Consider the following 72,089-nt stretch of genomic DNA (forward strand, 5'->3'; position numbering starts at 1 on the left):
ACGGCCAAGGAGGGCATACCAGACGTATAATAAGGGCACATGAGCTTTCTAGATATGAGCTGAGGGCCGGAAGGGCATGCCAAACTCGTACTAAGGACTTAGTGGTATTCAGTCTAAGGAATGATCATGACGGGGAGCAAGCCATATATAAGCTGTGGGCCAAGGGCAAGCTAAACTTATGTTGTTGGCTCAGGGGTAATTTAGCCTGTTAGCTGTGAATTACAATCTATTAATCTAATAAAAAACACATGTGATATATATATATATATATGAGACGGTTCATTTGAGATTAAAAAAATAAAGATCTTGAGATTTAACCTAAGCCATATATTTCTCCTTTGTCAGTCTAACTCTCCAGCGTACCGGCAACAATGGAGTATGCATAATCATAAATTATTATATGGCAGAGAGGTATAATCATATATGATTATACATGTTTATATGCATATGCCTAATCATAAATGATTATACATATATGCCTGTTACATATTGAGTAATCTTTTATATATATATATATATATATATATATATATATATATATATATATATATATATATATATATATATATATATATATATATATATATATATATATATATATATATATATATATATATATATATATATATATGAACCATACACAATTATACATATCTTATTATAGGGGTGCACTAGTAATAAGGGTACCAATAAATACGTCAATATGGAAAATATGTTAGTGAAGTAAAAATGAAAAATGTATTTGGTTGGAGATGGTTAATAATTTGATAATATTATACGTTTAATTCATATATACCAAACAACTTTTAGTATTCTTTATTATTAAAAATTAATAACATCTCTAAAAAAACTTTTCAATATTCTTTATTTTTAAAAACTAATAACATCTCTCAAAATCACTAAGTAAAAACCAAGTTTTACATATGTACGGTTTTAACACCTGGAAAATTAATACAAAGTACATACAAAAAATTTCATTTGTAGTTTACAGTACAACTCAATACATGTCTATGTTAACTAGTTTTGTTTCAAATAGTTATCAAAATGATTGTATACCACAAAATTATAGGAAGATCCGAGCCAAACTTCTAGATTTATGTAACATCCATAAAATTCATGAAAATTTTAAAATTTTAAAACAACTCAAAAATCATCATTGTTTACAAATAGTTTTCAAAACATGTTTAATATCAGAGTTTTCCCAAAATCATAAAATCAAAACTCGAGGAGGTGCACGATAACGCCTTCGCATTCCCGCAATCTTCTGAGGTACCTGAAACATAATCCAAAACTGTAAGCCCAAAGCTTAATGAGTTTCCCTAAAATACCAATACACATACAAATAACACACATACAATAACATCATGCAATGGTTTCACAACTAACAGACTGGATTACCCCTGAGCCCACAATATAAGTTTGGCTTGCCCTTGGCCCACAGTTTATGTCTGGCTTGCTCTCGGGCCAGATCAGTCCTCAGACTAAACACCACTAAGCCTTCAATACTAGTCTGGCATGCCCATCCCTGACCTCAGCTCGTATCTGGAATGCTCATGAGCCCTCAGTATGAGTCTGGTATGCCCTTCCTGGCCCTCAGCTCATATATGGTTTGCTCCATGGTTTGTTGGCTACAGCACAGAGCGGTACAACCTCAAACCAACCCACACAATATGTCGACATATAACAGATAATATCATGCACAAGATAAATAGACAATATCATAGGTAGTCCTACAGATCTACTAGACTAGCATATTAAAACTAGCATGCATATCTATTCCATACTCAACATATCAATAATATCAAGTTATCAAACCACTGGTCCGACCTTGGTACCTTCAACCCGAAAGTATAGTGAGGAAAACTCACCTCACAAGCTGAACAAAACTGATAAGGCTCGACCCCGGATCTCGACACTCTACTTAATGCCTACATCCACCAAGTGACCAATTCCATCAAAATCCTAATAATACCCAAAAATACCCTTAAAAGTCAAACATGGTCAAACTCAAAGTCAACCGGTCAAAGTCCATAAACCCACTGAGTCAACCTAGCCGAGTTAATTCAACATGGGCAGATCCATACGAGTACGCAGGGTGTACTCCGGAGGTACGCTCATCGTATATGAGGCTTTGCAACGAACCACCATCGGGGTGGCTGGCCGGGTATGTAGGGCGTACAATAAGCTACGCGGGGCGTACCCTTGCAGATCTAACTTCTTCATTAAGTGCTTAATGGATTTAGCACTTGAGCTCATACTTCAGATCCAAGGTCCAGAGGTATACTAGGGTCATAAAGTTCCCAACTGTATGACTTTTCACGTCCAAAAAGTCCTTAATGCAATGTCTTAATCCAAAACGTCTAAAACCAAACATGCATAGAAATGGTACTTTGAGATAAGAAGAACAACATAAAGCAACTAAAATGAGATCCAATCAAACAAAACATCAAGGTGAAGACTTTTTACCTTATTGAGCTTCCCACGGAGGTAATGATCCAAGATCCACAAGCTTGCTTCAACTTCTAAGCTCTTTGATGCAACTCCTTGTTCTTTATGCACACCAAGAACACACTTTTGCTCAAAAACACTCTTAAAGGACTAGGGTTTGCCAGAAATGACTCAAGGGCTTTCGAGGCTGAGGAGTTAATGGTAAATGATCCATAAGGATGTTTAAATACCCCTCAAACCCTAAAACTTAGGGTTTCATTCGGACATGAGTACGCCCAGCGTACTAGGGCACTCCCTAGTACGCTAAGCGTACTCACATGTACACTTAGCATACTCACATGTATGCTTAGCGTACTCCTTTTGCATCAAAATTACAATCTTTCCATTAGGGCTTCTCATGGCTACTTCCTTCCGATCGAAGGACCAAATTGACCTAATTTAAAACCATGGGATGAATTCGATAATACCACAAAACCGGGGCGTTAAAACTCTCTCCCACTTGAATTAGACTTCATCCTTGAATTTTGCTTTAGAGAACAACTCTATCTCAGCCTTTAGCTCCTAGGTCCACTTGGAGCCCCTCTGGTGCTCTCATTGTACCTTTACCAAAGGTAGTTCCATGTTACGAAAAACCTTTACCTTCCTTTCCAAAATAGATAATCGCCTTTCAACATAGTTATGACATTCATCAACCTGAATATCATCCAAAGAAACCACTGCATCCTCATCCAATACGCACTTTCACTGTTGCGAAACATGGAAAGTGTTGTGAATTTGACTGAGCTCCTCAGGACGATCCAATTTGTAAGCTACCTTGCCAACTCTGGCAATAACCTTATTTGAATTGGCCCGATATATCGGGGACCCAATTTCCACTTCTTCTTGAAGCGAATCACACATTTCCAAGGTGAGACTTTCAGTAACACCATGTCACCAGTGAACTCTCCTGAATCGCAAGGAAGTGGGCACTCTTGGTCAATCGATCCACGATGACCCAAATAGCATCGAAACCCTTTGCTATCTTCGGCAACTTGGTGATGTAATCCATCAAAATCTGCTCCTATTTCCACAATGGAACCTCCAAAGGTTGCAGATTGTTATGCGACCTCTGATTCTCAGCCTTGACCATCCTACAGGTCATGCACCTCTCTACGTACCATGCTATCTCCCTCTTCATACACGGCCACCAATAGATTAATCTCAGATCCTGATACATCTTGGTGGCCCCCAGATGGATAGAAAAATGAGACTTATGAGCTTCCTCAAACACAATCTGTCTGACCCCACCAGACATAAGAACCCATACCCAACCACAACGGGTGAACAATCCATGACTAACCAGAACAAATCTGGAGATCTCACCCTTGATCCTATCTATCTTCCAGATGTCTTCTCGAACACCCTCGACATGAGCCTCCGTAATCAATCCCAAAAGTGGAGAATCCACTGATATCCTCATACGCGATTCCCACTTTGAAGACCCAGCCGACCAGCAGATCAAAGCATCCGTGACCACATTCAATTTACCCGAACGGTAAAGGATCTCGCAGTCATAATCCTTGACTATGTCCAGCCATCTGCGCTGCCTCATGTTCAGGTTCAGCTGGTCCATAATATGTCTTAAAGTCTTGTGATCCATTTAGATAGTACAGAGGAACCCATAAAGATAATGCCTCCAAATCTTGAGGACAAAAACCAATGACCCCAACTCTAGATCATGCATTAGATATCTCGTCTCATACGGCTTCAGCTGCCGTGAAGCATAAGCTCTCACACGTCCTCTTTGCATAAGGACCTCCCCCAAACCGGTGATGGATACATCACAGAATACCAAAAAATCCTCAATTCCCTCTGGAAGGGTCAAAACCGGGGCCTCGTATAACCTCTTCCGAAGGGTCTCAAATGTCAATCGCTACTCAGGGCCTCATCGGAAATCCACCCCCTTCCTTGTTAGATGAGTGAGAGGTACTACACTCTTGGAGAAATTCTGAATGAATCTCCGATAGTACCCTGCCAAACCCAAGAAACTCATGATATCTGAGGGAGATTTCAGACCCTCTCACTGCATCATAGCCTCGATCTTGGCCACATTGACCAATATCCTACCCTGATTAACAAGGTGTCCAAAGAACTAAACTTGTCGTAACTAAAACTCACACTTCTATAACTTAGTATAAATACGTTCTCGCCACAAAACCCCCAGAAGCTCACGAAGATGCTCCTCATGCTGTTAATTGGTCTTGGAATATACCAATATATCATCAATAAATACAATAACCGAACGATCGAGCATCAACCTGCATACTCGATTCATCATATCCATAAATACGACAGGCGCATTGGTGAGCCCAAATGGCATCACCACAAACTCGTAATGCCCATAACGAGTCTGGAATGCGGTCTTCTCCACGTCCTCATCTCTCACCCTAACATGATTGAGAGAACCCCTTTTCTAAACTTTAGAATATTACTCCAAACATGCTACATGCATATTCATAATATAATTTACAAAACACTGGATACAAACCAACTATTAAGACTTTTAAAAAGTTTAATATATTACATAACTTCCTAGGAATTTATACACTAAGTACAAACGTGATAATATTAAATATTCTACATCTTCTAACAGTACATGAATATTCTTGATGCTTATCGCTTGCAATAGTTTAAACACTGAGAGGGATAAGCAGGAGACGCTTAGTGAGTTCAATAACATTTACAATATAACGCTATGCCATATATATATATATATATATATATATATATATATATATATATATATATATATATATGAGAGAAGCAAAGAGGGACAAGGAACAACAAAGGCATATATGTATCGTATGATAGGCTTTCCATATCAACCAATGATTTGATTCAAAGATTTACAATCAATGAGATACAATAATTTTAACATGGTATACATCAATAAGACTTCATCCCAAGTGGCACAATAATAAATAATTTGTGTTATCATTTTCTAGAATATACAAGCTTTCAGCCCTACCTAGCCCAATGCCAATACCAAAAGTGATACGAGTCATGATTTACATGGCCAAAGGCACAAATCCAATACCAGAAGTGATACGAGACATTCTCTACATGGCCATAGGCATAAATCCAATACCAGAATAATACGAGACATGCTCTTCATGGCCAAAGGCTTAAAGCTAATACTAAAAGTGATACGAGACATGCTCTACATGATCAAAAGTATAAAACTAGAATAACACAGGAAAGCACATTGAACATATAACACATATCATACAATTGTCCCTATATTGAACTCACCGTAAAAAATAATTGAATGATAAAATGGTAATTTAGGCAGCACTTCGTGTCTAAAAATGACTTTCTTTGACGAAAGCGAGAGTTTTTGTTGAAAATCGGGCTTTGTGCTCGCAGAGTTTTGACTGAAAATATTATTTTCTCAGGGTCTTCGGTGCTCCGAGGCTTGCTTCGGGTGTTGGGGTGATTTCCTAGGCTTTGGTGGGGGGGGGGGGGTGTTAGGGTAATAAAGAAAGTAGAGGGTGTGAAAAGGTAAAATTTTCTAAACAAGTTCGAGCGGCCTCGCACCCTATTTATAGTATCCGAAGCACCTGATTACACTGGGAATAATATCATGCTACACGGGGAGTACTTGTTTACCAATCACTACACTGGGCGTACGTTTGCAGTACGCAGGGCGTACTCTTTTGCCAGCCACTACGTTGGGCGTACAACGATTACTCCCAGCGTAGGAAGGGATCATCTCGGACGCATCATAGCTACACACATGTGTGCAACATGAGAAGGAGTAGGCGACGCGGCTAACTTTGGACCGTGTACACATAAGTACGCTGGGCGTACGACCTCCTCGAAGTTTGTGTCTAAAACTTAGAAAAGTCATATCTTTCGCATACAAACTCTGTTTTTAATGTTCTTTATATCCACACGTAGGTGAGATTATACTCTACAACTTTCGTTTAGACTCCGTTGGCTAATTTTGATTTCATTTTTAATATTATATTTTTAACAGGCCGGGACAAGAAAAGTCCGTTAAAAATTCATAACTTCTTCATCTGACGTCCGTTTTCATCTGTCTTTTTACCGTTGAACTAATATTGACAAGATCTTCGATTCAAATTTAGATTGTGTCAGCTAAAAATAGTTCGATCTATAATTCAAATTTCGAGTTGCACACTATTATGCTGAATCTTAGAAAAATCATAAATTCCTCATACGAAGTCAGATTTGGACGTTCTTTTTATGAAAGTTCTCGGTTTAATGAATACTATGACTTTCATTCGGATTACTAAAGATAAAAAGTAGTTTATCGTAAACTCACTTTTTACTTCATACGCCGTCGTGCCGGTTCTGTCGCGAAACTTTGATAAGTCATAACTTCTTCGTTATAGCTCGGATTTTGATGAGGTTTTCGCCAAAAGATTCCTAATGAGATAATTTACAACTTTCAATAACATTAGTTTTACTTATTTCCAACTTAAATGTTATATTTTCATTAATTTCCATCATTGACTTTATAATCGGAATCTCATAAGACTTCCCATTACTTACAATACTTTTCGAATGATTCTAAACATAGTTTTACTTTGAATCTCATAAAACTATCTTGTTAGCACTCAACGCTCAAAATCATATATTATTTAATAATATTTACTTTTAAGCTATTAAGCTTACAAAACACGATAAGTATATATGGTTATTAACCTGTATGCTACAATGATGATACCTGAATCTCAGATATATCTTGGAGAATCAAGATACAACCTGCAATTGGTCAAAGAGGTCAATAATCTGTGGAAGGGGATAACGGTTCTTAAATATTATCTTGTTCAACTCCTGGTAGTCAATACGCATCCGGTGTGCCCCATCCTTCTTCTTGACGAACAAAATTGATGCTCCCCATTGAGAATTACTTGGTCTGATGAACTGCTTGCCTAGCAGCTCCTATAACAAACATGAAAACTCCTGCTTCTCAGGAAATGCCAAGCGGTATGACGCAATGGAAATCGCGGCCGCACTTGGCACGAGGCAAACCTAACTTGACCTACCTCTCAGTAGGCACACCGGGTAACTCCTCCGGAAACACATCGGAAAAATCCTTGACAACCGCGACCTCTGAAACTAAAAGTTGACCCATATCACACGTATCCACCATATAAGCCAGATAACCCGCACACCCATGCTGAATATACTATCGAGATCTGGCTGTGCAACAAAACCCTGAACGCATCCTAGTTTCCTATCCATAGATAACCAGTTCTCCCCCACTTGGGGTTCGAACTACCACACGCTGGCCCTAAGAATCAATCATAGCACTAAAACAGCTAAACCAATACATACCCACAATCATGCAGATATCCCCCATCGGGATAGGGATCAAATCGATCGGATAAGGCACCCTGAAGATCTCCAGAATACAACCCCGATATACTTATAATGCAGAAACCCCGTGTTCGTTGGCGATAGAAAGTCGCAACGGACACTCTAGCTCCCCAATGGGCATATCAAACTCTCTACTTAATGATCAAGACAAAATAATTGACTCACACCTGAATCAAACAACACTAGAGCAGACAAAGAGTTCACTCGAAACGTACCTAATAGAGGCACATAGATAAGCATAACATAAAATATAAGCAAAAAAATAATGGATAGAAACATACCAGTAACAACATCTGGAGCTGCTCTGACCTCCTCGACAGTAAGCTGGAAAGTGTGACCTCAAGCCCTTGGAGGCTCCGCCCCGCCCTCGTTCCCATTAGTGATCCTCAAAGTAGCCGATGCTGAAAACTGCGTCGGCCTAGCAGCAAGCGATGGGTAGTTGGCCTTCACATTGCCAACCTGGTTGCAATGATAACAAATCTTGGAACGGAGTGTCGGTGCCTGCTAGCGGCAATCCCTCGCCATATGGCCTTGCCAGCCATAGTTGTGGACCCAGAAGACGATCGATGAGCACCCTTATACACCTTGACACACTTCCCACAAGTGAAGCCCTTTTGACCCCCAAATATGACATCAGTAGTCTTATACCGCTATGTCGCAGGCTGCGACTGCACCGGGGCAGGTCTCTGCTCCCTCGTCTGCAAATCAATCTTGATCTCACGCTCCCTGGTGACCTCCTGTATCTCCAACAAAGTACCATAGCGTTGGGTGGAAACAAACTGCCTGATATCCATCTTGAGCATGCTCAAGTAATGGGTTATTTGCGTCTACTTAGATGTAGCAAACTTAGGGCAAAACATAGCCCTATCCATCAACATTTTGGTGATCTTCGTCACCGTCTTTTAACCCTTCCTGAAATCCTGGTACTCATTGGCCAACCTCTCACGCTCCACTAGCGGCACATATCTGGAGCAAAACATCTCTGAGAACTGATCCCAACACACAGCAACTCTCTGCTCAGCAGAGTATAAACTAGTAGCAAGCGTCCACCAATCCTTCGCTCCGGTTCGCAGAAGGTTAAGAGCGCACCTGACCTTCTAGTAAGTTGGACAAGAACAAGTGAAGAAACACCCCTACACATCAGATATCCACTTCATGGTGAAGATCGGGTCGTGCACCCCAACGAAAGTCGGGGGCTTCATATTGTCAAAGTCCTGATACTGAAAAACCCTACTCGATCCAACCCCTGTAGCCGTAATGGCTGCAGTAGATGCATCAGCAACAGTCTTAGACAAAGCAACATTGCGCTCATCAAAGTACTCAATCATAGCGATCTTGAGAGACCCAAACATCTCTAGAAACTGATCTCAGAAACGAGCAACAACCTCCTCCTGCAAAATCTCCCTGATGCTGTCATCCATGAAACCTCCACCAACCCTGCAAGACTCGTGTATGCTAGCCATACATAACATTGGATCCTATAGATAGTTGAATATCTGATCCTACCCTAATCCTTTCATCAAACAAGAATAGAAAATAAGGCCAGACCAAACATTTTCAGGCTTTAAAATCTTAGTTATGGATGACCATGATGCATACACTAAGAAACTATAGTAATGATGTGATTTCCATTAGAAAAGAACCCTAGCTTATCAGGCATCATATAATCAGACAATTCTATCATGCAAAATCCTGAATATCCCTAGTTGCCGTCTTTCTCTTATAATGTTCTCAGAGGATACGACGAAACCACTTTGTGTTTAGCGGTTTTTAGGGAAGGATCATGTCTTTTTGCGAGAGCTTCATGACCCGAAAAATATGCTTTGTGACCGATTTCTTTGAGTCAGATTCTTTTATGTGTGTGATAGAGCGTGAGGTTTGAGAGCGTATTGTACGAACTTATCGCTAGCATGCTGTCCTAACATATCACAATATCAAACAACAGAATGGTATTTTGGGGTCTACTTACTGGCTCCGCCTAATTGTACACATCGCATCCTCCTTGATTATTTTGAAAACCATTTAAAAAAGCATTTTAAAAAACCTTTTCCTTAGTTTGAGACTGGATTCACACAAGTATTCCTCCAATTCACTCAAACCAAGGCTCTGATATCATCTTGTAACATCCATAAAATTCATGAAAAATTTAAACTTTTAAAACAACCCATAAATCATCATTGTTTACAAATAGTTTTCAAAACATGTTTAATATCAGAGTTCTCCAAAATTATAAAATCAAAACTCAAGGAGGTGCACGATCACACATTCTTTTGAGGTGCCTGAAACATAATCCAAAACTGTAAGCCTAAAGCTTAGTGAGTTCCCCCAAAATACCAATACATATACAACTAGCACATATACAGTAATAGCATGAAATGGGTCCATAACTAACAGACTGCATTACCCCTGAGCCCTCAATAGAAGTCTGGATTTTCATTGGCCCACAGCTTATGTCTGGCTTACTCCCCGGCCTGATCAGTCCTCAGACTAAACACCACTAAGCCCTCAGTACAAGTTTGATATGTGCTTCCCGGCCCTCACCTTGTATCTGGAATGCCCATGAACCCTTATTATGAGTCTAGTATGTCCTCCCTGGCCCTCAGCTCATATTTGGTTTGCTATAGGGTTTGTTGGCTACAATACAGAGCAGTAAAACACCTAACCTACACAATATGTCAACATATATCATATAATATCATACACAGATAAACATACAATATCACAGGTAATCCTATAGATCTACCAGACTAGCATATCAAAACTAGCATGCATATCTATTCCATACTCAACATATCAACACTATCATGTTATGAAAAAAATGGGCCGGCCTTGGTGCCGTCGACCCGAAAGTATAGTGAGGAAAACTCACCTTACAGGCTGAACAAAATTGATAAGGCCCGACTCCAAATCTCAACTCTCTACTTAATACCAACATCCGCTAAGTGACCAATTCCATCAAATTCCCAATAATACCAAAATACCCTCAAAATTCAAACTTGGTCAAAAATGGTCAAACTTAGTCAATCATGGTCAAAGTCAAAGTCAATTGGTCAAAGTCCATAAACCCATTGAGTCAACCTAACTAAGTTAACTCAACATGGGCTGATCCATGCAAGTACGCGAAGCTTACTCTAGAGGTACGCTCAGTGTACACGAGGCTTCGTAGAGAACCACCATCGAGGTGGCTGACCTGGTACGTTGGGTGTACACCAGGCAATGCGCGGCGTACCCTCGCAGACCCAACATCTTCATTAAGTGCTTAATGACTTTAGCACTTGATCTTATACTTAAAATCCACGGTCTAGAGGCATACTAGGGTCATAAAGTTCCCAAATTTATGACTTTTCTCATCCAAAAAGTCCTTAAGGCAAGGTCTTAATCCATTAAGACCTTCTACAAAAAACATGGAGCCAAAATAGTTAACGGGACCTCATTTTCATAGCTTAGGACCCTTCCTAGGGTCTGAAAGGACATCCCAAAACATCCAAAAGCAAACATGTATAGAAATAGGACTTTTGAGACAAGAAGAACAACATAAAGCTACCAAAATGAGATCAAAGCAAACAAAAGATCAATGTGAAGACTTTTAACCTTCTGGAGCTTCCCAAGGAGGTAATGATCCAAGATCCACAAGCTTGCTTCAACTTCTAAGCTCCTTGATGCAACTCCTTCTTCTTTATGCACAACAAGAACACACTTTAGCTTAAAAACACTCTTAAATGATTAGGGTTTGCCAAAAACACCTCAAAGGATTTGGAGGATGAAGAGGTGGGGGTAAATGAGCCATAAGGAGGCTTAAATACCCCTCAAACCCTAAAGGTTAGGATTTCATTATGATATGTGTACGCCTACCGTACTAAGGCACGGCCTAGTACTCTTAGCATACTCCTCCTGCATAAAAATTACAATCTTGCCATTAGGGCTTCTCATGGCTACTCCCTTCCAATCCAAGGACCAAAATGACATAATTTGAAACCAAGGGATGGATTTGAAAATACCTAAAAATCGGGGTGTTACAACTCTCCCCCACTTGAACTAGACTTCGTCCTCGAAGTCTGCTGTAGAGAACAAATCCGGATAATACTCCCGCATCTCAGCCTCCAACTCTCAGGTCCACTCGGAGCCTCTCTGGTGCTGCTATCTTACTGATATGTGCATAATTAGTTAACTATTTAACATATATTCTTAGTTATTTTTGGTTAATTATGAGAATAATATGGACAAAAGGTACTTAAAATGCTTTGAATTGTGTTTTCAGTCCAAAAGATATGCTTGGAGGCAAAAAAAGGAGAAAAGGGAAAGCAAGTGAAGATTAAAGAGTGAAAGAAGGACCTACTCAGCGAGTAGATCGACCCTACTCGGCGAGTACACGACGATATGCCAGAAGATAAACATGACTGCTAATTTAAAGACGGATAAGTATGGACCTACTCGGCGAGTTGATTCTGCTACTCGCCGAGTACCCTCTGTTTTGGGATATCTTTAAAAGACGAATCCTTATCCCATGGGACAGAACTCAGGAGACAGACCGGGTAACTCCTCCAGAAACACATCGGTATAGTCCCTGATAACCGGGACCTCTAAAATTGAAACCTAATCCCCAACATGCGTATCTACCACATAATCTAGATATCCCACACACCCGTGGTATTATATTGTTGAGCTCTGGCTGCTAAAAAAACCATGAACCTATCCTGGTGCCCTCTCCATTGATAACCAGTTCTCCCCCATTTAAGGTTTGAACTTCCATGCGTTGGCCCTCATAATTAATCATATCACTAAAACAGATCAGCCAATTCATACCCACAATCACGCAGACATCCCCCATGGGGATAGGGATTAAATCGATCAGATAAGGAACGCCGAAGATCTTCATTATACAACCTGATATACTGATGATGCAGAAACCTCATGTTCATTGAGGATAGAAAACCACAACGGATACTCTTGCTCCCCAATCAGTATATCAAACTCCCTATTGAACAATCGAGACACAAAAGGCCGACTTGCACCCAATTCAAACAAGACTACACTGGAAACATATCTAATATAGGCACATAGATAAGCATAACATAAAAGATAAGCGACAAAACAATGGATACAAACATACCAATCAGAACATAAGGAGCTACTCTGGCCTACTCAGCAGTAAGTTGGAAAGTGTGAAATCAAGCCCTCGGGGGCTTCGCCTTACCCTGACTCCTACCAGTGATCCTTAAAGTAGTTGACGCTGAAATCTGCGCTGACCTAGCCGCAAGCGATGGGCAGCTGGCCTTCACATGGCTAAACTGGTCTCAATGATAGCAAATCCTGAAACTGGGTGCTGATGATTGCTGTAGGCAATCCCTCTCCATATGGCCCTGCAGGCCATATATATATATATATATATATATATATATATATATATATATATATATATATATATATATATATATATATAGCACTCAGAAGATGATCAGAAAGCACCCTTATGTACCTTCTCGCACTTCCCACTAGTGTGACCCTTTCGACCCCCAGATCTGACATCAACAGTCTTAAACCGTTGTGGCGTAGACTGCGACATAGCCCCGATCGGTCTCTGCTCCCTCATCTTCAAATCAATCTTGATCTCACGCCGTCTGGTAGCCTCCTGCATCTCCAACAAGGTGCCCTTGCGTTGGGTGGAAACAAATTTTCTGATCTCCGTCTTGAGCATGCTCAAGTAACGGGTCATCTGAGGCTGCTCAGATGTAGTAAACTTAGGGCAAAACATATCCCTCTCCGTGAACATCTTGGTGATCTTCGTCACCGTCTCAGAACCCTGCCTCAAATCCAGGTACTCCTGGGCCAACCTCTCACGCTCCACCAACAACACATATCGGGAGAGGAACATCTTAGAGAACTGCTCCCAAGACACAATAGCTCTCTACTCGGTAGAATAAGAACCAGTAGTAAGCCTCCAACAATCCTTCACTCCGGTACTTAGGAGGTTCAAAGTGTATCTGAATGTTTGGTCAGCTGGACAAGAACAAGTGAAGAAACACCCCTCCGCATAAGATAGCCACCTCATGGAGATGATTAGGACCTGCACACCATTGAAAGTCGGGGGCTTCATATTGTCGAAGTCCCGATACTGAAAAACCCGACCTGATCCATCCGTAGCAGCCACAATGGCTATAATGGATGCAGTAGAAGCAGCCTTAGACAAAGTAGCATAGTGCTCATCAAATTACTCAATCATGGTGGTTTTGATAGACCCAAACATCTCTGGCAACTGAGCTCGGAAACAAGCATCAAACTCCTCCTGTAGGATCTCCCTGATCCTTTCATCCAACGCAACTAACTCACACTGACGGCTAACTCCTGATCCCGAACCGGACCCATCCTCAAATTGATGCGTAGTCACCATACTGAAAATGAACCATGAGGATATCAAATAACACGTATAACATAACAGGGGAACCAACTCCGAACAAAGCCTTAGAGGATTGTGACTTCCTTGCTACGCGTATGCGTCCCGTGCTTTCAGTAGTATGGGTCCATCCTACCTTCCACACCTACCCATATTTCTCTTAGAGGATCATCACAACACCCTAACAAAACTTATTAGCATAAACAAACACTCAATCCCCACTCCCTAGAGGAACGGCTACGTATCTCGCAACTAGCCGGCTGACCCCACACAACTCATCCATGAAGCTTCCACCAACCATAAAACACTCGTGTATGCTAACCATACATAAAACTGAACCCTATAGATAGTTGAATATCCAATCCTACCCAAATCCCTTCATCAAACAAGAATAGGAAATAAGGCCAGACCAAACATATTCAGGCTATAAAATCTTAGTTATGCATGACCATGTTTCATACACTAAGAAACTACAGTAATGATGTCATTTCCATTAGAGAAGAACCCTAGGCTATAATCAGGCAATTCTATCATGCAAAATCCTGAAGATCCCTAGCCTATTGCTAGCATGCTGTCCTAACATATCATAATATCAAACAACCGTATGGTATTTTGGGGTCAATTAACTAGCTCTGACTGATCGTACAAAACGCATCCTCCTTGATTATTTTGAAAACCATTTGAAAAAGCATTTTAAAAATCTTTTTCCTTAGTTTGAGACTAGATTCACACGAGAGTTCCTCTAATTCACTCAATCCAAGGATTTGATACCAACTTCTAACATCAATAAAATTCATGAAAAATTTAAACTTTTAAAACAACCCATAAATCATTATTGTTTACAAATAGTTTTCAAAATTTATGAAAATTAAAGCTATAAAATTATTACATGAAAGTCAGGGCGTTACAATTCTCCCCCACTTGAACTAGACTTCGTCCTCAAAGTCTGTTGTGGTGAACAACCCTGCATAGTGCTCCTGCATTTCCGTCTCTGGCTCCCATGTCCATTCGGACCCTCTTCGGTGCTCACAATGTACCTTTACCAAAGGTATCTCTTTGTTCCACATAACCTTCACCTTCCTTTCCAGAATGGCCATGGGCCTCTCAACATAATTAAGGCACTCATCCACCGGAATGTCATCCAATGATACTACTGCCTCCTCATCCAGAATGCACTTCCGTAATTGCAAAATGTGAAAGGTGATGTGGATCCAACTGAGCTCCTTCGGTAGCTCTAACCTGTATGCTACCTTGCCAACCCTGGCAATGATCCTGAACAACCTATTATATCGGGGACCCAATTCCCCCCCCCCCTTCTTGAAGCGGATCACACCCTTCCAGGGCGAGACCTTCAGGAGTACCATGTTACTGACCTACAACTCTAACTCAGATTGGCGTCTGTCGGTGTAACTCTTCTTTCGAATCTGAGCGGTCTAAAGTCGCTGCCTAATCTGCTGAATCTTCTCAGTAGTCTGCAAGACTATCTCCATCCATCCCATCACCCTGTGTCCAACCTCAGCTGAACAAACCGGGGTGTCACATTTTCGACCATACAACAGCTCGAAAGGCGGGGCGCCAATGCTGGAATAATAGTTGTTGTTGTAGGCGAACTCTGTAAGGGGTAAATGGGAATCCTAGCTTCCACCGAAGTCAATGACACATACCCTCAAGATATCCTAGAGGGCATGAATGGTCAGCTCGCTCTGACCTCCGATCTGTGGATGAAAAGATGTACTAAAATGCAGTCGCAGGCCCAGTTCATCGTGGAACTTCTGCCAGAAACAAGAGGTAAATCTAACATCTCGATCGGAAACAATGGAGACCAGAAACCCATGGCGAGCAACGATCTCGCGAACATACACGTCGGCCAACTTCTTCGCCGATGAACTCTCCCGTATGGCCAAGAAATGGGCACTCTTGGTCAATTGATCCACGATGAACCATATAGCATCAAACCCCTTCGCCATCCTCGACAGCTTGGTAATGAAATCCATCGTGATCTGTTCCCATTTCCACATAGGAATCTCCAGGGGTTGCAGCTGACCATGTGGCCTCTGATGCTTGGCCTTGACCATCCTATAGGTTAAGTAACTCTCGACGTACCAAGCAATTTCTCGCTTCATGCACAACCACCTGTAACTCAAACTAAAGTCCCGATATATCTTGGTGGCCCCTGGATGAATAGAAAAGTGAGACCTATGAGCCTCCTCCACGACTTTCTGTCCGATTCTACCCATACCTGACCGCATCGGGTTAATAATTCCTGACTATCCTACACAAACCGGATGTTCTCACCCTTGATCCATTCCAACTTCCAGTTCTCTGGTCGCATGCCCTTGACCTGAGCATCTCTGATCAAGCTCACAAACAGAGAATCCACTGCTATCCTCATACATATCGTTAGGGTGGAAGACCCAGCTGACTTGTGGCTCAAAGTGTCCGCCACCACATTCGCTTTACTAAGGTGGTAAAGGATCTCGCAATCGCAGTCCTTGACTACATCCAACCACCTGTGCTTCCTCATGTTCCGGTTTGGCTGATCCATGATGTGTCTTAGGCTCTTGTGATCCGTGTAAATGGTATAGCGGACCCCATAGAGGTAATGTCTCAAAATATTGAGAGCGAATACCCCTGCTCCCAACTCCAGATCATGCGTAGGGTATGTCGTCTCATGAGGCTTTAGTTGCCGCGATGCGTAGGCTATCACCCGTCCTCTCTGCACGAGGACCACCCCAAACCTGTAATGGATGCATCACAGAACACTACAAAATCCTCAACTCCCTCCGGGAGAGTCAAACCTAGAGCCTCGCACAAACGCTATCGGAGGGTCTCAAACGCCCTCTGCTGCTTAGGGCCCTACCAAAAATCCACCCCTTCCTCGTCAGACGAGTGAGGGGTACTACAATCTTGGAGAAATCTCGTATGAATATTCAGTAGTACCCTGCTAATCCAGGAAAACTACTAATGTCTGAAGGAGATCTCGACACCTCCCACTGCATAACTACCTTGATTGTGGTTGGGTCAACGAAAATTTCGGTTAACAAGATGCCTGAGGAACTGGACCTCTCATAACCAAAACTCAAATTTCAAGAACGTGGCATACAACCATTCCCATCTCAGAACTCCCAATAACTCCCTGATATGCACCTCGTGCTGTTCTCGGGTCATGGAATACACCAAGATATCATCTATAAACACGATAATCGAGCGATCAAGCATCAGTCCGCAAACCCGATTCATCAGATCCATAAAAATGGATGGCGCATTGGTGAGCCCAAATGGCATCACCACAAACTCGTAATGTCCAAAACCAGTTCGAAACGCAGTCTTCTCCACGTCCTCCTCTCTGAATCGGACCCGATGATACCCAAAACTCTAATATATCTTAGAAAACCAAGATGCACCTTGCAACTGATCAAAGAGATCATCTATCCTTAGGAGTGGATAATGGTTCTTCACCCTCAACTTGTTCAACTCCTTATAGTCAATTGGTTGAGACTTTTAGGTGTCAAGATCATTAGTCTTATTCGCATGTGTGGGATCTATAGTCATTTTGAAGGCCAAGATACCGGGAGCATTCCAAACATGGGCTGAGGGCCAGGAAGGGCATTCTAAACTCATGATGTATGCTCGAAGGCAATCCATACTTATGTTGAGGACCTTGTAGGGGTATTCCAGACATAGGCTATGGGCCTAGTTATCATGTTTGTTTATTTTCTGCATGTGGTACTTTGGATGTTAGTGCATTTTTGGGAATCGGGAGACTCAAGGAACAACTAGTTTAGATTGTGTGGTCAGTAAAAGTTTGTTTTGGTTGATGTATTGGTTGTGCATCAAAATTTCCTTGATGATTGTTTACAATGGTGGACCATGTTTCCTTATAGATTGTCTATTAGGAGTTTAGTTACCAGTGTTAGGTATTGGTTTTGAAATCTCGATTCACGAAGTTTGTTATAGATGTCTCGAGTGATCTGTTAGGTGGAGGTACACCTGAGCTGATAAGGGTTTCAGATGCAATGTGAAATTCTTGGATAGACCATCATTATGCTCGTGGGAGCAGTGGATTGGTGATGACTTGTCAGGAAGTTATGTGTGTATTTAAGGTTTTTGGGCACAACTTCCGGATTTGGGGTTGGTTGAAATTCACAATTAGTGTCTTTTAAGTATTCTTTCTACATGATTTTGTGGTGTTTCTAGTCAGGGACTAGGGGTAGGTACGACATATGGATGATCATTAGTATTAGGGTATGGTTTCTGAAGTTTAGACTGATGGGTTGAAACAAAAAAGTTATGACTATTTGAAATTAGAGTGAAATTGGGTGAAAACATGTTCTCATGAGGTGAGAAGTAATTATCACAATGTGAGAGTACTCAAGAGGTGAGAATATATCCACATGATATAAGAGATGTACATCCCAAAGCCCACAAAAATTTTAGGTTATTCAAGGTATTTAAAGGAAAAAATTCATGTTTTAGGACATTCTTTTAACCTCCTTCATATCTAAGACCTCTTGGAAGAAACCCTAGCCTCCATTTTCAATATTTGAGCCTCCCCTCTCCTCTCCCATCTATTTTGGAGTTTTTGGTGGTTTTGGAGCAATGTCTTCATGCAGGATTGATCTTTGAAGCTTGGAAATTAGAGATCATAACTCTCACCTGCTTTTTAGACCTTTGTAAGTTATAAAGTTCCAAGCTTTATTGTATCTTTATCTTGGATCCAAGTGTATTTGGTGTTTTGGTCCATTTTAACGAGTTTTTAATGAGAGTTGGGAATACAGTTTGCAACTTTATTACACTCCAAGGTCCTAACAGCATTGTATGTTTCAGATATGGACTCTAACACTCTTTTGACTAGTTTAGAATTTTTTTTGGACCTCTTGGACTAGGAAAGTTTTGATCTTTTGCCTTCCCTTTCAGCCATGCAAGTTATCTTGGCATTTAGGTTATTTTGGGGTAATAAAGTTTACATCTTGAAAACATGAGATGTTATTAAGTTGAAAACTTTTTCCATTTATACATCATATTGATTCATATTTGAAGGTTGAAGACTTAGACTTAATGGACTAAGTTGAGAAAGATGCATTTTTGGTCTCTTTGAGACTTAATACTAGATCTTGGTTGTTTGGATCATCCTAGTGGATAAAGTTGGAGACTTTATCCATTATAGAGTTATTAAGCACCATAAAAATGTGATCTTGGTCCTTATATCCCTTCCATGGAAAGTCATAAAAATGTCTTAATGGATTATTAAGTTGGGGTTTTAGCTTTTGGACCTTGTCTATCTATGGAAAGTCATAAATGTGGAAACATTATGACTTAGTGTAATGTTTTGGGACTAGATTTGGGTTTTGGATGAAAAAAATTATGAGAATAAGTACTTAATAGAAAAAGTGCTATCTGACCACGTACGTTAGACATATTTCTGAGTATGTTGTGCATACACATATGGAGTCTCATTTCTATATGGTGAGTACGCCATGCATACGAGCTGAGTACGCTGGGCGTACTTAGCCTGAAGTTCTACTTCTTGACTTGTTGCCTTTGACCTTTGTCTAGGATTTTTACCATGCTTGACCAAAGGGTATTTTGGTATTTTGGACAATAGTTTAAGACAAGGTCATTGTTTGTTGTACAAGTGACCTGTAGAGTTGGTATATGGAGCTGTGTAGTGTTCAACTATCTTTTCAGTCTGAGAGATGAGTTTTCTTCATTATCCTTGTGGGTCAAAGGAACCATATCCGACCTATTAGGTTATGTATCTTGGTATATAGGATGTTGCTATACTGTAGTGATCTGTTATATATATATATATATATATATATATATATATATATATATATATATATATATGTGTGTGTGTGTGTGTGTATGTATCTTGGGATATAAGATGTTATGCGGTAGCGATCTATAGATTTATATGATTATCTGTTTGTTGGTTATATGTTTATCTTTTGCATATGTTGACATATTGTGGTTGGGTTGAGGCAACATTGCTTTTTGTGGCAGCCAACAAACTTGGGAGCAAGCCAGACATAAGCTATGGGCCAGAAAAGCAAGCCAGACTTATGATGTGGGCTCGGGAGCAATCCAAACATAAGTTATGGGCTAGAAAGGCATGCTAGCCTTATGTTGTAGGCTCGGGAGCATTTCGGACATAAGTTGTTGGCCAGAAAGGCAAGCCAGTCTTATGATAGGGGCTCAGGATCAAGCCAGACATGAGTTGTAGGCCGGAAGGAAAGCCATACTCATGTTGTGGGCTCATAGGTAATCCAATATGTTAGCTATGGACCCACTATGCATGCTTGTATATGTTTGTGTGGTGCTACTTTGGGGGACTCAGTAAGCTTCATGCTTACAGTTTGGTTTCATATTTCAAGTACTTCAGATGATCGGAAGCAAATGCGTGATCATGCACATCCTTCTGGTTTTATGATTTTGGATTTTGGGATATTTTGATTCATGTTTATGAATTTTGGAAACTATGATTTGTACACGCTTATATTTTGTGGATTGGTTTCAAAAATGAAAATTTTTATCGTGATTTTGGGGAAGTTACACATGGTATTCAAAGATGTTGATTTGTATAAGCTAACATATTTGTTGATATTTTTTCTTATTATTCATATAATATATGTTGGTCCAAAATTTTTGTATTCCATATTTTTATTTATAACCATTTTGTTCTATAAATCCTTCATTAGTTTCCATAAAATGCTATTGATTTTATATATTAGAAATTGTTAGTCTTATTTACAAAAGGCGAATGCCCGCGCGTTGCGCAGAGACACTTATATAGTTGAAGTCTTTACAAATATATGATTTTTTTTAAATATAACAATAACGTTGTTGTTAAATTTGATATAATAATTTGTATATACTAAATTGATATAATATAATGTTTATTTTTAATTATATGATAATATATACATTTATTATAACTTCATAATCTCAATCGTTTAAATGACTTTTACCCGCGAGTTACACATAAATAAAATTAAATATAATATATGATTTGATGTTATTTATAGTTCTTTTTATTGTTAATTAATTTTTTAAAATTTATTTGCTTAATGTTTTAATTTCTATCATTATAATTATTTAAAACATCAAACATTGTTTTTTAATTTTAAAGCTAATAATATAATCATTTATATAGAGTTGTTTTTAACTATTGTTATCGTAAGTTATTTTAAGCTACTTACTTGGAAACTTTTAACGATTATAAAAATATATTTAAGAAACATTTTAGTTAAATTGAGATTATAATTTAGTTTTTGCTTTTATCACTACAATTTATCACTTTTAACTATTTACAAAATATTCTTTAGCTTTTTTAAATGGAGCTGAAATTTATATTTGAGTTGACATTGTAATGTGCACAAACACCTATATAGTTGAAGTCTTTACAAATATATATTTTTTAAAATATAACACTAACGTTGTTGTTAAATTTGATATAGTAATTCGTATATTAATTTGATATAATATATTGATTATTTTGAATTATATGATAAAATATAAATCTTGTAATAACGTCATAATTTCAATCGTTTGAATGACTTCTACTTACGAGTTACACATCAATAAAATTAAATATCATATATGGTTTAATATTATTTATAGTTGTTATTTTTAACTAATTTTTTAAATTTTATTTGCTTAATGTTTTAATTTCTATCATTATAATTATTTAAAATATCAAACATTATTTTTTGATTTTAAAGGTAACAATATAACAATTTATATAGAGTTATTTTTAACTATTGTTATTATAAGTTATTTTAAACTACTTATTTGAAATTTTTTAACGATTATATAAATATATTTAGGAAATATTTTAGTTAAACTGATATTACAATTTAATTTTTGTATTTATCATTATAATTTATCACTTTTAACTATTTACAAAATATTATTTGGTTTTTTTAGTGGAACTGAAATTTATATTTAAGTTGACACTGTAATGTAATATTTAAATTAACAATTTAAGTATTTTGTCCAAACTGTTCAAAAATTGTAGCTTTAAACTGATAATGGTTTATATGCAATAACATTTTAAATCTAATAAATTAAGTATAATGTGTTAAAATTTAAATGCATAACTTTATAAATAGAAGTAAATACATTATTTTAAAATTGAAATTTTATCTATTTATGATTACACTTTAGGTTTGATATTTATTTTATCTTATTAACCAAGTTGCAATCATTATTAGAAAGATACTACAATTTATCACTTTTAACTATTTATAAAATAATATTTGGGTTGTTTAAGTTAAATAAAATTTATATTTAAGTTGAGCCTATAATGTTATATTTTAATTAATAATTTAAGTATTTTATACAAATTGTTCAAAAATTATACATTTAAAATGATAATGGTTTACATCCAACAATATATTAAAACTAATAAATTAAGTATAATATGTTAAAAGTTAAAAAAAACATAATTTTATAAGTATAATTAAAGACATTATTTTAATATTAAAATTTAGTTTATATATGAATACACTTTATATTTGATATTTATTTAACCTAATTATCAAATTTATAATTATTATTATAAAGAAATTGAAAAGTCATTGAAGTTTCAAATGAATGTGGTGAAAGGAAAAAAAAAATGGAGGTTTCAAATGCATGAGATTTAAGAAAAAATGTTAGTTTTATAAGTATGTATGATTATAGTTGTTAATTAACTAATAAATCCAAATACCAATGAATAATTGTTAATTATCGATTTAATATTGTTTGTTATATAACGTGAGAAATAATTAAATATTGGTATGATAGTATATTTAGAAGCAAAAGAATAGAATTTGGTTGTATTTTTTTTTTTTTTTTGCATATGAAAGTCTTCATTTCTTTTTATATGATGGCAGTCATCATTAATATTAAGAAATAAATGAATATAAAAATTTGGAAGATAAAATATATGAACCAAATAGGACAAATTACAAAAACGATAATTTTGAAACCGAGACAAATTTTCAATTTGTTTTATAAAACAAAGTTTTTTAAAATATTTCAAGTAAATTAGATATTAGTATATTACAATATAAAATATTGTAAAACCAAAATTTAAGTTGAGTTTGGATTATATCATATACTAAAAAATAATAATATTAAATTATTATTATTATTATTATTATTATTATTATTATATTTTAAATTAGGATTACATATATAATATAACTTTATATATATATATATATATATATATATATATATATATATATATATATATATATATATATATATATATATATATATATATATATATATAGGGTTAGGTTCATGTGAGACGAACTAATTTTGTGAGATCGTGAGACACATTTTTTTATTTTATTTTTTTTAATATTTTTTTTAGTTAATTCAAGTTCCGAAAATAATATTTAAAAAAAGAATTTTTTGATTTTTCTATTTATTTTGCATTTTAAAATTATTTTTAGAATATGTACAGTGTAATATTCTATTTAGAATATTTCACGTATTTTTCAAAAAAAAAAAAGAATTTTTTTTAAATTTTTTTTAGTTAATTCAAGTTCCGAAAATAATATTTAAAAAAAGAATTTTTAGATTTTTCCATTTATTTTGCATTCTAAAATTATTTTTTAAAATATGTCAGTGTAATATTTTATTTAGGATATTTCACGTATTTTTCAAAAAAAAAAAAAAAACGGGATTTTCTTTTATTATTATTATTTATTTTTTATTTTTTTTAGTTAATTCAAGTTCCGAAAATAATATTTAAAAAAATAATTTTTGGATTTTTCCATTTATTTTGTATTTTAAAATTATTTTTAGATTTGGTTTTACGGTCTCACAAAATTAGAATGGTCTCAAATGAATCTGAACCTATATATATATATATATATATATATATATATATATATATATATATATATATATATATATATATATATATATATATATATATATATATATATATATATATATATATGGAAAAGTTCAGTAGAGAACAATATTATTCAAGGAACCAAAGAACAAATCCAAAGTATCGGAATTTAAACCCATCAACGGCACACACATGTACGGATTATAACAAAACCCACTTTCTTTTTTTTTATTTTAAATTTTTTTTAGGCCAAGTTTTTTATCGAAAAAAAATCCGAATATACTGTTGTTCAGGATTTTTCGTCATCTTTCCATAGAGATCCATGATGATATATAAAAACGAACTTTTTTTTTTTTCGAAAAACATCCACTTAATTTTCTTATTTTTTTTTCAATATTTAAGATTTTTTTATTAAAAAAAACTAATTATACCAAAATTATTAATTTTTTGTACTCTATTAGTAAATATCAACACCGATTAAAAAAAATCGAACAGCGTAGATTCACACTGTGAATCTAAACTGTAAATATTTCAATTTTTAACATTTACAATATGAAAAATTTCGAACAGTTCAGATTCACATTGTGAATCTGAGAAGGTTCACACAAAAAATAAATCTCGATTAGTGTAGATTCACATTGTGAATCTAAACTGTAAATATTTCAAATTTTAAAATTCACAATTTGAAAAAGCTCCGATCAGTTCAGATTCACACTGTGAATTTGATTTATTATTATACATACTGTGAATCTGAGGAGGTTCACAATGTGAATTTGAACAAGTTTACAATATGAATATGAACAAGTTACAATGTGAATCTGAACTGAAATATATATATATATATATATATATATATATATATATATATATATATATATATATTAATATGAATATGAATCTATGTTTAGAAAGTACAAAAAATATGAATTTTGATATATTTATTAATTTTTTTCTATAAAAAATAGAACTTAACTTTTTTCATTAAAGAAAATGAAGTGAAATTTTTTCGAAAAAAAAAAGTTCGTTTTTTATATATTATCATGGATCTTTAAGGAAAGAGTTAGAAAAATCGTAAACAACAATATATTCAGTTTTTTTTTTGATAAAAAAATGGTCTAAAAAAATTTTAAATGGAAAAAAGTGGTAGTTTTTTTTTTTTTTTTTTTTTTTTTTTTTTTTTTTTTAATGGTGGATTTTTTGGTATAATTCAGTGTGTGTGCGTCCAATGTAAAAGTGTACATCTATTTTCTTGGCCGTTGATCGTTATGATTTCTGATTCTCACGATTGGTTCCTTGGTTTATTGTGGTTCTATATTGAACATCAATATATATATATATATATATATATATATATATATATATATATATATATATATATATATATATATATATATATATATATATAGGGTAAAGTGAATATACCTAACAACCTTATATAAGGTTAGGTACCTAACCATATCATACTATGTAATTTTGTATCATATTTGCATTGTAACCACCCAAAGTTCTTAAAATTCAACCTCATAACTTGATTGCTTCCAAAATCTTTGGACTTTCACCATTATCTTCCTTCAAATGACGTTTTTTTATCGGAGACCCCCTGGTGGGCTTCATATACTGCGTTACAAATCTAATGGTGTAGGAAGAATATAATGATGAATGTCTGAAAATCTTGGAAGTAAATCAAGTTAAGAGTTGAAGTTTAAGAACCTTAGACGATTGCAATGGAAATATAATGCAAAACAATGTAGTATAATGTGGTTAGGTATCTAAGCTTATATAAGGTTGTTAGGTACAGTTTTCCCATATATATATATATATATATATATATATATATATATATATATATATATATATATATATATATATATATATATATATATATACACCAAAAAACATGGTTAAAAAATAATTGGAACATATGTTAAAATTTTAAAATATTTATAATAAATTACAAATCTACACAATAAATTAAGATTATAGATATAATGACCGAAATACATTGCTAAAAAGTAATTCCAAAATATTTTAAAATTTTAAAATTTTTACGATCACTGTTTTAACTTTGTAATTATATCTGCGCAATTTCTTGACCAAACAAGACCACTGCTTCTTGAACACACTACACGGAAAAGTCACGACGCTTTTCTTTGTCAATGACATTTGTGTTCACACTGTCACTAATACACCACACACACACACAACGTGGCCGTCACTCTTTAATCCATCTGGGAAGCTTCTCCCGCATTTACGTCTATCCAATCCTAACTAAACGTTATAACAACCTTTTATCAAATAAACTTTACTAAATTTATAGTTTATAATTTTTAGAAGACAAAACCTTTTTTATTATTTTTTTTATTTATAATAATATAATAAATTGATTAGAGATTTACATCATCACTTACGCGCTTACACGTAATATTGGCAAGTATACTCGTCTATACCTTACCCAACAAGACACTCTCACACGCATACTTAACGTTATCCACACACGACACTATATAAATACTTAAACACCACCTCAATGTTCCCACAACTCACTCAAAAACATCATCTGCAAAACAAATTTCAAGAAACTTTCGATCAATATCATATGACGGTGAAAAGACAGCTAGAAGATGACACAGATCATGAGATCGAGAACATGGACATGGCTAACTGCTTAATGCTACTCTCTCGTGTGGGAAAATCAAGTTCTTCGTCGCCGGAGCCAGGCCGGTTGTTTCACTGTAAGACCTGCAACAAACCGTTTCAGTCGTTTCAAGCGCTTGGAGGCCACAGTGCCAGCCATAAACGACCGAAGTTAAACGATGAACATAATCAATCTCCGGCGAAGCCCAAGACGCATGGGTGCTCGGTTTGTGGACAGGAATTTGCCATCGGGCAAGCGTTGGGTGGTCATATGAGGCGGCACCGTGATGATGCCACCGGAAAAACTATCCAGATGGCGGGGAAGAAACAAAGTGGGACTGGGATGAGAGGGTTGTGTTTGGATTTGAATTTGACTCCGTATGAGAACGACTTGAAGATGTGGCCGATTGTTATTTAATTAGTAATTAGTAATGTAATTAATTAGGGTTTTCTGTCATCAAATTATTTGTATAAACGAGTTCATATATCTTTTAGATACAAATTTTGGATTTATTATATTACATTCTAATCATTTGATAATGGTTTTTGGAACATTTCTTTCATGCAATACTCGAATTGATCTGGGGATGTTGAGAATATGAATTGAATGAACTTGGCTTGTAAGTTATCATTAAAACTTATCAAACTATTTTAGAAAACAGATATCACGTCTACGATAGAAGGTTGACACTTGACACGATGTATGGTCAGATATAAATGAGTTGTTAATGGGAAGAACGTATGGATCAAGTAAAGGCTTAAAGCTAATCTTTGAATTCGAATTAAGGACGAAACTATTGTGAGCGTGTTTGGTTACCAAAGAAATAGAATTCAATATTGTTGAAATCTTTCATATTCCATTTAGTAGTTTTTCAATATTGTTGAAATCTTTCATATAACATAAGAAGTTATAAGGTCAAACAAATACAATTTTTAAGGGCAAACACATCATAGGTTGTTGGGATTTCAAATGCTTATCTTGCCATTGTTGTATCTAAAGTTGAGATGAATGATTTCTTGATTTTTATCTTGAAAGTCATGAAAAATAATTCAGCTTTGTCAATATGATCTTTAACTATTGCAGGTAACCAAAAAATTGAGATTGATGTATGAGCCAACCATAGATATCCCAAAAAGGTAACCAAAAAATTGAGATTGATGTATGAACCGACCATAGATATCCCAAAAGCAGAAAAGAGGTTACTATAATCAACATTTTTTTATTTATATTATTTCTAAGATAAACTTAAATGGAATGGGTCTTGAAAGTTTGTCATGCGACTGTTACTATAATGTAAGTAGTTTGCTTATATACTCATACAAATTGAACTTCAATGGAATGGATTAAATTCTAATTCCTTCCTGCAAGAGATTGTTCATTTAATTTAATTTTGCTATTCAAGGGAAGGTTGTAAGATAAGTTGTTAGTTTATCTTCAACCCCCATTTATATGATTTAAAACTTATAATACTTTTTCGTTTTAGTTATCTTGTAGAGATTTTTGGTGTATGCAATGGAAAAGAACTGAGCTTCTAGGGTATATAGTTTATGTTCAATGTGAAGATGAACACAAGTTTTGGAGTTCCTTGTTAGGTTTCTTCCAGAAAATGATTGTGTAGTTGAGGAGAATGGTCCTATTTTCTTGGTAATATGCGTTGTATTGTAAGTGATATTCAAAGCAAATGAAGTTGATTGAAATGTTAGTAATATTATTTTTTTGTGATTATAACCGACCACTTTGTGTTGACTTTGATTTATGGATGTTATTTTAAATTTAGTCATGTCAAAGGAGACCATAAAATTATATAACATATTTATGTTATTGTTGTGTTATGGTGTAATTTTAGTATGAATATTTGTAGCAATTTATTAAAACATATGAGGCATATGCATGACTAGAAAAAAAAATGTTGCATTAGCATTAGAAAGTTCACAACAAAGTTGTATTTGACTGTAATCAATGTTGCATTTCTTGCAATTAAAGACGTAACAAAGGTTGCATTTTTTGCAATTAAATACGTAACAAAGGTTGCATATACCATATGGAAAAGTTGCAATTCTTTACTAGAAACATAACAAATGTTGCAATTGATTGAAAAAAAGTTGATTTTTCATAACTGCCTCTTCGCACAAGGATTATAGTCACCAACAGTAACAAGGGGGGGGGGGGGTGGTTAGAGTGGAATGACTAAACAAGCAAATTAAAAACACATGCAATCAGCTAAATGAGTGAATTAGATTCGGATTTTGTAAGGACTCCAACTTCATGTATGACAATTTAGCAATGTGACTCAAAGATGACACAATATTCATTCAATTCTATCTAAGTTGGTACTTGAAAGTGCTAAAAAGCTCTAACACTTCCCATTCACCATATTAATTAACCAAAACAAGCTCTTTGATTAACCCTAACCTTATTAACCTAATCTAAACAAGCTCTTAGAATTAGATTATAAGATTGCATGAAGTTTTATGTGAATGTTCCCAACAACACCCAATACTCCTTATAAGCTCTGGAGTGTAAAAGTGTATGAATAAGATTTACACTAAATTCATTCAATAGAGATCAATTTAATGCTTGTTACTTGTTCAATTTCACAAAACAATTACGGATTTGTAAAAGAGATAACTTGAATGACCTAACCCTAATTCAAATGGCCAATAAGAATCACAATTAGAATCAAACATTCGATTGAAGCAAAATCAAATTCATTATATAGAAATTAAGAACAAACATCATGTCATATGATTTAAGTCACTACCAAGAAGTCAAAACATGAAATTGGAGAAACTAGGGTTCTAGCCACACATGGCTAGAACAAGATCACAAGAATAAAAGATGGAATTAAAGTGCAATTACAACTTACAAATACTAGAAATAATGTTTCCAAATGATTGCTAATCAAACCCTTGCAAAAACCTTTGAAAATCCTCCTCCAAATGTGCTCTGATATGTTGTGTGTTTGTAAAAATGGCCCTTAACCCGTAATATGAAAGATAGGAAAAACTGCCAAAAGTTGGTTTCTGGGTCAAACACGGCCCGTGTTAGACATAAAGTAAATCTGACACGGCCTGTGTTCAGCATGGTCAACAACTCACATTTTGGTTAACACGGCCCATGTTGGACATAAAGTAAATCTGACATGGCCCGTGTTCCCCTCTAACTCCGAATCCAAACTTGATTTTTCCAACTTTTTCGTTCTTCGCCCGATCATCCCGAAATCTTCACCAATGCTTCCCGAGACTTCCTAAAGTGCGTTCCAACCTCCGATTTATCTGAAAAAGACATGAAAATGTGCAAATAAGGTTGTTCTAGAGACTAACATAAAATGTGGTGAAATGCAAGACAAATGAAGAACAATTATGTTAAATAGATGTATGAAAAGGGACTAAAAGATGTGCAAAAAGGTGCACAAACTGCACCTAACAAATCTCCCCAAGCTTAGATCTTTTTTGTCCTCAAGAAAGAAAAAGAAAAATCTAGACCGGAGAAAATAAAAGAAAAGAAAAGAAACACAAATCAAAATAAAAAAACCTTTTGAAACTTAATGCAAAAGTTAAAACAATCATGAAAAAGATTCAACCCATTTAACCTCGTTTTTGTAGCATAGTTGAGATTGTATCTATCGTGCCTTGAGTCAATTTGGTATTGGTCTCAAAATATTATATTACAATAGAAATAAGACTTTGGCCACTCACTAACGCAACTCAACAGAATCAAAGATCACAACACTTGTTCCCTTTCAATAGCATCAAGTCAAATCATGGAACACATTATGGTCTTACTCTCGTGAAAATGTATGTGGGAAAAATATGTTCAATCATCTTTGTTTTACAAAATGTAACAATGACCCACTCCAACTATTTGTTGATTAACAACAATCTTTTTCTAAAAAATATTTTCTAAGAATTCCCTAAAATTTACCCAGATGGGTTACAAATTTCAAACCACTTACACTAGTCAAAGTAATTAACAGTCAGTCCCAATGTCATAAGTTCAAGTCCAAGTACAAAGGAATCAATCATTTTTCCTAAATATATTATTAAATTAAACTATAAAAATAAAAATAAATATATACAAACTATCTAATTATGTTTTTCCTACAAATAAAGCTCATGACTTTCTTTGAAATCCATGTAACGGACTTCCAACCAACACATCCAGACTATATGACCTTAGTGTGCTAGATTTAAAGAGATCCTGTGGTTTTACTCGCCCGAACCTCAAAGGCCACATATTAGCTTTATTTGGATACCTATACATATCGATAAATTTTTTTTATTTATTAAGTTCAAAACTTTCTATGGAACCCGTGTAGCGAACTTTCAACCCAATTAGTCCCAAACAATTCAACTTTAGGCGATTAGATGTAGAGCACCCCTCAGAGCTTACTTATTCGAGTTCCAAAGATCACAGATTAACTTAATATGTATATTTATTTATTTATTTATTTATTTATTTATTATTATTATTATTATTATTATTATTATTATTATTTATTATTATTATTATTATTTTTTGCTAGGCTTATTTCTTTATGTTTCCGTCCTTGACTTTTCTATTATGGGGACATCTCACGGTCTATTACCGTGAGGGGCTTCTAAGATATTTTTCGGGGGACTGACGTCAACATGAAAAAACCCGTAAGTATAGTTGGAAACAATGTCCCCAAGAAAAGTATATAAAAGAGAATTAGTAGAAAGGATGTTTTAGAGCGCTGGAAGGTTCGGGACACTGAAATTTGATATTTTTTTTTATTGTTTTCTTGAATTTGGCATTTTAGGACCAATTGAGCACTTACTACTCATAAGAACGGTCACGTGTCCCAAAGATTGAATCATACCTGTCGATATGCTCCGATGTTGACAACATTTTCATTTTCTGTTTTGCACGAGTAGCTTCGGGAGGTGTGTTCATGTGCAATTAGCTTGCATTGAGATTTTTCAATAAAAAGAATAAGTCAAATCTCAAGGCATACGACTCACTTACCAATTCAACAGTTTTTAGAAGATTAGGCTGCCTTGGGTTGGATCAAAACAAACATGGAATAAAAATCTTTTTTTTTTTTTTTTTGAAAATGCATGAATGAACCTAGTGTAAAACTAATGCATGACTGAACCTAGTGTACAACTCTACCCCTCCCCAAGCTTAAAGATAAACATCATCCTTGATGCTTGGAGAGGGCGGAACAACCTATCTAATCACCGGAAGGTGGTGGGGGATGGTAGTCGGGTTGGGTAAGAGTCTAAAACAGTCACAAGTGCACACATATTGAATTTTAAAACAAAATATGAACGATTAAAGATATGGAAAGAATTTACCGAATCGTTCTTGGAGCCTTGCAGTTGATGGGAACCTCCTCTTCACCCTCCCCAAGCTTGCCTACATGAAGTATCAAGCCCAAAAGCACAAAAAAAATTGTGAGAATTTCGGACCTAGGGGATCTTGGAAGAGAGAAATTGTTTTGGAGGTGAGTTACGGGTGTATGGGGTGATAAAAGCCGATTTTTTATACTTAAAACACATTTGTTCTGCAGCACGAACACGACCCGTGTTCTTTTAGTGTAAAAACACACGGCCCGTGTAGGGGGTTTAAAATTTTGAAAATGGATGAACACGGCCTGTGTTGGGCATAAGGGAAAAATGACACGGACCGTGTACCCCTCTAACCGCGAAAATGTTTGTCTCGCTTGAACACGACCCGTGTTCAATATAAGGCAAAAAATGAGCACGGGCTGTGTACGGCTGTGTTTGCCACTTCCCACTTTTTGAACGAAAAAATTCCCTCTTGTTCAAACGAAATGGTTTTGCATCCCGAGGTCCGTTTGGTGATTTAAAAACATGCTTAAATGCATTTGGAACATTAAAAACCAAAAACTTCAAAGAAATGGAATTTTTTTAAAGAAATGACAGAAATACCCCCGGGTTGCCTCCCGGTAAGTTGCCCTTGTTTTAAGTTGTTGGCTCGACTTTTCCACAGCATACGCTTCATTCTAAGTATGTGGGCCTCTCCAACACATCAATCTTCTTGCCACCTCCTTCAACTGAACCTTCAACCTTCCTTTGGATTTCTTTTTGCAAACAAACCAAAAAGGACTTAAACCTTTAATATCAGAGATTGTCGACTCAATCCTTTTTTGGTATTTGTTTAGCATAGTTATCAACTCACTCTCTTCCTTCTTCGATAGTTTATTTGAGTTAATGACCGGTTGAGTGCTTTCCTTCTCGACATGTATTAGCTTTAAAGGGTCCGGTGTAGTTTTTGCTCCCGGATCTTGTGCTTGTTCCACCGGTGGAAGGATTTTGACTTTGGTGGATGGCTTGGGTTTTATATCATCACTCCTCACATGCTTCTTTGTTATCAATAAACTCCAAACTCTCCAACACCTCATTATCCATATCGACCTCCTTTGCAAACTCTTTGGCTTTGTCCCTGTCTAGTTTTCCTTGCAAAACTAACTCTAGAAATTCATTGTTAGAAAAACTTAAACCCTTTTTAGTTGAGGGCTCGATCAAATTCACAAGATTGACGGATTAAACCTCAGAAGGAACCTTTTTTGCTATGTGAACATTGAAGTTGATAACTTGACCATCAAATTCCATACTTAAAGTTCCATTGTAGACATCAATTTTTGTTTTGGAAGTTTTAAGAAAAGGTCTACCCAAAAGTATGGAACTTGAACTTGGAGAGTCATCATCTCCCATATCTAAGACATAAAAATCAGCCGAGAAGATAAATTCATCAACTTGCACTAACACGTCATCTAGTACACTATTTGGGTGTACCAAAGACCAGTCGGCAAGTTGGATGATTACACCGGTTTTGCTCAATGTTCCTACACTAGTTGATTTGAAAAGAGAATATGGTAGAACATTTACGGATGCACCTAGATCTAGCATGACTCGGGGTACATGAAGATTCCCCAATTTTCAAGGCACGGTAAAAACACCGGGATCCTTGCACTTTGGGGGCATCCTCTTTTGCAAAACTGCGGATACTTGTTCCCCAACTGTTACGACTTGATTTCCTTTTAATTTCTTTTTAGATACACAAAGATCCTTAAGGAACCTTGCATATCTAGGTACTTGCTTGATGGCCTCAAGGAGTGGAATGTTGATTTGAACTCTCTTGAACATTTGCATGATCTCATTCTCCTCTCGTTCTTTCTTCGTGCTCTTTAATCTTTCAGGAAATGGAGCAGGTGTGGCTTTCGACTCAGTGATGAAGGGCATCTTTTCGATTGTTTTCCCTTCCTTCTTCTCTTCTTTGGTTGCCTCTTCGATCACTATTTCTTCTTCCTTTTGATCAACCAACACTTTTGGACCATCATAGCTCTTTCCGCCTCTCAATGTGATGGCACACACATTGTGCCTTGGCTTTGTTTCATTTTGTGCAGGTAACTTTCCTTGAGATTCTAATTTGCTTACGGAAGTAGCAAGCTGTGAAACTTGGTTCTCTAAGTTCTTTATGCTTGCTTTTGTCTCTTGTTGGAAAGCTTGTGTACTAGTTGCCAAACTCTTCACTATGTCCTCTAAGGACATACTTGATGAACCTGATTGTTAAGGAGGGTGTTGTGGTTGCCTTGGCTGAAAGTTTTGTGATGGAAAAGGTGGTCTTTGTTGGTATTGATGTGGTTGACTTGGTTGATAATTTCCTCCCCAACCTTGATTGTTACTCCATCTTTGATCACCCCGTGGCTGCTCATAACCCATATGATTTGACCCAGAATAGCCTCCCATGACTTTTGCTTCTTCGTAGTCTTCCTTTTGGAGTTGTGGACACATATCGGTTGGATCCCCCACTTGAGTGCAAATACCGCATGGGCGGGCTGTGGGCTGCACACCTTTATCTTTGTCTTGCATCATAACCACTTTCGTAAGCTCGGATAATTGAGCTTCAATTTGAGGAGTCTGGACTTCTTTTACACCTCGGGGTGCATCCATGTACCATTCTTCATCATGGCTTGAGTGTTTGGAATCTTCAGCCATGTTCTTGATTAGATTGCAGATTTCTTTAGGAGTCTTGTCGGGTAAAGATCTGCCACTGGAGGCATTAAGAAGCCTTCTTTCCATTGGAGTCATTCCTTCAATGAAATATTGGAGAAGCTGATATTCGGTAATTCCATGCTTTGGGCATCGAGCACAAAGTTTCTTGAATCGCTCCCAATATGTGTGAAAAGCTTCTCTCTTGTGCTGCTTGATTCCAATGATTTCCCTCCATAGGACTGAAGCTTTCATCTTGGGAAAGTACCTTTGAAAATACTCCTCTAAATGTGCTCTGATATGTTGTGTGTTTGTAAAAATGGCCCTTAACCCATAATATGAAAGATAGGAAAAACTGCCAAAAGTTGGTTTCTGGGTTGAACACGGCCCGTGTTGGACATAGAGTAAATCTGACACGGCCCGTGTTCAACATGGTCAACAGCTCACATTTTGGTCAACACGACCCGTGTTGGACATAGAGTAAATCTGACACGGCCCGTGTTCCGCTTTGACTCCGAATCCAAACTTGATTTTTCCAACTTTTTCGTTCTTCGCCCGATCATCCTGAAATCTTCACCAATGCTTCCTAACACTTCCTAAAGCGCGTTCCAACTTCCGGTTTATCTGAAAAATACATGAAAAATGTGTAAATAAGGTTGTTCTAGAGACTAACATAAAATGTGGTGAAATGCAAGACAAATGAAGAACAATTATGCTAAATAGATGTATGAAAAGGGACTAAAAGATGTGCAAACAGGTGCACAAATTGCACCTAACACCAGCATAACATTTAGGCTCCTGCTAGCTTTGACACGTATTCAGAAAACTGTGGGACTTCTAGAAAGCAATACTTATTGACTTCCAAAGATCATATTTCTAATACGATATGCTTCGATAATCCTTTATCTAAGCTTCTCAAGCTCATACACCTTTCCTTAGATAGCTTATATGTGTGTCTAAACAATTTCATCACTTATAGCAATAAGTCTTAAATGCTTAAACTAATTGCTAAATCTCACAATTCGAAATATGAAGACGGATGACGTAATCATAATAAATTTGAGAATGCAATTTACACAATCGTTATCTCCTTAAAATCTTCATAGTGAAAGTGTTTCCTCACAATCATTTTCATGAAGTAGAGAAACCTTATGACACTTAGATTTTATGGTGTATGTGTTCCTATCCATGTGAATTTGTCATAACCATAATCATAAGATAATTTTTGTGACAAATCCAAACTCTTATGGACAAAACTTGTTCATTATTAATTTCTTGCCATCAAGGATCCCACCATTGCTTCCAAGTTATTTAGCAGCTCACATATACTAGTCAATGTTCTTTCATTGAACAAGGTGTCTTGCCTCTATGTAATCAATTGAGAACTCATAGCACTCACGTGCATAGTTGACCAAACTGGAATGTCATAGGAACACGAATATGTTAACACGATAGGTTACAAATCTCAAGTCACATGCTAGTGTTAAACTAGGTTTATTCTTGATTTGTCTTTGAAACTTTTCAAGATCATTTAGACTCCTAATGACCTCTTGACATATAAGATTATTTTGTTAAGAAACATTTCTTGTCAAACAAATATTCAAGAGTTAGTGAGGATTCTTATCAAGACAAGCACCACACACAATTGGTCTTAGTTGGTCTTTATCTTATTCAAGACATCACAACTTACCAATTTCAACTATGCAAGAGTAAGAGAAACATTTTTCTACTCCACATTTGATGAGTGTGTTAAAAACTTCTTAAGATGTATCACTCAAGTCACAATCTTGGAGTGTGACTTTAAGACTCAATTTTGGAACAAAGTATGACCCACCTTTTGATTTAACAATTTCAACAACTTCCAATTTCTCTTCTTAGCCATACTGGTGCACTAAGGTGTCCTTAGAGGATCAATTGTGATATGTTTTCATAATCAACACGATCATAAAACATGATACTAAAGTACTCTCCCATCTTTTTAGTTTGGAGAAACTTTTATCTTTCTGCCTATTTTATTCTTCTTATTCGTTCTATCATTCATTGAAACTTTTCAATGATTCAGAATTGTACTTAATCTTGTAAGCATAACCGTATTTACTAGAATTTTAGTAAATCATGATGAATAATCTTATTGTTCTTTGTGGCGGACTTGACTAGTGCACAACATTATGTACCAGTTCTCTTAGTCCTTCACTTGACTTTTTGTAAAGGAATTAGTCTTAATTTTCCAAATATGAAGGTTCCCATTCATCATACAATACAAGTTGTATGATTCGAAGTTTCTGTCCAATCGAAACTCGGGTGACAAGAATCATTCCTTATTTGGTAAATTCTCGACATTACCACAAATAATATAACTAAGAATCACATCCATTTCAATATAGCTAAAAATAGAAATACACAAACATCAATTTTCACACATGCCATTGCAAGGAAATATATAAATAAGACAAAAACCAAAATTTATTTTATTTATAAAAGGTGCGGAAAAACTTTTCCTTACAATGCAATTCAAATGAAAACTATGCAATTACATATTCCTAAGCAATCTATCATAACTCTAAGTAGGAGCTCAAAAATCCGATCATCGAATCATGTGATCGAAATCCATATCTTCGTGATCAGACTCAACACGTTTCTTCCTTTAAGCTTCCTTTCTTTTCTTCGATCCTACAAAACATTAAAATGCCATCTAATAACATCACGTATTAAGAATCTACAAACATGAACTTAATAGAGTTAGATAGTGGATTTTACCTGAAATAGAGTCATATATTTTGACTCTCCCATCTCCTAGATCTCTCAGGTAGTCAGGGTAGCTTCGTAACCAATGCCCCCTCTTTTGGCAGTAGAAACATATAGATTTTTCTGGAATGGTACACGGGACTATCTCAGACCCAACCTTTCTCTTGCGTAGAGAAAACTTTTCTGTACTTCCAATGTTGCCATTACCCATAGAAGGTTGGGATATTGATTTACCAGAAAAATTTGCTCGTCCAGTGTGCCAAATCATTTCCGATTCGGCGGCAATAAGCAAATAAGTCAAATCAATGAGGGTCACATCGTGTTCCATTATATAGTACTCTCTAACGAACTTACCATATGATTCAGTAAGTGAGTGAAGAACCTAGTCAACATCTAACTTCTCCAAGACATCAACACCCAACATTCCTAATCTATGAATATGTAACTTCATATCCAATACATGAACGCATACCGACTTTCCATCTTTGTGTCTTTTTGCCAATAAGGCTTGAGTGATCTTGAACTTTTCAAGTCTTCAAATACATGGGTCAGGGAGAATTATTGGAGGAGGTGGAGGAAGTGAAGAATGATTTCCATTTCCATAATCCAATCGTTGAACATCATCTTCAAATGGAAAACTTTTTCCAACGGATTCAAGAAGACCATAGTTGTTAGACTTTGACATCCACAAAACGGGAGAAAATTCAAGTTAGTTGATTGAGTCCTTAATAAAACACCCAAATGAGATATTAAGGCTAGGACCCAACACAATATTTTACAATTTAGAAGAGGGATATCGTAATCCAAATTGGAGAACATTTGAAGGTAGGTAAATGATGATTTACTGATTTCCACCATGAAAAACGAAAAGGAAATTTAAGTTTTAAATGAATTGAAATTCCTAGATCTTTTGAGATTCATTGAACTTTTCAATGGCATGTTTAAATCTCGATTGTGCCCTCCATTTGTGACTAGGATGCCGAGGATCACAAACAAGGTGTAGATAACCATGCAAATTAGCTCGGTACTCTTGATGGTTGTCGAGGCCAATAAAATTAATAAACCTAAATATTACATATTAAAATAGTGTATAGTGGTAAAGGGATCGAATCCACGGAGATTGGTTCAATTTATAACTCTATGAAAGATCTCTTTGTGAAAATACTTGCTAAATGATAATAAATTAAAAATGGGGGTTTTGGTGTTTTGAAGTACTTGAAACAAACTAGAATTAAACTATGATTTAAATTGACAATTTAACGAAAACAAGATTTGATGTAAATCAATAAGAGAAGGATTGTTGACTTAAGGTTTCCTCACTTTGACTTTTTGATGAACATATCATTAGAATCTAATGGTGCAATACTTGTTTTAATTCCTTAATTTGGCTATGGTAATCCAAGGAGCTTGAGATTACCTAGACTTTTCTTAATTGTTGAAATAGTTAGAGAAGCTCATAACAATTTCCTTAGTCAAAGTCACTAATTCCAATAAGCATGTAATTAGTGAAAGTCAACTAGCATTAAGAACCAAAAAGTCACCAAATCCAAGAGGAGTCAAAAGCTTCCACTACCATGTTGGAGAAAATGCTTTTATGATTGTGTGAAGCAAAAACAACACAAAAATCATTTGTTGCTTGCTAATTTGAGGACCCTTTACTTAATCAAGAAATTAGCCAACTAATTACCACAAACACATTTAAACTCATGAACTAAAACATACAGGTAGTGATAAGATGTTAGAACACAAAACATTCCCATAAAGATTTAAGAACATGTTCATGGATTCTTCAACATTCAACAAAAGTTCAAAGTATTCAACATAAGTCAACCAATATTAGTTTAGCTAAGCATAGCTAAAATCAAAGAAACAAAGATAGAGAAGATTGTACCAAACATTAAGCAAGAATCAAGAGGTAAAAAGATGATGTTCTTGAGGTGTTCTTGGCCTTCAAAATTCTTCAAAACTTCAGAGAGAATCTTCAAAAATCGGATGTCTAAGAGTATGCAAAAGATAGGCACCAACCTTCCCCATATAGCTCAAAACATGAATTCCCGGAAATGCCCCTGCAAGGCCTTGCGCAACCCGATTGCTGCTGCGCGGGTGGTCCCTGGATGTAGCATCTTTGAGGTTTGGGCCTCCATAGCTTAGCCCACTTGGCCCAGTTCGAGTCAAATCAGCTCCTAACCCATTTTTCTTAAAGTTTTCTTCATTTTAAGCCTAATTTGGCTTCTCCAAATCCTCCAAAGCTTGTGAACTCGTCCGATTAATAATCTACGCACGCTTGAATATTCTTTCGATTCTTACAAATTCAAACTTCATTTTCTCCAAGCCTTCAAATAATCATCAAGCTCGCTCCATGCATCATCTCCACAATCACCAAGCTTAACATCCTTTTTGTTTACGAACTCCCATCGCTTTCCATACGTCCCGAGCACTCCCGCTCCGCTTGACTCGAAAACCTGCAATTATGCTCACAAGATTCGAAAGTACCCGAAATAGTCATAAAATAACAAAAAGGAAAATACGCATGGAAATTATCTAAATTATGAATGAAATATGATAAAATAAACTATAAAAAGAAGTAAATAAAACAAACTATCAACTCTCGATGTTACAAATCACCTAATCAATGTGTCGGTTAACCACATATGCTCCATTGATCTATGATAAACATCAAGCTATCCATTGTCATCCTTCATTGGTACCATATTAGTGTGCCAGTTAACCACACACGCTCCACTAATCGACCAACAAGGTGCAATGTGCAATTTCATGGATTAGCACCAACTCCACATTTTTCTTAAAGTAACTAAGATTTTGGGAATTTATAAAAGTGTTTAGTTACTTCGTATTTCATTATACTTATAATGGAAGGTTGTGTCCTATCCTACCCGTTCGGCTAACGACCATGCACTAGTCAAGAGTGGATACCCATTCAATCACCATTTTTAGGCAATTTCCTTAAACACCCCTTAGAGACCAGCTTCGTGAATGAGACATAGTGACGGTAAGACTCACCTTTTACTTATACATATATAATATTAGACTTTTAATTTTATATACAGTGTAAGGATGTATTTTATACTTTTAAAATACTAGATGGTTTAATCTATTAATAAATTAAACTTTTAATTTGATTAACATAAACCATATAATTATGGATTTATTAATTCTCTCTTTTAATTAAACTCTTAATTAAATTAATAAAACCATAAGGTGTAATTTGAACTTTTCAAAATACTAAGGTTTTAGAATTTAATATTTCAAAATTAAACGTTTAATTAAAATTTTAAATTCCAAAACTTGAGGACAAATTTTGAATCCTTTCAAAAAATTGTGGTTTAACTATTTAAATTTCAAAACTAAAACCTTTTAAGTTTAAATTTAAACTATAAAACCTAAAGGGTATAAATTGAAACTTTTCAAACTTACTAGGTTAAATATTTGACAAAAAGTAATAACCGTTCCAAAATTAAAAAAAATCCATCAATTTTGATGAAGATAACCGTTCCAAAATTAAAAAAATCGATTTTAATAAAAAAAACGAGTTTTGGCAATTATCCTCAACAAAATCTGGCAGAAAAACTGAAAAACCTGGCATCAGAGCCTTGGGCTCGTCGTGTCCACAATGGAACTCGTCGAGTAGGACCTACTCGTTGAGTTCATTCATGGACTCAGTAAGTCTACCAGTCAAAAGCAAAAAAAAATCGATTTTCAAGCAAGCAATGAACAATTAAGCATCAAATACATCAAACAAACAGCCTAAACTCTGATACCACTGATGGGTTTTGAGCACTACATCAATCCTATGGTGTACATGAAAACCCTAAAGCTTTGGATCTAGTTTGTCTAATGAACATGCAATAATCATCCAAAGCTCATAAACCCTAGATCTAGCATATAATAATCGAATTAACATATGAATTAGGGTTTAGATCTTACCTTGATTGTTATATAGCAATAATAATTTCAAATCCTCTTGATCTTGACTTCCGAAAGCTTAGTGCCTCAAATGTTGCACCTCTAAAGGAATCACAAACACCATGAGCAACAATATGACTTAGGAGAAGGAGGAGGAGGCACACAAATGTCCAAGAACCCTTAGGGATTACTTAGCCACGTTTTTGGGGCCTTAGGGGTTTCTTATATAGTGAGGCTATTAGTGTTATCAAACAAGGAAACCCTAATTTGATTGCTTAAGCTCTAAGCAACCCATAGACTCCCTCCTTAGACGCCTTGGACAAATTCTTATGGGTTTCCCCATAGATTTTGTCCACTCCAACCTCTATGGAGTCCATTAGCCCATTTATGCAACTATCTTATAATTACAATATCAGTCCCCATTATTTAATTAATCTCTTTTAGTCACAAAACTAATTCTTGACTAATATTAATTAAACAATATGATCTCTCTTTTAATATATTATTCATATAATATATTAATAAATCATAATTAATCCTCTTTCTCCTTAGATCATCCTATCAGTTGCTATGGTGAAGGCAACCCAAAAAGGATCATGCTCACAATCGGGTCAAGTACATACCAAAATAGTTATGGGCTTAGACACCTAATCCAACAATTAAGACCTATAATAATAAAAAAGAATTGAATAAAACTGAATAAACCATATTATCTTTTCAATATTTTTATACACACTATATTCTTCTATTACATTTGTAGCTTATGATTCCCTAACAAAACTTAAAAAAAAAAAAAAACAAATTAGTTGATTAAAAATAATGCAAGGTATACGTAATTGTTTCAAAGGTGCAAAAAATGTCAGAATTTATGTAAAAAGCATGCACAGTAAGAACAAATATATAATTGTAGGTTTACATGTAATTTGATTATCACAGTGATGTATATTTATTTAGTTGGTATGGTTTTGTTCCCAATCTAATGAACCAAATATTCAATATACACTGAAAATGATTTCACTCTTTCTTTAAATTTAATTATTTTTGACTTTAATGTCTATAGGCATTAGTTTCTTGGATCTTAAGAATGTAAAATCCAAACACCAAATCTTGAGATATAGTTATGAAACAAGGAACATGGAACATGGAACATGTTCGACAGATTTAGTGTAGCGAGGGAAACTAGGACAAAAAATCAAGGATTTTTTCATTTCTAGTCGGGTATTTAGAACCGAATAAGCCGTTATTTAGGTAAACTGTATTGGAACACTTGAGAATCCAATAAGCGTAATATAGGTAACTGAAAAACCGAGTTGGATTGCTTATTCAGGCCAAATTTGGTTCAGTTCGGGTTCTCAGTCCAAATGTTAACCCTATCTACCACCACTTCTACCATGCAACCACCACCAACACCACCTCCATCACCAAACATCACTGAAGCCGTCACCATCACCACCGCCTTCACAACCACATCATCCACCATCATCATTACCGACACTTCTCCTACCGACTGACACCACCACAGTCACTACCACCACCACCGCTAGTGCCACCATGACCACCACATCTACCGCAATCATCTTCGCCACCTTTATATTTGAATAATCACTTGTAAACTGACACATGCTTAATTAATATACGTATTTATATATGAATACACTTATATATATATACACACACACACACACTTCATATATGAATAGTACCTGTCCTGTCATCCCGTTAAGCTAGAGCGATTAAGCGATATATTCAAAATGAGTGGCCCATATTCATTCTCATATTTTCAACCTATTTTTCTCAATTGAATATCTCCCTCTCTCTCTCTCTCTCCCTATGTGTGTTTGTGTTTGTGTGTGTGTACATGTGTGTGTATATATATACAGAGAAAGAGAGAGAGAGAGAGAGATAAAGAGAGAAAGAGGTAAGTTCAATTGCAAAAAATATGTTGAAAAATAAGAGAATCATTCTCTACCAATCATATATTTTTTCCGCAAAAGACTTCGTCATAACAACACGGCAGATGATGAGTAATATTCATATATTAATATAAACGTAAGTATATTCGTATATGAATCTAACACATCCCTTCGCCAACAACCACCATAACCATCGCCACAAACCACCACCACCACCTTTATCACTAACCACCGCCACCTCATCCACCAACTGCCACCACCATATCATATATTCACTTGTTCATATACTTATTAATATATGAATACAATTATATATATATATATATATATATATATATATATATATATATATATATATATATAGTTTCGTTGAGCTGGTACGTTGGAGCGTTTAAGCAACATATTTGAAATGAGTGGCCAAGATTCAAGCTCTCATTCTCGACTTTTTTTTGTCAATTAAGTGTGTGTGTGTGTATATATATATATATATATATATATATATATATATATATATATATATATATATATATATATATATATATATATATAAACCGGAACGGCGAAAACGTTTGGGGGCGGAGGACGTCTTTTACAGTATCACAACAATTACATAATAGTAATCAAAGTACAAGAACCATGTATTGAAAAAGTATAAGTTTTACATATGTGTTCAAGTCATTGTATACATGACAACAAAAAGTTAAAAGTCATGAGTCAATAAAGCTCCTTCTTCTCAAAAATCCATGGATGTACCTGTCTATTGATTTCCTGAAAATACAAGTAGTTTTGAAAAGGTATCGACAATTAAGTTGGTGAGTTTATAAGCATGTTTGTAACTGAAATCTGTTGTTTATTCCTTAAAAATGTAAGTTTGTTTTCAAAAAAAATCCTATATTTTCTGTTGTAATATGTTGTACTCAAAACATGTAATTGTTATTGTACTCTGAAATGGTATAACGTAGTTTTAATTCATATAAAACCATGAAAAGCATGTTCTCTCTACACTGGAATAGTATTCTATGTCTGTACTCGTATGAATATAGTATAATAGTAACTATCTGGATTTACCAGTTGTACTTCTAAAATACTGTATTATAGATTTATTATTTAATAAAAGTATGTGAAGTCGTTTACTTATTCATACACTAATCGTATAGTTCAATACCAAATTGTGAGTTATTATAACCATGCTTGATGACCTAAGATGACCTGAACACGACGTTCTTCATGCATCGCAATCGGTACGACATTGGTCACCACAGGCCTGCCGGCCTAGCTATTGCAAGCAGCTCTAGTGCGGGATTGTCAGTCCCATATAGATCTAAACACAAGTTTCATGCTCTCCATCCAGAAGAGTCTCGTTATAATTTCAGGACTTTGTTGGTACTTAGATAAGTACTTGAAGGGTGTCTTGGAAATGCTATATTGACGGTTACGTGTAGAATAATGAAAAGGTACTTTGTAATAGATAAATTGTAAGCTTTTCTCATAAACTATATTGAATATAATTTAAAGGTTTGTTATCCGTAAGTTATTATGAACCTGTAAAGTAGTATATATGATCCACAAACTATACCTATTATAGTTTGTATGTTTGTTTTCCTTATTGTAATCTGAACTTTGAAAAGTAACATGTAGGTTCCATAAACAATACCCATTATAGGTTATATGTTTGTGTTATACTTAAATGAAAACTTTTGTATTGTAAATTATTCGGTAAGTTTAAATTGAAAATATGTGTACGTTTATCCCGTGTAATTCAGTATTTATACCCGAATGGTATTAAAATAGTTTGCAAAAATTATATTTTTGTTTAATGGTTTTAAAAATGAATTTACACTTATATAAATATAATATCTATATTATTTTGATCACACCACTAATCAAATAAATAATTATACCCCAAGCCCACAACCAAACAAGGAATAGGAAATGGAGTCAGATTATCAATTCTAAGCTTGTTGAATCCTAATTATTATATATATATATATATATATATATATATATATATATATATATGTATAATTTTATTAACAACACCAATTAATAAATATTGGAAACATTTATATATTAACATAAATTTCTTGTGTTACACTTGTATTCCCCCCCCCCCCCCCCCCCCCCACAACAATGAAAAATCAGGAAAACGTAGGGGTATTGGTTAGATTCGCTATGGTTGCGATGATTCACTGTATAGAATATGTGTGATTAACTGTATCCTAATTATATTTTACACATAATTATATCCATAAATTAGCTAACTAATAATTTAACATGATAATTCACACTAGATTGTATAGACTACTTACAAATTATGAAGTAGTTCTTATGAAAGTTTGAACGTTTCTAGGTAACTGCTTGCAGATGCGAAGGATTTGCTATGTGTTTTGAGAGCATATGAGTTTACTGTAAGTGTTAAATGAATTCATTTGTACCTTAAATATTAAGGAAACTCATAAGGCGGTGAATGTAAGGTTTACAGTGGTAATCATGTTGGGAGGCTAACTTTAAATAAGATTTGAAGATATTTGAAGAGGGGTTTATGGTTATACAATTCCAAATGAAGTGTTTACGGTCTTAGATCAACAACAAATGGGGGTTTCGGTCTAGAAAATCAAATGGTGAAGCGTTTACGGATTTAGGTAGTCTTTGCTAGTGGTTTTCGGAATTGCTTATTCTAAAGAGGTGTTCACAATTTGCTTTTTAACTCCAACCGCGAACAATATTTTGTTTATATATTGGACCATAAACCTTATGTTATAGATTGTTTTGGACCGTGAACCATTGTGTGCATCATTTTGTGATTTAAACTTAAATCCCTTGACTTATATTGACTTGTATATTGAGTTATAAATGTATATTTTTCAATATAAGTGTTCATAACTTATAAATAAGTATGATTAACAAAGTATTATTCTGGGTATTTAGAGTTCTTATTGTATTATTGTTATGATGTTAATTTAGTTGCATACTCTTGTAGTTTAGACTTTTATTTGAACAAGTTTGATTTAGATAGATTTAAAATAACGGGTTGTAGCATTATACCCACGTTAGAGGGTTTTTTTTGTCCCGAGATTGTTTTTAAAGTTATACTCATGAACCAGGGAAAATATGTGGATACTTTTGTTTCATTTGATCTTCCTGTTCCCAAGTGAATTCAGGTCCTCGTTTGGCATTCCAGCGAGCCTTCACCCTAGGTATACAGCTTTGTTTTGTTCTTTTGATTCCCTATCCATGACTTCCACTGGTTCTTTTATGAAGTGTAGACTATCGTTTAACTCGATTTCGTCGAGTGGGATTACAAGAGTCTCATCGAACAGATACTTCTTGAGATTAGAGACGTGAAAAGTAGGATGAATGTTATTGAGTTCATGCGGTAGTTTGAGTTTATAAGCAACTGGACCAATTCTAGCAAGAATCTCGAATGGTCCGATGTAACTTGGATTTAGTTTTCCATGTTTTCTGAAACGTATCATTCCTTTCCAGGGTGAGACCTTTAACAAGACGCGATCGTCAACCTAGAATTCCAAGGATTTTCGTCGTTTGTCCGCATAACTCTTTTGTCTGTCTCTAGAAGCTTTCAATCGTTCCTGGATTTAGACAATCTTTTATGTGGTTTCTCGAATGATCTCGTGACCGGTTAGTGTACTGTCGGGCATTTGGTTCTTGGCTAGTTGTGTATCCCCCACTTCAGCCCATCACGTAGGAGATTTGCACTTACGACCATAAAGAGCTTCAAAGGGTGCAACTTTGATGCTAATGTGATAACTATTGTTGTAGGAGAATTCAGCTAGTGGTAAATGGGTATCCCAAGCTTTATCAAAATCTATCACAAGCCCTTAACATGTATTCTAGCATTTGTATTGCTATCTCGCTTTGCTCATCAGTCTGAGGATGGTACGTTGTACTCATGTCAAGATTGGTTCCCAAGGACTTTTGCAGTGATTGCTAAAACCGCAAGGTAAATCTACTATCTCATCCAGAGATAATAGATATTAGCACACCATGCAATCGTACTATCTCTTTAATATACGTCCTTGTTAACTTCTCCATTTTATAAGTTTCTTTTATTGGCAGGAAGTGTGCGGATTTGGTTAATTTGTCGATGATCACCCAAATGGTATCATTACCACCAGTTGTCCTGGGTAACTTGGTTATGAAATCCATTATAATCTACTCCCACTTCCGCTCAGGTATTTTTAGTTGTTGTAATAAACATGAGGCTTTTGATATTCTACCTTGACTTTGGCACAAATTAGGCACTTGCCCACATAGGTAGCAGTTTCAGCTTTCATGTTTGGCCACCAATAGAGTTTCTTAAGGTCCAGATACATCTTGTCTGAACCTGGATGAATGGAGTATCGAGTTTTATGGGCTTCGTTCACGACAACATCTCTGTAACCACCAAACTTCGGTGTCCAGATCCGATTTATGAGTTAACGAACTCCGTCACCCTTGATTTCCATGTTATTTCATTCCGCTCAATGCGTCACCCGTCAAGTTCTTAGGTTTCAAGGCTTCCAGCTGAGCCTCCTGATTTGTGTGGATAGGTGAGAATGGATGGTCATGGTCAAAGACTTTACTCGACGACCCGAGTACTTTTTCCGACTGAAGGCGTCTGCTACCACATTGTCTTTGTCGGGATGATAGCGAACTCACATTCGTAATCATTGACTAGCTCTACCCATCTTCATTTTCTCATGTTAAGTTCCTTCTGATCGAATATGTGTTGGAGGCTTTTGTGATCAGTAAAGACTGTGTATTTTGTACCATACAGGTAATGCCTCTATATCTTTAGAGCAAAGAACACTACTCTCAGTTTGAGGTTGTGTGTGGTATAATTGACTTCTTGTTTCTTAAGCTGTCTCGAGGCATATGATATGACCTTTCCTCGTTGCATAAGAACGCATCCTAGACCTTGCTTAGACGCATCGTAGTAAACTACAAAATCTTCCGTCCCCTCTGGGAGGGACAAGATCGATGCATTACAGAGGGCTTGCTTTAGTGTCTGGAAAGCAGTTTCTTGTTTCTCCTCCCAGTTGATGGTTACACCTTTCTGGGTCAAGGTGGTGAGTGGCTTCGCAATCTTTCAGAAGTTTTGAATGAATCTCATGTAGTAGCCAGCGAGACCTAGAAACTGATGAATTTATGTTGGCGTTCGTGTGATCGTCCAGTTTTCATTAGCCTTGATCTTGGAGGGGTCAACGTGTATCCCTTCCTTGCTGACTACATGACCAAGGAATTCCACCCTTCGAATCTAGAATTCATATTTTGAGAACTTCGCATACAATTTATCTGCCCTTAAGGTTTCCAAGACTTGTCGTAAGTGTTGGTTATGTTCTTCCTTACTTTTGGAATAGACTAGTATACCGTCAATGAAAAATATAACGAACTTGTCTAAGTAAGGTCGACACACACAGTTCATTGGGTCTATGAATACTCCAGGTGCATTTGTTAGACCAAAGGGCATCAATACAAATTCGTAGTGACTGTAGCGAGTTCTAAAAGAAGTTTTTTGAATATCAGCCTCCTGGACTCGTAACTGATGGTATCGTAATCTCAGGTCAATCTTGGAGATGAAACTAGCTCCTTGAAGTTGATCAAAAAATCATCAATTCAAAGTAAAGGGTATTGGTTTTTTATAGTAAGTTTATTTAATTCCCAATAGTCTATACACATGCAAAACGATTCCTCCTTCTTCTTTACGAACAAGACCACTGCTCCCCAAGGTGAGAAGCTTGGTCTAACGAAACATTTTCTAAGAATTTCATTTAACTGGCTGGATAGTTCCTGCATCTCTGATGGTGCAAGATGATACGGGGATTTAGCTACGGGGGTAGCTCCGAGAATCAAGTCGATTCGAAATTCGACTTGGCGTTCAGGAGGAAATCCTGAGAGATCTTTAGGGAATACATCAGGGAAATCATAGAATTTAGGGATATCGTTGATGATTTTCACTTCTTGTGTCTTATCAACCACGTGAGTTAAGAAGGCACATTAATATTTGCGAAGATACTTCTGGGAATTGACGCAAGAAATGATTTGAAGATTCAAACCAAGTTTGTCGCCATAGATAACGAGAGATTCGTTATTGGCAGATTAAGACAGATGGCTTTTTCATAACATAGGATATCAGCATGATGATGACTTAACCAATCCTTTCCTATGATAATGTCGAAGCTTTTAATCGAGATCGGAATAAGGTCAATTTGGATAGAATGGTTGTTTAGAGTAAGTGTGCATCTTATGTATATATTGTTTGTACTCTAAGTCTTCCTATTTTTCATCTCTACGGTAAATGTGTCTTTTAATATGAGGGGATTTTCTTTTAGTAGATGTTTGAATTTACGTCTCATGAAGCTTTTCTCTACACCACTATCAAAAAGAATGCATGCGTAAGAATTGTTAAGAAGAAACATAGTGGTCACCACTATCCAAAATTCTCCCCACTCCTCCATCATTCTTTATCTTTGGGCAGTCTCTCTTGAAATGCCCAATTTCACCACATTCATAGCAAGCTTGACTTATTCCCGCGATAGGGACTTGAGATATGAGTTGTGCTGGTGCTTTACAAAAACGGGTGGTGTGCCCCTTTCTGTTACAAAATCTGCAGTGCATTTCCCTACAAACTCCTGTGTGATGGAAGCTGCATTTATTACACTTCGGAAAAGTTCCAGCGTATCATGAAACGACCCAAAAACACGACCCAAAAATTTTCGTTTTTCCATATAATCAACACCATAATATAGGTATCATAACATAAAACATACGCGATGTATCCCCAAAACATAATAAAATATTGTGCGGAAAACTGTATCATAGTACATCAATCCAAAACATCAAGAGACATCCCCAGGATAAAAGCTATGCTGTGGTGTGTGCGATGCTGTCACCCCGAGCTCTTCCCTTTGCTTGCGGAAGTACCTGAAACCAAAACTGAAACTGTAAGCACGAAGCATAGTGAGCTCCCCCAAACTACCACATACCATACAAAAGCACATAAACACATATTGGGCCTTGCCCACTGCATCGGGCCGAAGCCCGGAAACTGCATCGGACCGAAGTCCGGAACTGACTGGGACCTTGTCCCCTGCATCGGACCGAAGTCCGGAACTAACTGCATCGGACCGAAGTCCGGAACTGACTGGGACCTTGTCCCCTGCATCGGACCGAAGTCCGGAACTAACTGCATCGGACCGAAGTCCGGAACTGACTGGGACCTTGTCCCCTGCATCGGACCGAAGTCCGGAACTAACTGCATCGGACCGAAGTCCGGAACTGTCTGACTGAACATGGCATCGCATAACACATCAACTAGCATAACACATATACGACATGCTACATCGGGCCGTGGCCCGGAACACATAGTACTTAACACATAAAACATAGCACACAAATCCTGTTCGAACCACGAAGGCATCGAACATACCAACTACTGCATCGGACCTAAATCCGGAAACTACTGCTAACTGAACGGGCCGGCATTGTGGCCTTAGATCCGTTCCTACTGGAAGGAAACTCACCTCGTAAGCTGGCTGCTGAGTGTGTGGCTCGGGAAGCTAACATCGGCTGCTCCTGAATCTCCTCGGCTACAAGTCCATAAACACACTCAATCAAATACTAAACACTACGCTTGGGGTAAAATGACTCTTTTACCCTCGGTCAAAGTCAATTATCTTTTGGGCTGACTCGCCGAGTTGGGCCACCCAACTCGCCGAGTCCCACTCTTACTTTTCACTCTTACTCACCGCTACTCGTCGAGTCTGGCATCGACTTGACGAGTACCCTCTTGATCCAAGAACTCAAACAATCTTCATCCGACTCGCCGAGTCGCATGAACAGACTCGACGAGTTGTTCTTGATTCCAAGAAGATTGCCTTGGACTCGCCGAGTTGTATGAACAAACTCGTCGAGTCCCTCCATCACTGAGTCTACTCTCAGCTCGCTGAATCCACTTCCTGACTCACCTCGACCACTCGACACTGATAAAACTGAAGGACTCGGGACTCGCGACCTGACTCGTCGAGTCGTTCTTCCGACTCGCCGAGTCGCCGCCATGCAACTGATTTTTACTTGATTTTGTTTGAATCCAATGCATACAATTGATAGATCTGAGTCCAATAAGCTTTTTTACCACGTAAAGTTTCCAACTTTACGTGCACAACCTCATGAATAAGGGAAATAAGTCTAAAAGATGCATAAAATGGGTAGATTTATGGTTATCATACAATATAACTCCAAAAAGACAGTAGATCTGGGCTCTACAACACCCCAACATTCAGATCCATAGATATATCGACTTAATAAGACGTTCATGCAAGTGTAAGGCTTGAAACAAGCACCAACTAGCTCTTAGGAGAGCTCTAACGGAAGTTTAAAGCACATAATAAGATGGAACTCCGAAAATACCTCAATAAACTCTGATTTGGCCTTGGATCTTTGCACTACAACCCTTCTCCTTGCTTCTTTCTTCTTCTCCTTCTTCACACCTTCACAAAGAGGGCACCAAAACACATATAAGCTCTTCAATGGAGGTTTGGGGCTCTATCACTGCGTTCTCAGGGTGAGGGAGGCGAGAATGGGGGCTATAAGGTGGTATAAATAGTGGGCAACCCAGGGATTTTAGGGTTTCACCCAGACAGATGGACTCGCCGAGTCGGGGATATGGACTCATCGAGTCCCCGGCTCACGCGTGCCCTCAGACGCGACCCTACTCGGCGAGTCAGGCTAGAACTCGCCGAGTCCCTCTTGAAAAACTCACTATAATTACCAATAAATCAACATACCGGGAACGGGTCGTTACAATTCTCCCCCACTTGTCTCAGACTTCGTCCTCGAAGTCTGCTACGGCTGGATCTGCAAATAACTCCAGGTAGTGCGCTCTCATCTCCTCCTCAGCCTCCCACGTCCATTCAGACCCCTTCTGGTGCTGCCACTGCACCTTGACTAGCTGAATTACCTTGTTCCTCAAGGTCTTGGTCTTCCGTTCCAGAATCACGACCGGCTTCTCGATATAATTTAGGCCGCTATCAACCTGAATGTCCCCTAAGGGAACGACTGTTGTCTCATCCACCAAACACTTCCTCAACTGCGACACGTGGAAGGTGTTGTGTATCAGACTAAGCTCCTCAGGAAGATCTAACCGATAAGCAACCCGACCCACCCGGGCCAAAACCCTGAAGGGACCAATAAATCTGGGGCCCAATTTGCCCCTCTTCCGGAACCTGATGACACCTTTCCAAGGTGAGACTTTCAGAAGAACCATATCTCCCACCTGGAACTCCAAGTCCGAACGCCTCCTGTCGGCGTAGCTCTTCTGCCGACTCTGCGCAGTCTGCAGCCTACTACGGACCTGCTGGATCAATTCCATCGTCTTGAGCACCACTTCGGTGCTCCCTATGACTCGCTGACCGACCTCGCCCCAACAAATCGGGGTCCTGCACTTCCTGCCGTATAACATCTCAAAAGGAGGTCGATCAATGCTCGCATGATAACTGTTGGTATACGAGAATTCCGCTAACGGAAGATACGTATCCCAACTGCCCCCAAAATCTAGAACACATGCCCTAAGCATGTCCTCGAGAGTCTGAATCGTCCTCTCGCTCTGCCCGTCAGTCTGGGGATGAAAAGCGGTGCTGAAATGGAGACGAGTACCCATCTCGTCGTGGAATCGCTTCCAGAATCTGGACGTGAAACGAACATCTCGGTCCGACACCACCGATACCGGAACTCCATGACGTGCCACAATCTCTCGCACATAGATATCGGCTAACTTTTCCGCCGATATACTCTCCTGAATCGGAATAAAATGGGCACTCTTCGTCAACCGATCCACTACTACCCATATCGAGTCCACCCCGCGTGCGGTCTTGGGGAGTTTGGTGACAAAATCCATGGTGATGTCCTCCCATTTCCACACGGGAATGTCTAACGGCTGCATCCTGCCGTGAGGTCTCTGGTGCTCCGCCTTGACCTTCCGACAGGTCAAACATCTCTCCACATACCAAGCGACATCTCGCTTCATGCAGGGCCACCAATAATCAGATCGAAGATCTCGATACATCTTCGTCGCTCCTGGGTGGATAGAAAACTGAGACTTATGAGCCTCGTCCATCAATACTTGCCGTACCCCACCCCAGTACGGTACCCATATCCTACCATGAAGTGTCAACAAACCCCGACTGTCGTAATCAAATGAAGCTACTCGGCCCACTATCCTCTCACACTTCTGCCTCTCTTCCTTGAGGCCCTCCATCTGAGCCTCCTTGATCCGCTCCAACAACGGAGTGATCACTGTCATCCTCATACACAGATCTCTGATAGGGGCCGTCGACACCTTGCGGCTCAGGGCGTCGGCCACCACATTGGCCTTCCCTGGATGATAAAGGATCTCACAGTCATAGTCCTTCAGCACGTCTAACCATCTCCTCTGTCTCATGTTCAAACTCGGCTGATCCATAAGATATCGCAAACTCTTGTGATCCGTGTAAATAGTACAGCGGACCCCATAAAGGTAATGCCTCCAAATCTTGAGGGCAAACACAACCGCCCCCAGCTCCAAATCGTGGGTAGGATAATTAGCCTCGTGAGGCTTCAACTGTCTCGAGGCATAAGCTACTACATGGCCTCGCTGCATCAATACTGCTCCCATACCTGTGATCGAAGCATCACAATAGACTACGAAATCCTCTACTCCCTCTGGCAAGGTAAGGATCGGAGCCTCACACAATCTCTGCCTGAGAGTCTCGAACGCCGCCTGCTGCTCAGGCCCCCAACGAAAAACCACCGACTTCTTGGTTAGTCGGGTGAGCGGCACTGCTATCTTCGAGAAGTCCTGAATAAATCTCCGATAATACCCTGCCAACCCCAGGAAGCTCCGAATCTCAGATGGAGACCTCGGGACCTCCCACTGCATCACGGCCTCAATCTTGGCCGGATCTACCAAAATACCCTTCTAGTTGACGAGATGACCAAGAAACTGCACCTCGCGCAACCAGAACTCACACTTGGAGAACTTTGCGAAAAGTCTCTCCCTCCTCAAAGTCTCCAACACCTCCCGCAGGTGCTCCTCGTGCTGCCCCTGTGTCTTGGAATACACCAAGATGTCATCTATAAACACTATCACCGACCGATCCAGCATCGGTCTGCACACGTGGTTCATGAGATCCATGAATGCCGCTGGGGCATTGGTGAGCCCAATTGGCATCACCACGAACTCATAATGACCATACCGGGTCCTGAAAACAGTCTTCTGTACATCCTCATCTCTAACCTTCATCTGATGATAACCGGAGCGTAGATCGATCTTGGAGAACCAAGACGCTCCCTGAAGCTGATCAAACAAGTCACCTATCCTCGGAAGTGGGTAACGGTTCTTCACCGTTACTTTGTTCAACTCCCGATAATCAATGCACATACGATGCGACCCATCCTTCTTCCTCACAAATAAGATCGGCGCTCCCCAAGGCGAACTGCTCGGCCGAATGAAACCCTTGTCTAACAGCTCCTGAAGCTGTGTAGACAACTCCTGCATCTCAGGGGGAGCAAGTCGATACGGTGCTTTGGCTATCGGAGCCGCACCAGGAACTAGGTCGATCCTGAACTCAACCTGCCTCTCTGGAGGTATCCCCAGCAAATCCTCGGGAAACACATCCGGGTAGTCACGAACAACAGGAACATCATCAATCGCCGTCTTGCCCTTCTCCCGGGCATCCAAGACGTAAGCTACAAAACCGGCGCAACCCTGCTGAACATAGCGCCTCGCCCTCGCGGTGGAACAAAAGATCGGTCCTCGCTGGGGCCTCTCGCCCTGAATCACTATCTCTCCCCCACTGGGAGTGCGAACCCTCACTAGCTGTAGCTCACAATCAATCACCGCCCCATTGGGGCTCAGCCAATCCATGCCCACAATAACTTTATTCCCACGCAGGGGAATAGGAACCAGGTCCACTGAAAACTGCTCATCAAATATCTGAAGGGAACACCCTCTATGTACTCTGCCGACCCTCACGGTCCTATCATCTGCTATCTCAACCTCTAGTGGACAATCCAACTCCCCTGGAGCTCTGCTAAATCTCTTGCTAAGCGCAAGCGATACAAATGATCGGGTAGCCCCCGAATCGAACAATACCAAAGCAGGGATGTCGTTCACCGAGAACGACCCTAAATAAAACATATCATCAAGTAATATTCAAACGATATAATAACAATTAAAGATGAAGGAAAGATTCATACCCGTCACCACATCAGGAGTCGCTCGCGCCTCCTCTGCTGTCATCTGAAATGCCCTGCTCTTCGCCACCGGCGCATCAGCTCGGCCCTGCCGGCCATCCGTAATCCTCAGGGTGGCAGGGGCAGGTGCAACCACCTTCCCTGCTGCAGCTAAACTGGGACACTGGGACCTTTTGTGTCCCCTATGACTGCACTGAAAGCAAATCAGATCTGATGCTGTAACCGTAGTAGCAGGGGCCGTACAATCCCTACTCAAATGCCCAGTCCGACCGCACTTGTAGCAACCGGAACTCCCTGCCTTGCACGCCCCCTCGTGAAATCTCCCACACTTGCCACACCGACCGTGGCTCTGCTGACCCCTAAACCTGTGATCTGAAACCTTGGGCTTTTTGCCCACACTGCCTAAACCCGAAACCGCCTCCGGTTTCCTCTTCTTCTACATCTCGAGATCAATCTCTCTCTCTGGCTCTAGCAATCATGTCGTCCAGCGTTTTACAACTGGACCGGCTCACAAACATGCGAATGTCACTCCGCAGCATCTCATGATAACGGGCCTTCTTCATCTCCTCATCGGCTGCATACTGAGGAACAAGAAGGGCCCTCTCCCTGAACTTGGCGGTGATCTCCGCCACTGTCTCGGTAGTCTGGGTAAGATCCTGGAACTCCCTAGCTAACTGTTGCACCTCGATGACTGGTGCAAACTCCGCTCTGAACCTGGTAGAGAAATCAGCCCAGGTCATGGCGTCCAGTGCCGCATCATCCCCGATGGCATGTCCGACCTCCTCCCACCAGTCTCGTGCCCTGTCCTTCAGAAGACAGGACGCCAATCTGACCTTGTCCCCCTCGGGACATCTGCTAGTGCGGAATGCGTTGGCCACATCCGCCAACCACCTGGTACTCGCTATGGGGTCCCGTGCCCCATGATAGTCAGGAGCCCCGCATGCCCTGAACTCCCTGAACGTAAGTGTGCGCGACCCCATCACGGCTGCCATCTCGGCACGGAAAGTACTCAACCTCTCATCCATCAGCTCTAAAATACCCTCCTTGATCGAACCGAAGATCACAGGAGTCTGCTCTAGTATGATGCGGGTAACCTCAGAAGAAAGGAACTCCTTAGTCTGCTCATCCATCTGCCCGGCCTCCGGGCCTGATCCCGATCCTGATCCCCCTCCGGTATCTGAACTGCCGGCTGCTGGCCTCGGACGCAAAACTACCATTCTGAAACATATCATAGCAACATCAGAACACTGAAATATCTCAAGGGATCATGATACTACTACTAGCTTCCTGGTCTTGTCTTGGCCTTCCTTAATTCGAGTACGGATCCTCTGCTTTCAGTAGTATGGCCCCCTACTACCTTCCACATCTATCCGTACTTTCCTCAAGAACTGCCTTGACTCCACCAAGTCACTTCTGCTACTGCCATTCTCTGCTACTCTCATCCTAGGCTTGCCCTAGGGAAACTTCAAGCTCAACGCGACTGGTCCTCAGCTGCTGTAGGTCTCCTCATAATTCCAGTTAGCCACCACCTAAACACCATCACATGTGATGAGGATCAGATAATCCTTCAAGTAAAAGATCCGTCCCTACAACGGTTGGACTCAAACAAGAGCTGCGCAGTAGAGCCAGTTCCAGCACTTTGGGATTATTCAAACCTGATCACATGTGGTGTGACGTGTTCACCTAATGGCTAACTCCCACTACTCAGAACCCCACTACGCACTAAGCAAGAAGCATTCGGACACGGGAAATAGACTCAGGCAAAACTATTCTTATAACAAGAAATTGCACTAGCATAGGATGCTAAGCTCCTACTATCAGGCATAACCTAAACAGGCTATCCTACTGCTGTCTACTCAATTCTAGCATGCAATACTCATAAAGCTGTAACACATAAGCAGGCACATAAGGCATTCTCCTAGATCCTTAGCCTTATACTAGCATGCTGTTCTACTGAAACTGAAACTGAACAAATAACTTGTATGGGTAATTTGGGAGTACTTACTTGAGCTCGGCTGACCGCATGCACACACCTCTATCTTGTTAAAAACAATTCTTTCTTTCCAAGTGCTTTCAAAATTCTTTTTGTAAAACATTTTTATTTTACTAAAATCTTTTATTTCCCTTAGTTTGAGTTCAGATACACCCGGAAGTGTATCCGAATCCCTCAAACCAGGGCTCTGATACCAACTTGAAACGACCCAAAAACACGACCCAAAAATTTTCGTTTTTCCATATAATCAACACCATAATATAGGTATCATAACATAAAACATACGCGATGTATCCCCAAAACATAATAAAATATTGTGCGGAAAACTGTATCATAGTACATCAATCCAAAACATCAAGAGACATCCCCAGGATAAAAGCTATGCTGTGGTGTGTGCGATGCTGTCACCCCGAGCTCTTCCCTTTGCTTGCGGAAGTACCTAAAACCAAAACTGAAACTGTAAGCACGAAGCTTAGTGAGCTCCCCCAAACTACCACATACCATACAAAAGCACATAAACACATATTGGGCCTTGCCCACTGCATCGGGCCGAAGCCCGGAAACTGCATCGGACCGAAGTCCGGAACTGACTGGGACCTTGTCCCCTGCATCGGACCGAAGTTCGGAACTAACTGCATCGGACCGAAGTCCGGAACTGACTGGGACCTTGTCCCCTGCATCGGACCGAAGTCCGGAACTAACTGCATCGGACCGAAGTCCGGAATTGACTGGGACCTTGTCCCCTGCATCGGACCGAAGTCCGAAACTAACTGCATCGGACCGAAGTCCGGAACTGTCTGACTGAACATGGCATCGCATAACACATCAACTAGCATAACACCTATACGACATGCTACATCGGGCCGTGGCCCGGAACACATAGTACTTAACACATAAAACATAGCACACAAATCCTGTTCGAACCACGAAGGCATCGAACATACCAACTACTGCATCGGACCTAAATCCGGAAACTACTGCTAACTGAACGGGCCGTCATTGTGGCCTTAGACCCGTTCCTACTGGAAGGAAACTCACCTCGTAAGCTGGCTGCTGAGTGTGTGGCTCGGGAAGCTAACGGCGGCTGCTCCTGAATCTCCTCGGCTACAAGTCCATAAACACACTCAATCAAATACTAAACACTACGCTTGGGGTAAAATGACTCTTTTACCCTCGGTTAAAGTCAATTATCTTTTGGGCTGACTCGCCGAGTTGGGCCACCCAACTCGCCGAGTCCCACTCTTACTTTTCACTCTTACTCACCGCTACTCGTCGAGTCTGGCATTGACTTGACGAGTACCCTCTTGATCCAAGAACTCAGACAATCTTCATCCGACTCGCCGAGTCGCATGAACAGACTCGACGAGTTGTTCTTGATTCCAAGAAGATTGCCTTGGACTCGCCGAGTTGTATGAACAAACTCATCGAGTCCCTCTATCACTGAGTCTACTCTCAGCTCGCTGAGTCCACTTCCTGACTCACCTCGACCACTCGACACTGATAAAACTGAAGGACTCGGGACTCGCGACCCGACTCGTCGAGTCGTTCTTCCGACTCGCCGAGTCGCCGCCATGCAACTGATTTTTACTTGATTTTGTTTGAATCCAATGCATACAATTGATAGATCTGAGTCCAATAAGCTTTTTTACCACGTAAAGTTTCCAACTTTACGTGCACAACCTCATGAATAAGGGAAATAAGGCTAAAAGATGCATAAAATGGGTAGATCTATGGTTATCATACAATATAACTCCAAAAGGACAGTAGATCTGGGCTCTACAACACCCCAACATTCAGATCCATAGATATATCGACTTAATAAGACGTTCATGCAAGTGTAAGGCTTGAAACAAGCACCAACTAGCTCTTAGGAGAGCTCTAACGGAAGTTTAAAGCACATAATAAGATGGAACTCCGAAAATACCTCAATAAACTCTGATTTGGCCTTGGATCTTTGCACTACAACCCTTCTCCTTGCTTCTTTCTTCTTCTCCTTCTTCACACCTTCACAAAGAGGGCACCAAAACACATATAAGCTCTTCAATGGAGGTTTCGGGCTCTATCACTGCGTTCTCAGGGTGAGGGAGGCGAGAATGGGGGCTATAAGGTGGTATAAATAGTGGGCAACCCAGGGATTTTAGGGTTTCACCCAGACAGATGGACTCGCCGAGTCGGGGATATGGACTCGTCGAGTCCCCGGCTCACGCGTGCCCTCAGACGCGACCCTACTCGGCGAGTCAGGCTAGAACTCGCCGAGTCCCTCTTGAAAAACTCACTATAATTACCAATAAATCAACATACCGGGAACGGGTCGTTACATATCAACTTAGGATTTTTGAAGTAGCAGAAACTATGGTAGGAATAGGAGTAGGAACAGCAGCCGGAACAATAGCAGCATGTATAACGCCCATAGATCAGGGCTAGTCAATTTAGAGACGATAGGGGTCAAAAATGGATTTTTGATGAAAGATTATTTAGAATTAATAATCTTAACTAAGTTATAGTATATGTTACAAGGTTTCCGTGCATATAAAGAACGCCGAAATCCGAGTTATAACGAAGAAGTTATGACCTGCCGAAGTTTCGCGACAGAACCGGCACGACGCTGAATGACGTAAAAAGTGAATTTACGTTAGGGTGATATTTAGCCTTAGCAATCTAAATGAAAGTCATAGAGTTAGTTAAAACATGAGCGTGTATAAAAAGAACGTCCAAATCTGACTTCGTATGAGGAAGTTATGATTTTTTGAAGTTTCGACTTAGCGGTATGCAGCCAGAATACTCGATTTGAGATCGAGCGGTTTTTTGCTGAAACAATATAAATAAGAATCTAAGATCTCATTAATTGTAATAAAACGATAAAAAGATAGGCGAAAACGGACGTCGGATGAAGAAGTTATGAATTTATAACGGAATTTTCCTGTCACGGCCTACGAAAAATAAATAATAAAAATAAATTAAAAATTAGCCGACGGAGTCTAAACTAAAGTTGTAGATCGTGGTCTCACCTACGCGGGGATATAAAGAACGTTGAAAACGGAGCTCGTATGAGGAACATATGAATTTTTGAAGTTTATTAAATAATTAAAGTATTTAAATTAAATAAAAATTCGGATATTATCCAAAAGGGGGGGGGGGGGGGGGGGGGGGGAGTCACTGGGCTTATCCACATTACGCCCAGCGCAATGTAGATTTACGCCCAGCGTAAATGAGCTTCCACCCCCCTATAAAACGGTGTCGAGGGTAACCGACTTCTTTGCTCATTTCTTTCCGTTTTCTCCCGTTTTTGCATCGTTTTTCGTGCAAGAAACATCCGGAAGCCCCGATATCATTCCCGAGCCTCGAAGCAAGTCCCGAGGCCCCGAAGATCCCGATAAGTGTGATTCCCGAGCCAAAGCTCTGTCCGCGAGGAGCCCGGTTTTTGTGAAGATCTTCCAGATCTACCGAAGAATACTACTTCTACAAGTCGTAGTGCTGTCCGATCATCTTCTAATCAAGTGAGTGTGTAGTTACTTTCTTCTAACGCATAATTATGAAGTATTTTATACGAAATATGTGTTATGTGTATAATTTTGTTGTTATGTGTGTGAATGTATATTCACTTTCTTCTATCTCATAGATCTGATATATTCTCTATGAAATACATGTTATGTGGGTATGTCTCATCTGTTATGTGGAATAGGTATTGAATGAGAATGTTATACAGGTTTTAAACTATGTATAAAAATATATATTTTTATTTACTAATATGTTGGGTAGAACATGGGTAGATAGTTGATGTGTGATAAACAGATGAGAGGCCCCGATGTTGTTGTTGATCTAGTTATTCAGCGAGTATGGATTAGACCAAGAGGTTAGTTTTAGATTCGGGAGTATGGATCAGGTAAAGAGATAAAACTTGTTATTAGTCCGGGAGTATGGATTAATACTAAGTTAACTGTCCCTAGTCCGGGAGTATGGATTGGGCACAGTTATTAATCCGGGAGTATGGATCAAATCAGGATTAGGGTATAGTTAATTGTCCTTATTCCGGGAGTATGGATTGGGTACAGTTATTGATCCGGGAGTATGGATCAGATCAGGAGGTTAGTTTTAGATTCGTGAGTATGGATCAAGGGGAAAAGGGTTAGTTTTAGATCCGTGAGTATGGATCGGGTGAAGATAATAGTTTTAGATCTGTGAGTAGGGATCGGGTAAAGAGGAAAATTTTAGATACGAGAGTTTAGATCGTGTCGTTGTGAGGATCGATGGGGTGGGATAAGAGTTGCCTTTATATGGTGAAATTGTACAAGTTTGAATGTTCTATATTTAAAAATATATGATATAACATTGTGGGATGAAAACCCTATATGCTCACCAGGCTCCCAAGCCTGACCCACTCAGTTTTCTTTGTATCACATGTATTAATACGAAGACATATTTCACAGAGAGATTTAAAGGAGATATAAATCAATTGTGTAATTAAATGAAAGTTCTGTTTATGCTTATATGTCTGTATCGGAACATGACATCCCAAGGTTTTATTATTAAATGAAAATACATTCTCTTTGAGAAATGTTTTGATAAATTATGATCATATCTTGTTTTGGGAACAAATTCCGCAACTGTTTTCTTTAAAAGAGTACTCTGATTTTAAGAACAAGCATAAACAAATTGGTCTTTTCTGGCCGAGAAATTGGGGATGTCATAGTTGGTATCAGAGCATTAGTTTAAGCGAACTAGGAATTTGTAGGAAATTTCTAGACTTAAACTTAGAATGCTAAGTAATGATTGTGAGGAGTGTGTCTAAAATATGTTAGGTAGTACACCTAAATTGACACAAGCACTAGTTTATTTTAGGAATGATGCCTAAAAATCTTTTATGTGCTAAATGTTTTGTGTGATAGCTATATTGGTGCTATTATTTGTTCGGATCTACGGTCTGTTGCCGACCGGATCTGGAAACCTTATGTGTTTAGGATTCTAAGCGTATGGCTACGATATTAGAACTAGCATGTAAACGTTTCGGGTGATAAGGAGATTTATACGCTTATCGTAATTAAAGCTTTTTTATCTTAAAATTCTCGCTTGGTACACCGAATGACAGCTTGGATGTACAAGGGGTCATGGTGAAGACTCGTAGAGAAATTGAGTAAATAGAGGAAATGAAGAAGGCTTATGATAGTGGATGACACCTATCATAAGATATCGTAAGAATGGTATCTTGCCTTTAGAGTATGTCTTATGAAATAAAAGTACGTTTAGAGGAGTACGGTACGTCTAAAGTACACCTTCGATTGGCAGGATGATGGGACGATTGGTGAAATTCTTGAAGTTGTCTCATCGTTTGATATTTTCATCACTAATCGAGTTGAAGTAGAGTTGATGATTGAAGATTGAGCAATGAAGAAGTCCTAGTAGAGTCTAGGGAAATTGTTTATGATTACTTGGACACATTCGTATGTGTTAAACTGTTTTCTGATTTTCTTGTATGGTGACTTTGTCGACTGTGGGACAATACTTGGGACGGGTATGAGTAGGTGTGAAAGGTAGTAGATGCATATACTACCGGAAGCACAGGACTCGTACTTGGATCAGGGAAAGTCACAAGGTTACCAAAAACCTAGTAATTGATTCCACTTTATTCTGGTATGTCATTACCATTGTTTCGGTAATGACTAGTAATATGGTTCTTATTCCGACCCTAGTGGTCATATTTAAATTTGAGTTCGACTACGAGGAGTATGTTACGTGGTCTAAAGGACCAAGTTAGATGTAACATCTGACTTAAGTCAGAAGGTTGAAGTTAATGCGATTGATAGTGTCGCGCTCGTTGTTAAAAGAAGTTTGCAGGTAGAAATGCTACATGCTAAAATGTGATTATATTACATTAGAATATGAAGAAAGGTATATTCTATCCTGGAATTTAACTTCATTAAAGAACGAGTCTAAGCGTTGCATCATGCGATGAGAGATCAGTAGAGCACGACCCATCGGTTTGTTACAATAGATAAATGAAAGTAATTATCCTGAGAAGAAGAAGGAGTCCACAATAAGGACTTATTTGGTAACTTGAAGGTTACGATTGAAAGTACAACATAGTATTATAAGCAGATGCAAGATTGGGCATCTTCTGCGATCAACAAAGCCATAAAGTTAAATACTCTTTCGAGGAAACATAGAAGTTATGGTTATTACCTAGGATGAATAAATAATGTGTGGAATTATTATGCAAGTCCTATTTTCGTTGATGATTCCGGGATGTAATCATCCTAAGGGGGAGATAATTGTAACGCCCGTAGATCCGGGCTACTCAATTTAGAGACGATAGGGGTCAAAAATGGATTTTTGATGAAAGATTATTTAGAATTAATAATCTTAACTAAGTTATAGTATATGTTACAAGGTTTCCGTGCATATAAAGAATGCCGAAATCCGAGTTATAACGAAAAAGTTATGACGTGTCGAAGTTTCGCGACAGAACCGGCACGACGCAGAATGACGTAAAAAGTGAATTTACGTTAGAGTGATATTTAGCCTTAGAAATCTAAAAGAAAGTCGTAGAGTTAGTTAAAACATGAGCGTGTTTAAAAAGAACGTCCAAATCTGACTTCGTATGAGGAAGTTGTGATTTTTCGAAGTTTCGACTTAGTGGTGTGCAGCCCAAATACTCGATTTGAAATCGAGCGGTTTTTTGCTGAAACAATATAAATGAGAATCGAAGATCTCATTAATTGTAGTAAAACGATAAAAAGATAGGCGAAAACAGACGTCGGATGAAGAAGTTATGAATTTATAACGGAATTTTCCTGTCCCGGCATACGAAAAATAAATAATAAAAATAAATTCAAAATTAGCCGACGGAGTCTAAACAAAAGTTGTAGATCGTGATCTCACCTACGTGAGGATATAAAGAACGTCGAAAACGGAGCTCGTAGGAGGAAGATATGAATTTTTGAAGTTTATAAAATAATTAAAGTTTTTAAATTAAATAAAAATTCGGATATTATCCAAAAGGGAGAGGGGGGGGGGGGGGGGGGGGGGGAGTCACCGGGCTTATCCACATTACGCCCAGCGTAATGTAGATTCACACCCAGCGTAAATGAGCTTCCAGCCCCCTATAAAAGGGTGTCGAGGGCAACCAACTTCTTTGCTCATTTTTTTTTCAGTTTTCTCATGTTTTTGCATCGTTTTTCGTGCAAGAAACATTCCGAAGCCCCGTTATCATTCCCGAGCCCCGAAGCAAGTCCCGAGGCCCCAAAGATCCCGAGAAGTGTGATTCCCGAGCCGAAGCTCTGCCCGCGAGGAGCCCGGTTTTTGTGAAGATCTTCCAGATCTACCGAAGAATACTACTTCTACAAATCGTAGTGCTGTCCGATCATCTTCTAATCAAGTGAGTGTGTGGTTAATTTCTTCTAACGCATAATTATGAAGTATTTTATACGAAATACGTGTTATGTGTATAATTTTGTTGTTATGTGTGTGAATGTATATTCACTTTCTTCTATCTCATAGATCTGATTTATTCTCTATGAAATACGTGTTATGTGGGTATGCCTCATCTGTTATGTGGAATAGGTATTGAATGAGAATGTTATACATGTTTTAAACTATGTATAAAAATATATATTTTTATTTACTAATATTTTGGGTAGAACATGGGTAGATATTTGATGTGTGATAAACAGGTGAGAGGCCCCGATGTTGTTGTTGTTGATCTAGTTATTCAGCGAGTATGGATTAGACCAAGAGCTTAGTTTTAGATCCGGGAGTATGGATCAGGTAAAGAGATAAAACTTGTTATTAGTCCGGGAGTATGGATTAAGACTAAGTTAATTGTCCCTAGTATGGGAGTATGGATTGGGCACAATTATTGGTCCGGGAGTATGGATCAGATCAGAATTAGGGTATAGTTAATTGTCCTTATTCCGGGAGTATGGATTGGGTACAATTATTGATCTGGGAGTATGGATCAGATCAGGAGGTTAGTTTTAGATACGTGAGTATGGATCAAGGGGAAAAGGGTTAGTTTTAGATCCGTGAGTATGGATCGGGTGAAGATAATAGTTTTAGATCTGTGAGTAGGGATCGGGTAAAGAGGAAAATTTTAGATACGAGAGTTTAGATCGTATCGTTGTGAGGATCGATGGGGTGGAATAAGAGTTGCCTTTATATGGTGAAATTGTACAAGTTTGAATGTTCTATATTTATAAATATATGATATAACATTGTGGGATGAAAAACCTATATGCTCACCAGGCTCCCAAGCCTGACCCACTCAGTTTTCTTTGTATCACAGGTATTAATACGAAGACATATTTCATAGAGAGATTTAAAGGAGATATAAATCAATTGTGTAATTAAATGTAAGTTCTGTTTATGCTTATATGTCTATATCGGAACATGACATCCCGAGGTTTTATTATTAAATGAAAATACATTGTCTTCGAGAAATGTTTTGATAAATTATTATCATATCTTGTTTTGGGAACAAATTCCGCAACTGTTTTCTTTAAAAGAGTACTCTGATTTTAAAAACAAGCATAAACAAATTGGTCTTTTCTGGCCGAGATATTGGGGATGTCACAGCATGAACTGCCACTATTTTATGTATCTTTGAGGGCTCTTGTGACGTTTGCCCCTTTCGTTTGTTCCTGGACTTCTTTTTGTTGTCTCCTTCTTTGGTTTTTCAGAAACAGTTGGCATGGAGCCCTGATGAACTCCATGATCTACTAGTGTCTGTGTCAAATGTTTGGCACTATCAACAGTAAGGGGATTGGCAACTATAACATTTCCTTGAGCCGGGGGAGTTAACTCCCAGATATACCTCTCCTCCTTTTTACTCTTCGAGGTGACCATCTCGGGACACAATAGAACCAGGTCACTGAATCTGGCAGTATATGCAGCAATATCGAAGTCCTTCATCGATAGACTCCAGATTTCATGCTCTAACTTTTGTATTTCACCCCTGGGATAATATTCTGCCAGCATCAGAACTTTTAAATCTTCCTAGCCCATGGCATTGGTAACCAAGATAGATAATGATTTAACATAGCCGTTCCACCAGGAAATGGATCTATCTAAGAAGATTCATGCTGCAAAATTTACTTTGCTTGCTTCAAGGGAAGCACATATTTCAAACACTGATTCGGTTTTCTTGAACCAACGTGTCAGAGTAATGACACCTCGAGTGCCATCAAAGAATTTTGGTTTTGCATTCGTGAAATCTTTATATGAACACTCCCGAGGGTGTCCAAGACTTTCCCCATGATTATAGTTATGGGACCACTGCCAGCTCCACTAGTACCACTGGCGTTAATTTGCGTCTTGGCAGCAACCACAACGATAGTTACTGCCGCTTGAAAGACAGCGACATCATACTGTAGAGTTGGTGGTGGTGGATTTGTTGGATTTTTGTTCTTTCTGTTGGACTTTCTTGGAGGCATCTTTCTCTAAAATGATTTAAGAGAAAAATGATGATAAATCCTCTATAGTGGTTACGAGTCAGGTGATTTACAACAGGAGTTTACTAATATAAGTAAACAATTGTAATGAAAGTTATGGTCTCTAATGAATTTGTATAACGTAATTGTAACGCCCCGTTCCTGGTATGTAGTTATTTTGATTAAATGTTTGGAAGAGCTACTCGGCGATTTGTAGCCCTAACTCGCCGAGTGGATGTCGAGTTGGATGCGGGCTTTAAGTGATCTACTCGGCGAGTCCACGCCTGGACTCGGTGAGTAGGCCAGTCAGGAAGGGACCCTAATCCTTAGGGTTTGCACCTTATTTAAAAGTCCTTATAGCCCCATCTCATCCTCCATCACCCTCAGAGCATTCCTTATCGAAACCCTAGCCTCCATTGGTAAGTTTGAGTGATTGTTGCCTTGTGAAGGGACTTTTGGTGCACATTGGAGCAAGTGGAAGAAGGGAGAGGTTGAAGAGGTCAAGGAAGGGGACTTAGATCCAGAACATATTCGTTTGTGATCATCCATTATGGTAATAAATTTTCCATCTTGATTATTGATCTATTAGATCTTGTTTGTCCCTAAATTGTTGCTTTTAAGCCCTAAAACCTCAAATCCTTTGTATAGAAACCTTATGGTTGGGTTATACTTCAGATCTAGACTCTCATTACCTTCTAGAAGTGTTAAGTTTCAGTCATATTGGTGATTAAGGTCCCTCTTGAGCTTAGAACCCCATTAAGAGCTTAGTTTGGACATTTGAAGCCCATAAAGCTATGCATGCACGTAAAGTTTGCAACTTTACGTGATAAGCATGCCCTAGAAGCCTATATCTGTGGTTTGGAGCCGCTGCATAGCTCAAATCAGGTCTGTATGGAAAAAGGACTAAATGAACCCGGTGAGTAGAACGTTGGACTCGGTGAGTCCTATGAAGATTGCCTTAGACTCAATGAGTTGTTCTTCAACTCGGCGAGTCGGATGAACTTGGACTCAATATGTGTGCATCGAAGAAGAACGCGTTGAGTCTTCGCTAAGCTCGACGAGTAGAAAAGGGTATAAAACTAGAACAGATGGAAGGGACTCGGCGAGTTGGCGAGCCAACTCGACGAGTCCGGTCAACCAGGAAGTTGACTTTAACCAGGGGGTAAAATAGTCATTTTACCCTAAGATTAGTTTTCAACATTTGAGTTAGTGTTTATGGAAATTGTAGCCGGGGAGTTCCGGTTCAGCAGTCAGGCGCTCAGCAAGCAGACTTTCAGCAGCTACTTCGAGGTGTGTTACCTTCTACTAGGAGTGGGTCTAAGGCCACAATGCCGGCCTACTAGTAGGAATTGTATGATTAGATGTTTGTCTCTGTGATATTCATCTAGGGTTGCTACCACCTGTGTTATGTTTATGTGTTTATATGATATGATGCTATGTGCTAGTGATAGTAGGGGAGATAGTCCCTAGGTTACCGGTCGAAAGGGCCGAAGGGCAAGTCATGCCCAGCCATGCTATATTGATTATGTGATACGTGTTATGTGGTAGTGGTAGGGGTGAAATAGTCCCTAGCATCCGGTCGAAAGGACCGAAGGGGAGACCAACACCCAGAATGCTAGTCAGTATCCGGTCGAGAGGTCCGTAGGGGTAGGTCGGGCACCTAGATATGCCTGAAAATATTAGTATGTTATGTGGTTATTTGGTATGCAGTACGATGAGGGAACTCACTAAGCTTCCTGCTTAAGGTTTTAGTTGTTGTTTCAGGTACCTCTTCAGCCAAGGGGAAGGAGCTGGCGCGGTAGCGTCATATCACACACACGCTCTTGTTTTTCCGCACTATGAGACATTCTGGGATTTGTACTATGATATTATTATGATTTACGTTCTGGTTTGCATATGCGAGGCATGTTTTATTGAATGATATGGTCGAATGATATTTTGTTACAAACGCTTTGCAAAATACTTAATTAAAAATGAAATTTTTGGCCCATAATTTTTGGGATGTTACAAGTTGGTATCAGAGCCCTAGTTTGAGGGATTCGGACACACCTTCAGGGGTGTCTGAACTCAAATCAAGGGATTAAAAAAACATTGAAAAAGAAAAATGTTTTCTAAAAGGTTAAGTAAAGAGTTTTAAGAAGGAACAAAGTGTGTGATGTGCACGACCGGCCGAGCTTAAGTAAGTATTCCCCAATGTACCCATACAAGTTTATGTTTGTTTATCAGTTTCAGTAGAACAGCATGCTAGAATATGACCAAGGATCTAGGAGTGATGCCTTATGTGCCTGCTTTATGCGCTTCAGTATATGAAAATTGCATGCTAGGATTGAGTAGATAGCAGTAGGATAGGTTGTTTAGGTTATGCCTGATAACATGAGCTTAGCATTGTATGCTAGTACAGTTTCCCCATTATGAGGATAGAATTGCTTGAGTAGTCTCCTATGTATGAATGCTGATTGCTTTGTGCTTTGTGGGACTCTATGTGATGGGAGTTAGCCATTAGGTGAATGCGTCACGTCACATGCGAACAGGGTTGAATAATCTCAAAGTGCTAGACTTGGCCCTATTGCGCAGCTCTTGTCTGAGTCTAACTGTTGTAGGGACGAGCCTTTTACTTGAAGGATTATCTGAGCCTCGCTGCATGTGATGGTATTCAAGTGATGGCTAATTGGCATCACAAGGAGGTTTTCAGTAGCTGAGAACTGGATCGGGTATAGTCAGAGAATTCCCTAGGGAAAGCCTAGGATGGGAGTAGTAGAGATTATTAGTAGTAATAGTGACTTGGTGGAGTCAAGGCAGTACTTGAGGAAAGTACGGATAGATGTGGAAGGTAGTATGGGCCCGTACTACTGGAAGCAGAGGATCCGTACTCGAATCAAGGAAAGCTGAGATGAGATCAGGAAACTTGTGGTAGTAGTGATTCCTCGAGATATATCAGTGTTCCTGACGTTTATTATGTTGTGTTTCAGAATGGTGGTATTACGCCCTAGACCAGCAGTTGGCAGTTCAGGAGAGGGATCGGGTTCGGGATCAGGTTCTGAGCCGGTGGATGAGGGGCTACGCGATTTCATCACGTCAGAGATCACCAGGGGCATCCATGAGTCGACCCCCATTATCTTCGGGTCGATCAAGGAAGGGATAGTTGAGCTGATGGAGGATCACATCCGGGCATTCAGGAGCGACAGGGCATCTGGCCATTTGGGATCTCGCACACTGTCCTTTAAGGACTTCTGGGGCAGTGGTGCGCCAGATTTTCACGGGGCGAAGGATCCCATAGCTGCCAAGCGATGGATTTCAGACATTGAGTCTGCACAGTTGACTAGCTTCTACCCTGAGGGGTCGAAGGTGAGATTTGTAGCAGGATTTTTAAGGGATCGAGCTAGGGATTGGTGGGAGTCCATTGATGACTCTTTGGGAGCCTCGGCTGTCGAGGCTATGACCTGGTCGGACTTCGTGACCAGGTTCAGAGCAGAGTTTGCACCAGCTGTTGAGCTTCAGCAGCTGGCCAGAGAGTTTTAAATATGAGGCAGACGACAGAGACTGTGGCAGAGATCACCGCCAAGTTCCAGGAAATGGCATTGTTGGTGCCCCAGTACGCGGGTGATGAGGATATGAGGAGGACTCGCTATCATGACATGTTACGAGCTGATATTCAGGAGCATGTCAGTTTTTCATCTTGCCCTACTCTGGACTCTATGATTGCCAGGGCAAGGGAGAGGGAGATAGATCTGGATCACATCTGGAAGAGGAAGGAGGAAGAGGGTCATGTTATGGGGGATTCGAGGGAAGAAGCCCAAGGGACCAGATGTGGGGCCGAAAGGCCAACAGGGGTGGGGTCGCTGCAGGAAATACGGCAAGGTGCACGAGGGAGCGTGCAAGTTGGGATCGTCGGGCTGCTATAAGTGCGGCAAGTCAGGGCACTTTAGTAGGGATTATACCGCCCTTGCACCTGTGATACAGACTTTTGAGTTGCTATGTTTCCATTGCAACCAGAGGGGCCACAAGAAGGCCAGTTGCCCCAGTTGATAGCAGCATCGGCACCAGTAAAAGTGCCAGCTCCAGTGACGCTGTGGATCACTGATGGCCGACAGGGCAAGGAAGAGGCTCCAGTGGTGAGGAGCCGGGCGTTTCAGCTGACTACCGAGGAAGCACGCGCTGCACCCGATGTGGTGACGGGTATGGTTCTTTTCCTCTATTTTATTTATATGATGTTATGATATTGATGTGTGCTCTGTGTATATGCATTAGGATTGTTCCATGTGAATGGTATCCCAGTTCAGGTGTTGTTTGACTCGGATGTCACCCGATCGTTTGTTTGTCTTGCGCTTAGCAAGAAGTTTTCTGAGTCTTCGGGCATGTTGGATTACCCTCTAGAGATAGAGAATATCGATGATCGATCGGTGCGAGCATCAGCAATGTTCAGGGATTGTGTTCTAAGGTTGTTGGAGGAGCGCTTTTTGGTGGACTTGGTTCCCATTCCGTTGCGTGGGAACAAGGTGATCATAGACATGGATTGGTTGAGCCCTAATGGGGCGGTGATAGATTGCGCACAGCAGTTGGTGCGGATCAGGACCCCAAGTGGGGGTGAGTTGGTGATCCACAGCGAGAGGCCACAGCGTGGACCCACAGTATGTTCAGCAGCAAGAGCTAGGCACTACCTTCAGTAGGGTTGCGCGGGATATTTCGCGTATGTTATAGATACCCGGGAGGCGGGTAGGGCGACGGTGAGCGAGGTTCCAGTAGTACGAGACTACGCAGATGTGTTCACAGAGGAGCTTCCTGGGATACCTCCGGAGCGTCAGGTAGAGTTCAGGATCGACCTAGTCCCTGGTGTGGCTTCGATAGCCAAGGCATCGTACCGGTTGGCTCCTCCCGAGATGCAGGAGTTGTCTACGCAGTTGCAGGAGCTGCTAGACAAGGGATTTATCAGGCCGAGCAGTTCACCCTGGGGAGCCCAATTTTTTTTTTTGAAGAAGAAGGACGGGTTGCATCGGATGTGTATAGACTATCGGGAGCTGAACAAGGTAACGGTGAAGAACCGTTACCCACTCCCGAGGATTGATGATCTCTTTAACTAGTTACAGGGAGCATCCTGGTTCTCCAAGATCGATTTGCATTCAGGTTACCATCAGATGAGGGTCAGAGAGGGGGATGTGCAGAA

At 38.6% G+C, this 72,089-nt stretch overlaps 1 protein-coding gene and 1 pseudogene across 1 annotated transcript; one reads left to right on the top strand and one right to left on the bottom strand.

Annotated features, from left to right (window-relative positions):
* Positions 1 to 26,679: 26,679 nt before the first annotated feature.
* Positions 26,680 to 27,135, top strand: LOC145046860 (zinc finger protein ZAT11 pseudogene; annotated as a pseudogene).
* Positions 27,136 to 33,053: 5,918 nt separating this feature from the next.
* On the bottom strand, positions 33,054 to 34,259 carry LOC145046861 (uncharacterized). Its single transcript, XM_078995120.1, has 3 exons — positions 33,668 to 34,259; positions 33,258 to 33,553; positions 33,054 to 33,176 (listed from the first exon to the last, which is right to left on the bottom strand). Exons 1-3 carry the CDS (start codon positions 34,257 to 34,259, stop codon positions 33,054 to 33,056), a joined length of 1,011 nt encoding a protein of 336 aa, XP_078851246.1.
* Between the last annotated feature and the right edge of the window lie 37,830 nt (positions 34,260 to 72,089).

The sequence above is a fragment of the Lactuca saligna genome, chromosome 5, assembly GCF_052625555.1.
Source record: "Lactuca saligna cultivar CGN05327 chromosome 5, ASM5262555v1, whole genome shotgun sequence".
NCBI classification, from domain to species: domain Eukaryota; kingdom Viridiplantae; phylum Streptophyta; class Magnoliopsida; order Asterales; family Asteraceae; genus Lactuca; species Lactuca saligna.

What these genes read in the sequence shown, in the direction of transcription:
- LOC145046861 (XM_078995120.1), bottom strand. Translation starts at nt 34,259, where the DNA reads ATGTCCTTAGAGGACATAGTGAAGAGTTTGGCAACTAGTACACAAGCT. An exon ending in CCCAAAGTGCAAGGATCCCG is followed by an intron (nt 33,554 to 33,667) that starts GTGTTTTTACCG and finishes CAACTAGTGTAG; the next exon opens with GAACATTGAGCAAAACCGGT. An exon ending in CAAAAAAGGTTCCTTCTGAG is followed by an intron (nt 33,177 to 33,257) that starts GTTTAATCCGTC and finishes GAATTTCTAGAG; the next exon opens with TTAGTTTTGCAAGGAAAACT.